This window comes from Furipterus horrens, unplaced genomic scaffold (assembly GCF_987537825.1).
Source record: "Furipterus horrens unplaced genomic scaffold, mFurHor1.1.pri manual_scaffold_7, whole genome shotgun sequence".
In the NCBI taxonomy this organism is placed as follows: domain Eukaryota; kingdom Metazoa; phylum Chordata; class Mammalia; order Chiroptera; family Furipteridae; genus Furipterus; species Furipterus horrens.
In genome coordinates this window covers 114,983,373-115,055,461 of record NW_028327177.1, presented here as the reverse complement: position 1 = coordinate 115,055,461, position 72,089 = coordinate 114,983,373, and the positions used below count along the sequence as shown (strand labels likewise).

At 37.0% G+C, this 72,089-nt stretch overlaps 3 protein-coding genes and 1 pseudogene across 4 annotated transcripts in view; 1 reads left to right on the top strand and 3 right to left on the bottom strand.

Annotated features, from left to right (window-relative positions):
• The window catches only part of ACAD11 (acyl-CoA dehydrogenase family member 11), an 80,330-nt gene extending 70,057 nt beyond the window's left edge, over positions 1 to 10,273 (bottom strand). The window contains exons 1-3 of the mRNA XM_090284943.1: positions 10,191 to 10,273; positions 9,288 to 9,557; positions 3,588 to 3,687 (exon numbers count right to left, since the gene is read on the bottom strand). Of these exons, the coding sequence (XP_090141069.1) occupies positions 3,588 to 3,687; positions 9,288 to 9,557; positions 10,191 to 10,273 (453 nt within the window). The remainder of the gene's footprint in view (positions 1 to 3,587; positions 3,688 to 9,287; positions 9,558 to 10,190) is intronic.
• LOC150005106 (high mobility group protein B1 pseudogene) lies at positions 632 to 1,368 on the bottom strand (annotated as a pseudogene).
• Positions 9,810 to 26,601, top strand: UBA5 (ubiquitin like modifier activating enzyme 5). 2 transcript variants are annotated; one of them, XM_090284332.1, is made up of 12 exons: positions 9,810 to 10,432; positions 14,365 to 14,410; positions 14,512 to 14,601; positions 17,388 to 17,497; positions 18,307 to 18,393; positions 19,032 to 19,116; positions 19,870 to 19,974; positions 20,149 to 20,276; positions 23,722 to 23,857; positions 24,119 to 24,194; positions 24,325 to 24,449; positions 24,962 to 26,601. In XM_090284332.1, the coding sequence occupies exons 1-12, from the start codon at positions 10,272 to 10,274 to the stop codon at positions 25,043 to 25,045; spliced, it is 1,233 nt and encodes a 410-aa protein (XP_090140458.1). In that variant the 5' UTR covers positions 9,810 to 10,271; the 3' UTR covers positions 25,046 to 26,601. The 2 variants fall into 2 exon arrangements, with proteins under 2 accessions (XP_090140458.1, XP_090140459.1); XM_090284333.1 differs by having other exon boundaries at positions 9,832 to 10,432; positions 24,343 to 24,449.
• Positions 26,602 to 28,643: 2,042 nt separating this feature from the next.
• On the bottom strand, positions 28,644 to 68,386 carry NPHP3 (nephrocystin 3). The gene is made up of 27 exons (XM_090284331.1): positions 67,891 to 68,386; positions 65,070 to 65,195; positions 64,378 to 64,528; positions 62,403 to 62,555; positions 61,230 to 61,363; positions 59,364 to 59,524; positions 58,435 to 58,591; positions 54,351 to 54,425; positions 52,810 to 52,983; positions 50,222 to 50,325; positions 49,169 to 49,283; positions 48,780 to 48,923; positions 48,197 to 48,294; positions 47,033 to 47,135; positions 46,536 to 46,618; positions 45,033 to 45,171; positions 42,328 to 42,492; positions 41,210 to 41,304; positions 40,541 to 40,663; positions 36,533 to 36,722; positions 36,132 to 36,373; positions 34,780 to 34,855; positions 33,516 to 33,643; positions 32,394 to 32,634; positions 30,990 to 31,115; positions 30,308 to 30,423; positions 28,644 to 29,674 (listed from the first exon to the last, which is right to left on the bottom strand). Exons 1-27 carry the CDS (start codon positions 68,284 to 68,286, stop codon positions 29,491 to 29,493), a joined length of 3,999 nt encoding a protein of 1,332 aa, XP_090140457.1. The 5' UTR covers positions 68,287 to 68,386; the 3' UTR covers positions 28,644 to 29,490.
• Positions 68,387 to 72,089: the final 3,703 nt, after the last annotated feature.

Here is a 72,089-nt window from a genome sequence, read left to right as displayed (position 1 = left end):
TAGTGCCAATGGCTGTAGAAAGAAGTGTTTATAACCACCTTGTTGCTTGGGAATGGGGGTGGGTTGGCATGGTGGTGGGGAGTCACAAAGTGGATGGCAGTGTGGGAGCCTTGCTTTTTTTCAATGTAGACTTGGGAAAAATAAAGGGAGCTGAAACAAAGTACTCCAGATCCTTGAACTGAGAGCATTATGTTCTTATGTTTTCTGGTAGGATGCTATCAAAAAGAGAGACAAATAGAACTTTTTTTTTTTTTGACATTAATCTTTTTTTTTTTAATAAAAAAAATTGTATTTACTTAGACGCATTCAGAATGTCAACAAAACAGCTGCAACTTTTTTTGCAATTACAGAGTGGTATTCAGTTAACAGAACAACAATTATTTCGTATAAGCTGCATCAGACAACTGAAGATGAAAAAACTACCATCCCCATATATAACTAATTTGTGCTGTGCACCAACAAGAACCTGCTTTAAACTTCCATGCCAATTTACAACCCCCTTACTGTACCAGGCATGGTTAGTGGCTATTGAAAATACCACCAGGACAGGGCTATCTAAAGACACATTCAGTATTGTGTTAACTATACAAAAAAAGACACTGTACAGTTTAAAAACAAATCTGACACAGCCTTACATTTCAATTTTTTTCTTTAAAAGGAGTGAGTTGTGTACAGGGGGGTTAAATGCTTTATAGACAAGAAAAAAAAAACTGCGGTAGAACCAACTTATTCATCATCATCATCTTCTTCTTCATCTTCCTCCTCTTCCTCATCCTCTTCATCTTCCTCCTCTTCCTTCTTTTTCTTGCTTTTTTCAGCCTTGACAACTCCCTTTTTTGCAGCATCAGGCTTTCCTTTAGCTCGGTATGCAGCAATATCCTTTTCATATTTCTCCTTCAGCTTAGCAGCCTTCTTTTCATAAGGCTGCTTGTCATCTGCAGCAGTGTTATTCCACATCTCTCCCAGCTTCTTTGCAACATCACCAATGGATAGGCCAGGATGCTCTCCTTTGATTTTTGGGCGATACTCAGAACAAAGCAAGAAAAAGGCTGAAGGAGGCCTCTTGGGTACATTGGGATCCTTGAACTTCTTTTTTGTTTCCCCTTTAGGAGGAATATAAGTTTTCATTTCTCTTTCATAATGGGCCCTGTCTGCCGCCTTTGCCATGTCTTCAAATTTTCCTTTCTCTTTAGCAGACATGGTCTTTCACCTCTCTGAACACCTCTTAGAAAACTCTGAGAAGTTGACTGAAACATCTGGGTGCTTCTTCTTGTGCTCCTCCCGGCATGTTTGCACAAAGAAAGCATATGATGACATTTTGCCTCTCGGCTTCTTAGGATCTCCTTTGCCCATGTTTGATTATTTTTCCTCAGCGAGCACAGAGTCGCCCAGTGCCCGTCCGGCTCGCGCTTGCCCCAGTGCTGTCTCTATGGAGCTCAACGTACTGCAATGGCTGTGAGAGCGGGAGCCAGACGCAGCCTCCCCACTCTCTCCGCTCTGTAACATTCCATTAATCTCTTGATAGAGATTAAGCCTCAGCCATGCCATGTTGAGGCTTAATAAAAGTTACCCAACTTTTTTGATTTTAAGCATCCAAGCTACTTCATGTTTCTAGGAATATGATCGAGAAAATCAAAATCAGTATTTTCCATTACTGTGATATTAAGCCCACTCCTTAATGGCCTAGGAAGTCAGCTGGGCCTGGCAAACACCTATTATACATAATTATAATAATACTTTAGCTCGCTTTTGTGTGCTCCCTCCATGTGGCTTGAAGAAGGGGTCTCCAGGCCACTTTAAGAGGCTCTCGCCATGCGGTTTTGAGAAGGAGAGGAGATCCATGCGGTTTGCAGGAAGAAGGCAGTTTACAAGGAGGCTGAGAATCCAGGTGATTCTGCATTGAGGGCTGGAGGGCACCACAGCACAGAAAGGACCTCCCCAATCAGAATTGAGTGATTGGCAGCTGCTGGTAAAGCAGAACTGTCTTTGGAAAGTAGAGAAACGGTTTCTCTAACTTTTCTAAAACTAGCCTGGTTTGGTAGGGGGGAAGCAAGGATATGTGTTTATAGGTGTTTTAAGGAATATAAGACTTAACAACAGAAGTCCACAAATAACTAAATCTATAACTGTTAAATAAACCATTCTTTTTCTTTTCACTAAAAAAAAATAAAAAAAAATATAATACTTTAATTATAAATTTTAGTGTTCTCCAGGACTTTGATTTCTGTATTCTGTTTTCTTCTCTAAAAATTCATAGATAATGTTTTCTGAAAACAGAAAGACCCAATTAAAAAAAAAAACCTTTTGTAAGTCTAAGTCTAATATTTAAATAATACTATAAAATTAGTATTCAAATATTTCTTTTTATCAGCAAAAGATCAGGGGATTATCATAGCAAATCTTTTAAAACAATTCAATGAACAGATATTGTTATAAGATATAATGTGCTTTTAAAAACATAATTTAAATACATAACCCAAGTACAAAACATCTATAAATGAGTAGCCCTGAAAATATTCACGGGAACCCTGACTGGTATGGCTCATTTGGTTGAGTGTCATCTGCAAAGTGAAAGGTCACTGGTTCGATTCCCAGATAGGACTCATGCCTGGGTTGCATGCAGGTCAGGGCATGTAAAAGAGGCAACCAATCAATGTTTCTTTCTCATATCAATGTTTCTTCTGTCTCCTTCTCCCTCCCTTGCCCTCTAACAGTAAATAAGTAAAAGCTTTAAAAAAATATTCACTGGATGACTATCGTCGTTGTCGGCAGCCGTCCGTCTTGAGAGACGATGGTGTAGCTTCTTAAGAGTCTATCTGCACCGCAGAGAATGGTTGTGCAGTCTGACTCGGGAGTGACACGGTATCTGTCTCCTCCCGTGTTGAATCGACATCTTGCGATGATGCTGGAGTGTCCTCTCCAGTGAAGCTGAAGCTACAGAGCCTGGGCAGGGTGATATGGAGGGTCTGCTGTTGCCCATGCAGCAGACCCCCCCTCTCTTCGCAGCTGAAGGATTCAAGGGAAAGACGGAGTCAATACAGCTTGGCTTCAGGTGCGCCGCAGGAGTTGCCGGTGTTGACTACAACGTCAAACCGCCTTAGGGACTCCGGCTCCGGATTTTCTGTCGGGGTTTACTCCCTTAGCCTTTCCCCTGAAGAGGTATGCCGCAAGGCAGCGGAGGTTTTTTGGAATCAGAGTTTTCCTTCTCTGATGTGCCCTGACTGGAAGATCGAACCAGCGACACTTAGCTCGCAGGCCGACGCTCAATCCACTGAGCCAAACCAGCCAGGGCTTACTGGATGACTATATTTCTGGCCAATTGTACAAGAAGGAATGAAATCCGTAAGTGTACTGGGTATTGTACAAGATTAATAGTCTAAAGAGAGACTTAATTTCAGCCTCAGATCTTTTTTCAAAACAAAAATGGGAAACATAATTCAAGTACTATTTTTATCTAAGAAATAAAATGCATTCTCTGTTATTTAAGTCATGAGATGACTTTTAAAAGCAATTTAAATGGGTGTTTATGTTTATAAAATGCATTTATTTGTCAACAAAGAATGTATTATTACAGCTGTACACCATACCTTATGTGCTTTAGGAAGAAGTGAGCCAGGTGGCTTTTTTCTGAGTACATATTCTTGAAAGCCCTTCTGGAGATAAAAGGTTGGATTGGACTGTCCTGATCTAGATAAGAGGAAAGAAAGGTCATTTACAAAGATATATTTTCCTTCTTTCCCAAATCCTACTGAAATGTCAGAAGACACACAAAATGAAAATACATCTATTTCAATGTTGGAAAGCCAAGGCTGGTGCTACCAGAAGCTCAGAACAATGCGTTTTTGGATGGTAAAAAGCAGATGGCGATACAGTGGCAGCTGGAGAACCTATAACTAACACAGGTAGAAGACAGTACCTTACTCAGTGCCTGCCATTTTTTTTTAATGACTTCTCTTGACCCCACTTCTCCCTATACTTAAAACATTTTTATTCCCCTTTGTGGAAAAACTTGAGTTGTTTATACTCCCTGCTCCATCCCTTTCCTATTTTCTCTTAAATGCATTTCAATCAAGCTTTCAGTCCTATCTTTCCATCAAAACTACTTTTTTCAAGGTTACTACTACTATTATGGTACCAAACCATGATTTTCCCCTGCTTCTCCAGTCACACCTTCATATGCTCCTTTGCAGCCCCCTCCTTAATTCTTCCACTTCTTAATATTGGGGTACCTGGGATAAATTTCTAGGTGTCTTTCTTTATGTAGATTCATTGTCTAAGTAAGCGCTATGATCTCATGGCTTTAAATACTTTTTCTATGTCAATGACTCCTAAATGTACATGTCTAGTCCAGACCTCTGCCCTGACCTCCACAACCATATATTTGTTTACTGTACAGCCCACTTGGATGTCTAAAAGGTATCTTAAGACTTAACACTCCAAAACTGAGTTCTGACATTTTCCCTCAAATCTGCTTCTCTATAGTTACCTGTTTTATTCTATGGTAACTCCATCCTTCCAGTTACCAAGACAAAAATGGAATACTAATCCTCTCTTCTCTTTTTCTTTCATCCCTCTACATCTGATCAGTCAGTAAAATAAATCCAAACTATGATCACTTTGCACTTATTCTACACTACCATCCAGATCCATGCCACTAACATTTTTCTGGTGGATCACTGCACTATATTCTAAACTGGTCTCCTTGACTTTGCCCCTTTCAGTTAAACACAATAGGAAAAGGTTTTGTTTTAAGAGACAACTCAGTCCCTCCTCTGCCCCAAAACCCTAATCTCTCCCCATCTCAACTCCAAGTGAGGGCCAACAGAAACCTATTGTCCGTGCTTCCGCTACGCTGGAAACATTGGCTTGTATTCCCTTACCACACTGGGTGCACTTTTCCTTCAGAGCTTTTGCTGTTGCTATTGTTTCCCTCACCTGGAATGTTCTCCCCCAGGTAACTGCATGGCTCATCTCATCTCCTTCAAGTCTTTCCTGAATGTCACCTTCTCAGTGAAGTCTTCCTGCTCCTTCCCCACCCCAAACATTGCCTATTCTCCTTTCTCTCCACAACACATATTACCTTCTCCTACATTGTAATATTTAGAAAGTGATTTTATTTATTGTCCATGTTCTCCAGATAGAAGGAGAGTTCCAAGAAGGCAAGATGTTTTGTTTGTTACATCCACAGTGATTGGAGCGGTGCCAGGTACCTATTAGACATTTAGCAGCAAAACACAAATTTTGTTGTATCAAGCTATAAAATGCTTTCAATATTTAATTCTAAATATTTTGTATTTCCAATATGATTTAATTTTTTGCAAATTCAAAAGATAAATTTGGCATAGGTAAAAAAGGATATTTACAAAAATTTTAAAGGATAAAGAATAATAATACAACAAACACCAGTGTTCTCACTACCCAGTTTAAGAAAATTACTGAATCTCTGAAGCCTCTGTGTGCCCCTCCCCTCAGAATACCTACTGTCCTGATATTTAACCCTTTGAGTGTCATGCATAATTTGAAATTTGGGCCAACATGAGAAAAAGTTATTTCAATATATAACCCGAGGTACAAAAAAAAGAGAACAAAAAATACGAATTATTCCATTGTTATTTACATTTATAGCCATCGAAAAAAAGTATTGCTGGGAGTGACGCTGGCACTTTTGGGAAAATTTATTGGCACCCAAAAGGTTAAATTTACCTTTTCCTTGAAGTTTAGATCCTTAAACAATATACTGCTCAGCTGTCCACTTTTTGATTCTGTGTTGTTGTATATAGCTGCAGCTGAATCATTTTCACTGCTGTATGGTATTCCATCATATAAATATACTAAATTTATTCATCCATTCTGCTACTGATGAACATTGTATCATTTCCTGTATCTTCACTATCACAAACAGTGCAATGAACATTTTTGTAGATTACCTCCTGATACCCTAGTACAACAATTTCTCAAGAGCATATACCTAAGAATAGTATTGCTGTGTCACGGGGCATGTAACTTTCCACATTCAACTTTACAAGATCATACCAAATTGTTTTCCAAAGTAGTTATGCTAATCATGTTCCCACCAACTGTGGATAGGAGTTCCTGTTGCTCCATATCCTGACCAATGTTTGAAATTGTCATATTAAAAAAAAAAAAGTCAATACAGAGGTGTGATATGGTATCTCATTGTTTCAATCTGCCTTTTCCTCATTACTACAGTGCAATGACCTTGAGCATTTCCTGTTGGGCTATTGGGAGTTCTTTATATATTCTGGTTATGAATCTTTTATCCATTATTTACATATACTGCAAACATTTTTTTAATTTCACTTTTTTTGCCTTTTTTTTATTGTTGTTCTTTTACAGTTGTCCCAATTTTTTCCCTAATTTCCCTTTCTTTAAGGTGTCTTTCATTGAAAACATATCAATCATTTCGTTAATGGTTGTGCTTTTGTCTTTTTAAAGATTTTCTTCTCTACTCCAAAGTTAAAGATCATATCCTATATGCCCTCCAAATAGTTTTTAGTTTTGCCTTCAACACTAATTCACCTGGAACTTTGTGAGATAAGAGTAATGAAAGGGTCTAATTTCAATGTTTTCATACAAATAAAAGTTATACCTGTATAATTTATTGAAAAGTCCTCCCTGACACATACTGTTTCTTGATGCCAGCATTGTCATATATCAAAATTCTATGGATACGTGGATCTTTTTGTGGACATTTTATGATTTTATTGGTCTATTTCTGTGTTAATATTATGCCTTCTTAATTCAAATTTCTTATTTTGTTTCTCTTTGGAAGTGTTTTTGGTACTCTTAGCCCTTTTCCCTTGCACATAAAATTCAGGAGTAATTTCTCAAATTAGAAAAACAAATTACGATTTTGATTGTCATTGTTTTGAATCTATGTATCAGTTAGCAACAAAGAAATGTACTATTGAAATTTTTTATTCATAAATAGTGGCATCTCTCAATTTAATTATTTTTAAGATCCTAACAATGTTTTATAATTTTCTCTGTAAGGGTCTCCCACATATTTTATTAGATTAATACTTAGACAATTTATATTTTTGATGAGCCTATTAATTGTACCTTTTTGAAGATTACATTTTAACTGTTGCTAAAGTACAGAAATGCAATTGATTTTTGCATACTGAACTTTAATAAACACTCATAATCTGTAGATTACTGACTGGCTTTTTTATTTCTATGAGTCATTTAGTTTCTAAACATGTATCTGATAGCAGTCTTTCTTCAGTTGATTACTAAACTTTTGGCATTTATACTCTGATTTTTAAAAATTGATATTCAAAAATTTTAAAACTTCCTTTATGGCCTAACATGTCTTCAATTTTCATAAACTTTTCCATGTGTCTTGGGAATAAATGTGTATTTTCTGTGGGATCGTTCCATCCATATCCTGTATATAGGCATACCTTTGAAATATTGTGGGTTCAGTTACAGATCACTGCAATAAAGTGAGTATAGCAATAAAGCAAGTCTTAATCTTTTTGATGGTGGAAGGTCTTGCCTTCAATTTGTAGAAAACACAACACCTGAGACGTGAAATAAAGCTAAGCGCAACCAAAGTATGCCTATACTATTTATGCCACAACTAATTCCATTTATCAAGCACAACTTTATCAAGCACAAATTGATTTCTGTAACATTCAACCTAATTCAGAATTAAGTATCTTTCAGTTAGGTAATTCTCCAACAACTCTAGGAGATAAATATTACTATCCTCTTTTTACCAAAGGAGGACTCAATGCTCAAAAACGTTAAATAACTTGTCCAGATTCCCATAATAAATGAAATAGTTGAAATTTGAACATTGATATGTTTTAGTTTGTTACAACACAAGACCTCTAGGCTAGAAGCCTTGGCTCTATTTTAATTTCACCTTCTCCTTCATCCTACATTTTCTATCGGGTCCTTTTAATTCTGTAACTCAAAACTCTATTTGACCCATCTCCTTTGCCATTATTTTTATTTTCACTGATCATGAATATAAATGCTAGTGATAAATGCTACTGGTATATAATTCTATTGCAATGTTTAAGACCTTTCACCTACAACGCAATACTTCATTTAATTTCAGGATTACTCAGATGGGTGGTTATTTAATACAGATTAGGAAACATTCTCAGAGAGTTTATGTAACATATTTAAATTCCAGTCAGCAAGTGGGAGATCTATAATAATTTTCTGGAAGCCAGGACTGTTTCTCTACCTCTCTATCAAAATGCTACTTTTAGAATAAAATTTATTTTCTATTATAAAACATTAGACTAAGGCCAGATTCTAGGTGAGGAATGAAAGGACAGAAAGCCCCTTTCAGGCCCTCTTTACCAGAGCTATCTATTCCCTTGAGCCTGCCAAGCATAATTAACTGTTGTTTCTCTGAGCCTCTATTCTCAGGACAAGATTACTGAAAAGAATCCCCACACAGGTGTTTTGAAACTTAATATGAACAAGACATACCGGCCTGGACCCTGAACCCAAAGATAAGAGCAAAACAAACTGAAGCCTGCACAATCAGCCTGAAACCTCATGATTTACAGCTAAATGCTATGACTGCCCAGCTCCATCCCCTCCCTCTTTTTCACCCAATAAAAACTTAAAGCCCCTACATTTCCAAGCAGCTGGTGTATCTCTTCACACCAGCCCCTTTCTCTTCTTGGAAAGGGAATAAAACTATGCTCTCTGCCTTTTCTTCTCTTTGTGAATTCTTTCACAGCCCATGGCACTGGCCACCCTAACAGGGAACAGTCTTCCCAGGACCATTTTTCAGTTCCATTCCCTCACTTTGAAAAGAACTAAAGCCCCAAGTGGTGCCGTCATTTGCCAAGTGGAAGATCTAGCAGTAGAATTCGGATTCCCCAGCTGGTGCCGTTAACTCAGCCTCCGAGAATATGGCCAGTTATAAAGGAACTTAACTTGTTTCTCAGGGGGGAAAAGGAAAGAGCTAATAATGGTTATAGGACAAAAGTTGAAAGAAGGCCTCTTTATATCCCACAGAAATTACAAGCCTCAGTGAATCTTCGATGTACATAAATTGTATCCTTTAACAAAGATTCCTTCTTATAGCTGGAACCGTGGCTACGACCGCTTCCATTATTGCCCGCGAATTGGAAATAGAATGCAAAGGACGGGTGACGTAAGCTCCTGCCTGCAGAGTGAGTCATTACAGGAGAAGAAAGTGGGGTGGGGGAAATCGGGAACCCACCCAAGGCCAAAGGAATAAAAGCACAGTGCACAGATTTGTTTCTACTGGAGAAGGCTGGCGTCGATACCTGTACTGGGCAACGGTCAGTTTGGCCTCGGGCTCGGCCCCAAAGCCGGGCAAGTGCTGGTTGAGGTAGGCCTCCAGAGACCTACAGTCGAAATTGTGCTGAGGCAGCACCTCGGCCATTTTTGGGTTGCGGGAGGCACGAGTCTCCACGACTGTCGCCGCTGGCCACGGAGACGCGGAATCCACAGATCCTTCGGGAGTGGGGAATTGGTACTTTATGGCCAGTGGGCGAGGCCGGGGGCGAGGCCGGGCGCGAGGCTCCCACGCGCCCCTGGCGCCAGCCAATCACACACCCGTTAGGCACTGTTGCTGAGCAACACTGGTCAGCTGACTCGGGTGATTTCGGCTCCAGTCGGGCAATGCCCGAAGGACCGCTTACGTGTTTGTGTGTTAGAATTTTAAATTAGAAGTCAGCCTCAGAACTGGGGTCCTCAATTTTAAAGACGGCAAAGGTGCATTAGTTGTTAGCGGCAAATAAGAACGCAGAGGTCTCTTCTACCTCTAAATTTATTGCACCCGCAGGCGGAAGACCTATAGGGTTCGGCTCAGAAAAGCGCCCGTCAGGCCGTAAAGCCCAGGAATAAAAGGTCCCGGTGTTTCTCCTAGCCGCCCAATTAAAAAGGCAACATCGCCGGCCGCCCACTCTGGACACTTAGGACCCCAGCTCTGCTGCAGCCTGGTTTCTTAGGACCACTCAAAGAAAGCGAGAAGGGGCTTTTGGGGTTTTTTGTTTGTTTGTTTTAGCCTTTTTTCCTGAGGGGGTGGGATGACTGCAGCCGGAACCGGTACTGCAGAAGACTTGAGGGAGTGGCGGAAACGTGTCCTTCAGTGATGCGTTGGGAGCACTTCCCCAGGGTTCTGGGCTAGGAAGGCCGCTGGGTGCCACCTTATATATACCCCTTACGAGCCCAGCAGACCTGTCAGCGTGGGGCGGCGGCGACGGCGACGGCCGGGGCTGAGAGCGGTGGCGGCCGGAGTCCCAGCCATGGCCCAGTCTGCGGAACGGCTGCAGCAGCGGGTTAAGGAGCTGGAGCGAGAACTGGCCCAAGAAAGAAGCCGGCTGGCCCCGGAGGGCGGCTACGGAGGCGGCGGCCGGGCCCGCATCGAGAAGATGAGCCCCGAGGTGGTGGACTCCAACCCCTACAGGTGACTGTAGGTCGGAGGCGAGCGAGGGGGCGGGGGGCGAGATCACAGTCTCCGTGTGGCCTCAAGTGAAGCGCTCCCCTTTCGTCCAGCTCACACGGCATCCCACGTCCCTTGTCTTGTCCTGGGGGTCCTGGCCCCCAAAAGGCAAGGCCAAACCTTAGTACAGCTCAAAAGATGTTCTTTCTCTTAAAAAACAAAACAAAACAAAAATCCAAACAAGTGACTCAGCCATATGGTACTGCTCCTGTACCTGCCCAGTACACGTATCCGGTTTTCTACCGCTCCTGACATATTAGTCAGCCTCATAAAATCCATAGTAGCAACTTACCGAAGATGACATCAAATGTAAAACCCACTAAACATAAACTTCGAATTTCTTAAAGGCTTCTCAATGTTTCTTAAGTTGGGGGTGTGGTGGGGAGAGCTTGATTAGTTCTAAAGCCATTGGAATTTACCAGAGTTCAGCCCCTTCCTCCTTTCTCCGTTTCCTAAAGTTTGTTAATTCAGCAGGCTGAATACAGCGCAGTGGTTAAGAGGAACGACTCTAGAGTCAGATTAATTGGATTCAAATCCCAGCTCTTATTAGCTGAGTAACCTTGGGCGAATTATGAACCTGTCTGCTTTAACTTCTCACTTGTACAGTGGGGATAATGGTAATATCTGTCTGTGTCGGAGTTGTGAGGATTGGAAACGTCAGTATGTGTAAAATTCTTAGAACAGCTTGTGCATGCTAAGCTTTGTACAAGACTATTGCTCAGTTGCATATGCTAACAACATTAACTGAGCTTTCATTACCTGCTAAGCACTTTTCATGCGTTGTCGCTCATGCATTTCCTCATCACAACCATAGAGATGGCCACTACTATTTTATCCCATCTTATAGATGACAAAATTGAGGCTTAGAGAGCTGTTGTGACTTGCCTCAGGTCGAGGAACTAGTCGTACATAATAAAGCCTGGACTGGCGCTAGACTTATTTTATTCCAAAATTCACATGGTACTGTCTCCCCAGTAATAATAAGCCACTAAGTAGTGTGGCTAAAACTTGGATAGTTTTTAAGGTAGGTGACACAGGGAAGATGTCATTGTTGCTCTTTAAAGAGCAGGAGAGTTTGGATTTTTTAAAAGTTTTTATTTATTTATGACATATAAAGCCTCAGAGGAAGTTTTGGAGTGCATGCTATTTTTTTTCTTAACCAACCTAAAATGCAGACTAGTATTTAGGTACAAATATTTTAACTATGATACTTATAATACAAAAACCCAACAAAATTTTAATTGTTCCATAATTACAGAAGAGTTCATATTCACCCAAATCAAATGAAATCATGCCAGATTCTTGCTTTTCCCTCATTCATCAGACCTAATAAATTAGCATGTTGTCTTAATTCTACTTCTTTTCCTTTTTCTTTCAATTTCATTGAGATGTGATTGACGGGGTGCATGTATTTTGACTATGTTGCCAAATATGAAGGGTTTATGATCCAAAATTTTTAGAGTTTGAATAAGCATGAACTGACATCTCTAATAAGAATTAGTGGAAGCTAGTCCATTTGGCATCCTTAGACATTCTGTAATTTTACAAATGAATATTTTGAAATTATTCCATTCAAGAATGAAATCACATATTTAGAATAATCTTTCAGGCACTATTTTAATGTGAGACGATCCATTGACATTGTAATAGTCACAAACTTTCAGAACTCAGATATAAACATTTAATATTTTCTATCTTATTTGCACCATTTGTCTTTATTAAAATTGCTACATAAGAGATGGGGGTTGTCATCCAGAGCTCTTCACTAGTACATGGAAATTTAATAAAGGCCAGCCTTAATTTTTTTTAATTGTTCGCTCAGCAAACATTTAGTGAGCATCTTTTCATCTTTATCCCTCCTGGATGATACTATCTACCATTTATTGAATATTTCTTATGCACAGACACTGAGGAATATAAAGTAAACGTGATCATTTCCTTCCAGAGATTACAAGATGCATGTGAGATAATTAGAAAGTTAAATATGGTATTGCAACATGAGTGGTAAGAATTATAGTAAAGTACAGGATTATGAAAAAATATAGGACTGGGGTTTGTAGGTGCTCAACATCAGGTGATACAAACGAAATGTAAAGCCTCTTCCCTTAAAAGACCTTTTGCTTTATTTGGGAGACTCAATAATGATCAAATAACACAAACAACTGTAAAATTATGTGGAATAGAATATAATCATAAGCATGTGGAGAAAATCAAAAGGGGAGCTGAGGCTCTAAAATTAGAAAACTTAGTTTCAAATGCTAGTTTAAAAACCCAGCTCTGAATACTTGTTTGCCATTAGCTGATCTTGGTCAAGTTAATGAACCTGAATCTTCTCCCTCATTTATAAAAGGAGGTTGTAATACATTCTTCTCAGGGATATTTATGTAGATTAAAGAGCGTCATCAAGATGAAGATGGCAGATTGATCACAGGCATTTATTATCACTGTCTACCCAGTCCCACCAAAATGACAGTAGAGGGTTTCTGTTAATAATCGGGATGGGTGGGACCCTGTACTTGAAGATTTTAGTAGCAAAATTTTAGAAACTAGAAAAGGGATGAATGACTTATAACTGATTTAATGGATCTAATGAAGTTGACTCTTAAGCCTACAATCCAGTTTACATCACAGAATTCCCCAAAGGTTTAGGATTGAGCACAGGTACTTCTAGAAGGGCTTACGGTAGGGCTAAAAAAGATATGGTTGAAAGTATGTTGAACAAAGAGAGCCCAGGTTTCCTCCTTCACTTTTTGTAGCTGAGGTAATGCTAATGCCTCTTCCCTTCCAGAAGACTAGAGATTTACTCATTAAAGAGAGTAAAATAGAGGATTTCCATTAATTGAAGCAGGTCTTTGTTTACATACTGAATGCTAGGACTCCCAGCCTTGCTCTTCCACTTAACACCCAAAGTGACAGCCATATACACCTTTCAGGCTGGAAATTGAAAGATTCTTCTCTAGGAAGTCTGACAGCCAAAAAGGAAGACTGGAAGACAGTGACATTGTGGGTTTCAACTAAATAGCCCAGCCAGATCATCCTGCAGTGAAACCCAAAGTCAGAAAAGCATTGCCCACATCTTTGCCTTTATTAGTAAGTGTCTGGCTCTTAAATATGAGCAGAACAAAGGATAAGAGAAGCTCCTCTTGTGAAAGAAAATAAAAATAGTAACTTGAATAGACTATGTATGGGGAATACATCCCCAACATTATCATTATCCCCAGATGAGAGATGATATTTTATAAATGAGACAGAACAAAGTGATACAAAAACAAAACAAAAACCCAGATGATTAAAAAGAATCCTTGAGAATGGAGAATGGCAAAATGAAAATAGAAAACTTGGAAAATAAAGTTGAATAAAAATCCAGAGATAAGAGCAGAAAACTAAAATGATGGAAAATAGGAGAAAGGAATTAAGAGTAGAGGACCAGTCCAAGTGGTCCAACTTCCAAATAATAAGAGTTCCAGAAAGATAGTTCAGGAAAATGAATCAAACAGGGAGAGCATTAAATTCTTCCAGGAAGTTTCCCAGAACTGAAAAATGTGTATGCAATTTGATAGTATCCACTAAAGTACTCAGCACAATAGATAAAAATAGATTCTCGCTGAGGCACATCATGAAATTACAGAAGACACTGGAGTTATAGCTTAGAAATTTCGAGGAAAAATTATTTTCAATTTAAAAAAACTTGTTGCACGGGCTGGGAGGGTATTTAGGCATTAGTGTTTTTAAAGCTGCGCCGGAGATTTAGTTTCATCTGGTAAAACCCAGCTGAAAGATTTCTTCTCTTCAATGAATTAGTAGTGATTAATTCTGGCGTCTATTTTCTCTGAGGTATGTTTACCTATGTCACTAAGATTGTAACCTTTAAAACATTTTTTTTTCTTTGTTTTAAGCCGCCTGATGGCATTGAAACGAATGGGAATTGTAAGCGACTATGAGGTATGACAAACCTTTCCAAGTTTTTGAAGATTATTTCAATAAATGAAAATAATTTTTGATGAAGACTTATTAACCAAGACATATAATTTTGCATTTTACAGAAAATCCGTACCTTTGCTGTAGCAATAGTAGGTGTCGGTGGAGTTGGTAGTGTGACTGCTGAAATGCTGACGAGATGTGGCATTGGTAAGGTAAAAACATATCTCTTTGCCTATTAGGTGGACAGCTACTCACTGCGGGAGTAAATCAGGTACAAATCAGGATTTTCCCCCCTTATTACTAATGGTTTTTTGATTTGTGGTGCATTTACTTAGATTATTCTTTCTACCCATAGGGGTTAAGACATAAGCCCACCAAAAATGGAAGCCGATATTAATGCTGATTATATAAAAACTACCTAATTGTGTTCAGGAATTTTTTTTGTTTGGGGTAATGTATAAACAATTTGGACTTAAGTGTTTGAAATTGAATTGGAGAATGCTCCAGATTTCTTAAACCCATATATTTATTTTTATTTTTTTCTAAAATTGGTTTAGGTTGTGGATAGGAAGGAGAAGTAACTTTTTTCCAGGTATCAATCTACCAATATTAGACTTACAAAACTTGAGTCTGTGACATTAGTTAGATATATAGTGGCTGAATGCATTAGCTTTCCACAAAATAGTATTCTTTAATTTGTCATTTTGATAAAGCATTCATTTTCCCATAAAGTTTATCAATGTTTTTTTAATATGTTGGTTCACTCCATGTGCCAGATTTTTAAAAGAAAGTAATTTCTACACTTATCAATATAGAGAACACCAAAATACTAAAACATGTTCATTCACATTTTAAAGTCTTTGAAGAGGCTTACAAAAGCCAGCAACTGTTGCTTATAGCTCATGTAAGTACCCTGGCCGACTGACCAAGGATGGTACAGATCATGGGGGTCCCTGGTTTTCAGGTTTGAGTGTGCATCAGGATCCCTTGGAAGGCTTATTAAACCACAGATTACCAGACCCTACCCCAGTGGTTTTGATCCTACAAGTTTCAGGTGGACCTAAGAATTTGAATTTTTAACAAGTTCCCAGGGCACATTATTCCAGGACACATTCTGAGTATCAAGTGTTTAGAACAATGATTATCAAATACTCCTGTAATTAGAATTACCTGGGAAGTTTTAAAAAATTCTGATACCTGGACTGCACCTCATAATAAGTTAATCAGAATTTCTGGGAATGGGACCCAGACAGCTGTATTTTTTTTAAACTCCCAAAGTGATTCCAATGTGCACTTAAAGTTGTATGCTAAGGATCTACATAGGTAAGTTTCAAACCTGTTCTCCGGTGTGTAAAATAGATAAGAAGCTAATTCATGGGGTTAAGTAGGGAAGTGGAATGTTAGAGACCCAAAGCCCATTTTTTTTGTCCCTGAAAGTTTCTGTAATCCCCAGCGCACCCTGGATCACCAGATCCAGATCAGCTGCTTTATTTTACAGATGAGGATACAAGCCTAAAAAGTGCAAGTGACTCACCATGATCACTGCTGATTCGTGGCAGAGTCACACCTCCTGTCTCCAGATTTAGGGTTTCCTGCAACTTACTCCTAAACCAGCTATGAGGCCGAAACTCATGCTTAATGTTTGGCCTGATCTAATAAATATTGTTGAATGAGCTTAAATAAGTCATATCTTGGAGACTATAGTGTTAGAAAATTATCAAAGGGGGCATGAGTGATATCTTTTCTAGCAAGATTTTAAGGGTTACCTAGGTGTTGTTTTTATGGGCTGGGTTAACTTTTTTTTTTTATTGTCTGTATTGAGAAGAAGAAAATTTCATTTTTGATTTTATGTTAAGTCTAGGATGCTGAGAATTGTATTATAAAATCACAGAATTTTAGATCAAGGAAAGGACTTGGGAAATCTTTGGGTCCAACCTCTTGTTACTGATAAGAAATGGGATCTTTGGGCTGTGTTAAAGTTGTGTATGGGTGTAGCACTGTCATGCCTAAATATATAGCAGGAAACAGTAAGTAAGTGGTTGGTTAGTAATTTTTGGAATAATGCCATCGCATGGGTATATAGTGTGATATTCACAAAATGAGTCATGCTGTGCTATAGTTTTAAGTTATGGCATTTGTTTTTATCTCATTTAAAATTTTATTTATTTAATGAGTTCTTGGCTTTTAGCAAAAAAGTGGAATGAAATGGAATGAACATTAATCATTTAGGAGGCAGTCCCGCATCACAGTTGGGGTGCAGATTGAGAATCGCTGAATTTGAATCACTTTTCCACCACCAATTAGCTGAGTGGCTTTTGAGCAAGTGCTCTAGTTATCTCATTTCTAAAATGAGGATTATAGTATCTATGTCAGAGAAGGAAAACTCTGACTCCAAAAAACCTCCGCTGCCTTGCGGCATACCTCTTCAGGGGAAAGGCTAAGGGAGTAAACCCCGACAGAAAATCCGGAGCCGGAGTCCCTAAGGCGGTTTGACGTTGTAGTCAACACCGGCAACTCCTGCGGCGCACCTGAAGCCAAGCTGTATTGACTCCGTCTTTCCCTTGGACCCTTCAGCTGCGAAGAGAGGGGGGGTCTGCTGCATGGGCAACAGCAGACCCTCCATATCACCCTGCCCAGGCTCTGTAGCTTCAGCTTCACTGGAGAGGACACTCCAGCGTCATCGCAAGATGTCGATTCAACACGGGAGGAGACAGATACCGTGTCACTCCCGAGTCGGACTGCACAGCCATTCTCTGCGGTGCAGATAGACTCTTAAGAAGCTACACCATCGTCTCTCGAGACGGACGGCTGCCGACGACGACGACGAGTATCTATGTATTGAATTCTTACCTCATATGACCATTAAATGAGTTAATATACAGCACCTAATGTTTCAGAGTTTATTACTACTGTCAAACTATTAAACCCATTAAATGTAAAGCCCATTGTTTCATTCTTGGTCATGTTTTTCATCAGAATACCACTATTTTCATTTTAGTTGCTACTCTTTGACTATGACAAGGTGGAACTGGCCAATATGAATAGACTTTTCTTCCAGCCTCATCAAGCAGGATTAAGTAAAGTTCAAGCAGCAGAACACACTTTGAGGTAAATGGAATAGAAGTTAAAAGACCATATCTAGTGAAATCTTATTTTGTGCATTTGGTATGAGTTAACATAATGTATAAATGAACATGAATTTTTCTCTATTAAATGCAGGTTTCACTTATACAAAGAATTCTCTTATCTCTTGGATCTGGGTTGGCAACCTTTTCCTGTATAGGGCTAGATAGTAAATATTTAGGTTTTGAGGGCCGTACGATCTCTCTCAAAACTGCTCAACTATACAGTTATAGTGTAATAGCAGCTGAAGGCAATATAAAAATGAATGAGCATGGCTCTGCTCCAATAAAACTATTTATGGGCTGTGATATTAACATTTTATATATTTACATGTCATGAAATAATTGTTCTTTTGACTTTTTTTTTTTTCCTGCAGCCATTTAAAAAGGTAAAAGCCATTCTTAGCTTGCAGACCTTACAAAAACAGGGAGCAGGCTAGCTTTGACCTGAAGGTCATAATAGGCCAACCCTTTTACTCTAGGAAGTTTTGTGGTGGGCCCAAACATACTTGTACTGAATTGAATAAAAGAACAAAGAAGCTCTTTTGTAGCTAACAGAGGTGATCAGGCTTAATTTCTAGCACATGGATTGTGGGAACATTTTTGTAAGCCTTCTGATAATCTATACATTAAGAGGTAGAAGAGTACTTAGGATTTTCTCTGAATAGCTTGAATTCCGTTTCTCTGATCTCTGTTATGCGATCTTTAGGTGTTTTTTTCTTTTCTTTTTTTTCTGGCTTTCTCTTACTATTCCTACTAGTAGTTTTTATAATCATTCCTTTTTCCCCCACTTAGGAACATTAATCCTGATGTTCTTTTTGAAGTACACAACTATAATATAACCACAGTAGAAAACTTTCAACATTTCATGGATAGAATAAGGTAAAATTTTATTTATGAATATTTTGCACAATGTCCATCTTAGTTAAAAAAGTATTAGAAAAGGTACTGATGATTAAAATTCAAGGAGTTGGCAGAATGAAATGTATTTTTGTTATTAAAACAGTTAATTTTTGTGTAGTTTTTATATAGTGGGAGCTCAGTAAAAAGTATGTATTGTCCAAAATACAATGGTAACAACAAAATCCAAAAAAAAAAACCCTATTATAATGGTAGAACAAGGAATTCTCAATTATAATTCTGTGTTCTAGAATATATTTCTATCTCAAAGTGGTTTTCTGCAGACTCTTGTAACATCACTGAAATAATAAATTGTGTTCAATTGATTTTTTATTTCATTTGAATAAAAGTCTGAAAGCTGATAGGAAAATGGTAACTTTTGTAAACAGACTTTATACTTGCATCCTTGTACATCTTGTTTAAGAAGTACTGTACTATTATTGTTATATTAATAGTTACATAACATTCTTTTTGTACTGGATCTTTAATATTAAGTACTTAGTATATCGTAATTATACTTAATCATTTACTGAAACAATGTGTTACTGAATAAAGTCTAATTAGAATGTATTTTGTGTCCTAATTTATTTTTTCAAATAAAATTTATTTTCTTTGCCAAGTAATGGTGGATTAGAAGAGGGAAAACCTGTTGACCTAGTTCTTAGCTGTGTGGACAATTTTGAAGCTCGAATGACAATAAATACAGTGAGTATTCCAATTGTGTAAAATGTAATACTTATGGATTTATCTATTTTCCTGTATATTCCCTATCCTAAAAATAGTTATGCACTTAAACTTTTATAATGCGTTATATTTATTTTTAATGTTTCCTTGGCCTACTTTTGAAATGTATTTTGATGGCTGTGGAACCTGTCTAGCCTTGCTGTTGGGGCATATGCTTCAACATCCTGCTCTCTTTTATGCCAGCAGAGGAAACTATAAAATAGATACTTGTGATGTACAATTTTTAAAATAAATTAATATCTTATAATACCGTTATTCTTGCTCAACTGTGGTTTTAACTTTTGTTACTTTGTTCTTAAGTAAATGTATGAATACATATAAATTACCTTTTAAACAAGGTTTCTCAAAATTAAAAATTCTTTTTCTTTTAAATTATTGTGTTTTCAGCTTTTCAAATGACATTTTGCATTTTTTGTTGGTGAAATAATTTTAGAAAAATGAAGTTTTGCATTAATAAGAAATTCAATAAACTATGCTTCAGTTTAATTAAATAGATATTTATTGACTGTTTACCTATCAGTTTATTTTAAACAGTGGCGGTTGCCGAGAAATTCCATTATTTACAACTTATCTCTTTTATTCTGAAAATTAATTTAAAAAAAAATTCATGATAATCCACTTAGCTCAACCGCAGTTTTTCATAAAAAGAAGTTATGGTAAATTACTTCTTGCTCTTTTATGCTCTTTTTTTTATTGTTACTTGTTTCTGCCAAGGCTTGTAATGAACTTGGACAAACATGGATGGAGTCTGGAGTCAGTGAAAATGCAGTTTCGGGGCACATACAGCTCATAATTCCTGGAGAATCTGCTTGTTTTGCGGTATGCATAATTCATTTTGGGTTATTTCTCACTGTTAAGTACTGCAGTTCCTACGGGCATTGAAAATATATTAGAGTTCAAAGAAAAACAAACTGAATATGATGGAATACTATTTGGAACATATACTTTTTCCCTTTCTTTGAAATATATTTTCTTTTATATTTGTTCCTGTAGTGTGCCCCTCCACTTGTAGTTGCGGCAAATATTGATGAAAAGACTCTGAAACGAGAAGGTGTTTGTGCAGCCAGTCTTCCTACCACTATGGGAGTGGTTGCTGGGATCTTGGTACAAAATGTGTTAAAGTGAGTGAAGACTAATTTTCCTGAATAGTCTTGTTGCTTTTGATAAAAATATATTTCATGAAGTATTTGAAGTACTGGAATTACCAGCTAAGTATTTAATTTAGTTTTAAATATACCTGTATTTTTAATTTTATATACTATGTATAATATTTGTATACCTTTTATTTGTATGTAATATACCTTAATAGACATAATTTAAATGGACAGTCGACCCTTGAACAATGCAGGGGTTAAGGGCACTTATCCTTGCGAAGTTGAAAATCCACATAGAACTTTTGACTCCCCCCAGATTTAGCTAGTTGTCCATTTGTATCTGCTGGGGATTGATTCCAGGACCCCTATGGATACCAAAATCCAAGGATGCTCACATCCCTTATATATAGTAATGTAGAACAATGCATGTAGCCAGCCCTTTGCATCTGCAGGCTCCTGGGGATACAGAGGGTTGACTATATAGTTACTGAAAAAAAAACAAAACTAAAAACATGGATATGTGAACCCTGTGCAGTTCAAATCTGTGTTGTTCAAGGCTCGGCTGTATATTAATATGTGTAATATATTAATACACATAACATGTTTATGTTACTGTCTGCATTTGGATAGCTCTTGTTAAATGCTATAATGGTACTGGTGTATTTATATGTGACTCATTAACCAAATAATATAAATCTTTACAGGTTTGACCAAAGTTGGAGACTTAAGCATAAACTCACCTGTACCACTCTATCTTGATTTAATTCTTACTAAAAATAATACTAATGTGATTAAACATTAACCAGGGTAATATTTCTGTTTTCCCAAAACAAATATCCAGTAACCATACCATGTAAATCAGTGAGTTTCAAGCTTTTTCATCTCGTGGCACACATAAACTAATTACTGAAATTCTGTGGCACACCAAAAAATATATTTTTTCCAGTCGTCGTCGTCGGCAGCTGTCCGTCTCGAGAGACGATGGTGTAGCTTCTTAAGAGTCTATCTGCACCGCCGAGAATGGCTGTGCAGTCCGACTCGGGAGTGACACGGTATCTGTCTCCTCCCGTGTTGAATCGACATCTTGCGATGACGCTGAAGCTACAGAGCCTGGGCAGGGTGATATGGAGGGTCTGCTGTTGCCCATGCAGCAGACCCCCCCTCTCTTCGCAGCTGAAGGGTCCAAGGGAAAGACGGAGTCAATACAGCTTGGCTTCAGGTGCGCCGCAGGAGTTGCCGGTGTTGACTACAACGTCAAACCGCCTTAGGGACTCCGGCTCCGGATTTTCTGTCGGGGTTTACTCCCTTAGCCTTTCCCCTGAAGAGGTATGCCGCAAGGCAGCGGAGGTTTTTTGGAGTCAGAATAAATGGGTATAATTTTGACTCATTCACACAGGATGGTTATTATTGTGTTCACTGTTGTCATTCTTTAATTTGACGATCTCAGGGAAGAGAGGTCAGTGCCCCTGACTAAATAGTCAGGTACTGTATGTTTTAAAAAGTCTTGCAGCACACTGGCTGAAAATTGTTGATCTAAATTATAACTAAATAGAACAAAGGTTTCTTCACAGCTAGAATTAATATCAAAGAGGTTTTGAATCAACTCACACTCAATTAAAAGTAGAATCCCTTTAGGTGTTCCCTCAGGCCATTTTCTTTTTTTTGTCACTTTACAACTTTAATAAGCTTAGTTATGTTTCCTAAACCTCTAGTAAGAACAAACTGCAACGTGATATAGGGATGCACTCTGACAGCAGAAGTGTCCACTACAGGCAAGGCATTGTAAGCAGCATACATAAGAACTCTCAAGGCAGCTGTCTAGAGCTATTTTATATAAGAGCAGATAGCTTGTACAAACTTCACTAGGCCCTGTCTAAACAAAACATTTCAGAGAATGACACAAAAAGGGGGAAAAGAATCATAGCTGTAAAGTCTTCTCTTACGGATGTCATATTTAGTAAGCCCCCTATTGAGGGACATTTAGACTACTTACAGAATTTTTGCTATTATTAATAATGCTGCAAACATCTTGTCATATATTTTTGTATACTAGATTTTTGTACAGTTTTAGTTGTTAGGAGTAGTATTTCTGGGTTTATGTAAAATTTGGTTTGACAGGTACTACTAAATTTCTCTTTGAAAGGGATTGCACATTTCAATCACAGTGTAGAGTACCTGGTTTGCCCATACCTTTGATATCAGTTGAGATCATAAAACTTTCGTCGTCGTCGTCGGCAGCCGTCCGTCTCGAGAGACGATGGTGTAGCTTCTTAAGAGTCTATCTGCACGGCCGAGAATGGCTGTGCAGTCCGACTCGGGAGTGACATGGTATCTGTCTCCTCCCGTGTTGAATCGACATCTTGCGATGACGCTGAAGCTACAGAGCCTGGGCAGGGTGATATGGAGGGCCAGCTGTTGCCCATGCAGCAGACCCCCCCCTCTCTTCGCAGCTGAAGGATCCAAGGGAAAGACGGAGTCAATACAGCTTGGGTTCAGGTGCGCCGCAGGAGTTGCCGGTGTTGACTACAACGTCGAACCGCCTTAGGGACTCCGGCTCCAGATTTTCTGTCGGGGTTTACTCCCTTAGCCTTTCCCCTGAAGAGGTATGCCGCAAGGCAGCGGAGGTTTTTTGGAGTCAGAGTTTTCCTTCTCTGATGTACCCTGACTGGAAGATCGAACCAGCGACACTTAGCTCGCAGGCCGACGCTCAATCCACTGAGCTAAACCAGCCAGGGCCATCATAAAACTTTAATCTTGGTCAATATGATAGGTGAAAAATGGGTATCTCTTTTAATTTTTTATTTGTGATCATTTGAACATTTTTTCTGTGAATTATTTGCTCATCTTCTTTGCTTTTCATTGTGTATTAACATACATTTGCAAATATTTTTCCTTTTGTTGTTTATCTTACATTCATGATTTTCCCTCTATATGTAAGCTTCTAAAAACAATCAAGATTAGACTGGGAGGAAGCACAGGCAGCTTTATGCATACTGAAAATGTTCTGTGTTTTGATCTGGTAGTAATTACATGGGTGAAGACTTTTGTATACAAGTATTTTTGAGCTGTACTTTTAAGATTATAAACTTATAGTAAGTTATATGTAAAAATATTTAAAAATTAGATTTAGGATCATATCTCAGGAATTTTTAAGATATACTTCAACATTTTAATCTCTCTGAAATCAGTATGCTTCTTAGAGTTGTTGACAAACCGTAGTTTAATTGGCAGCATTTTATCTTTATTAGACGTTCAAAAAAATAAGAGTTCTGTGGTTGATGAAAAAATAATCTTTTCTGCTTTCATTCAACAAATATTTTCTATGAGCCATGCCCAGTAAACAAGATAATAAATTTGTTTTCTTGTTTCAAAAATAATTACCTATTTCAAATTATTTTTTAAAAATGTGATTACTTTCTTTTAATACTTTCCTCCTTTTATTTATTTAAGTCTACTTTGATTGTTTTTCTAGGTTTCTGTTAAATTTTGGTACTGTTAGTTTTTACCTTGGATACAATGCAATGCAGGATTTTTTCCCTACTATGTCCATGAAGCCAAATCCTCAGTGTGATGACAGAAATTGCAGGAAACAGCAGGAAGAATACAAGGTATATGTTACTGTCAGAATGTATGGGACAACATATTGGATAGGATAATAACTTAGAAAAGAAAAAATTATTTAGATTTGGAATGATAATTGGATTCTGGGTTCTTAAACTTTAATTTATTCATCATGCTTCAAAAATGAAAATTCTGTGCAAAGTCCTTTTTGCTCTTGGTAGGATAAGAAGCCTGCTTAAATTCTTGATTAATGCTTCAGAGAACTGAGAACAAGTAAAAACACTTTGATACTGTTTGATTTTCTACAGAAAAAAGTAGCAGCACTGCCCAAACAGGAGGTTGTTCAAGAAGAGGAAGAGATAATGCATGAAGACAATGAGTGGGGTAGGAATCTTTTCATGAATTGAAAGGGCAGCATAAAACATGTCTTTTATAGGGGGAATCTAATTATAATTAATGTTATACAAGTCTTGAGTTATTATTGCTTATTAAGTTCCTTTAAAACTGTTATAAGGTCATTTTAACTCTGCAGGTATTGAGTTGGTATCTGAGGTTTCAGAAGAGGAACTGAAAAATTCTTCAGGTCCAGTTCCCAACTTACCTGAAGGAATTACAGTGGCCTATACAATTCCCAAAAAGGTACATCTAGACTCTGATTCACCATAAGTATATGTCATATAAGAGAAAATGTTTATGTTTCATCTTCATCCTACTTTATAATGCCAGTGCAGTATTTCCTGTATTAGATATTTTACACTATAGGCATTAAGATGTGTGAGAGGAGTTCATTGCTAATATGGACATAAGCACAGCACATTTAAACTGCTTGAAAGCGTAAATATAAAATAGTTTTGTTCACTCATTAATGGATGAAGTAAAAAAGATTTTAATAAAATGAAAATAGCCACAATACCATTTAAAGGTACCACTTCAGTAGATACCTCAGGAATATTGAAATTACTGCCTTGTTAATCAAAAGATTGATGTGGAAAGTAAAAGACTTTGTCTTTCCTAAAAATTAGAAGGTATATTTACTAAAGAAAACTTTGTAAACTTGTTGAACATGGTTAAAGCTTACTGATTATATATTTCTAAGCATTAAGGATTGTATATGATTATTTTTTCACTATGTTTTCCTCATTTGTTGATAGCAAGAAGATTCCGTACCTGAGGTAACAGTGGAAGATTCTGGTGAAAGCTTGGAAGATCTTATGGCCAAGATGAAGAAGATGTAGACAATGGACTGGATTACATTTTATTTTTCATGTTTAAGCCTATTCTTTTACAATTAAAAAAGTCATTTTAAAAACTGACAAAATGTAGGACAACATCAATTGATGTGTATTTTTTGCTAAATTGTTATACTTTTTGAAAATACTTTTAACTGGTGCTTGTTGTTACTCCATCCTCAATTAAATCAATTATTCTTCATTCTAATAAGAAAACCACAAAGGATTATTTGGGGCATTTATAAATCTTATTGAAAACTTAGCCATTGAAATGTTTTGGCCTTTGTGAGGGATGGAAGAAAGGACCAATTTGATGTTATACATATACTTTTTATTTCCAGTAATCCTTTGTGGTTTGTGGCCACAGACAATAAATCAGTACGTGGTCCTGAAATATAGAGAGAAGAACAAGAGGTACAATCACAGGTTGTAGATTTGAGCTGGAAGACATGTACTCATTGTTCTGGAATTGCTCTCTACAAGAAAACTGCCCACTACTACTAACTTGACCAACAATGAATTTAAAATGGTTAACCTATAAAATGAAAACATTCTCTCAAATGCTTCCTGATAACAAACTGAAATGTAGTCATTGGAAAAGTTTGTAAACTTGTGAATTATATATTCAAAGTCAGGCAACCAAAAGGAAGGTTTTTCATGGATAGACAGATAAAGGTACTTTGAGGAAGTACATATTATATTTCTGCACTGACTAAGGAAAAGAAATCATTGCATCTATGGGACATATATCTGGAATTAATGTACCTTATTGAGGAGCAAAGGGATACATTTAGGCTAAAATCATCTAGATTAGGACTATTGAATAGTTTACCTTCTGAATACTTTATTGCATTTAAATTTGATTCCCTAGTATTGACAAGGTTTTGTCCCAGATAATGGGCATTAAAAGAGGCCTAAAGTGCCTCCAAAATGACTGACACATATTTATTCACTGGAAGAGTATGATACTATTCCTTGCTCATGACCACTAAATCATAAATTGATTCACAGGTTTTCTCTGGAGTTGCATACAAATAATGAAGGCTTAGGAAGCCTTGGTTGTACAAATTCCCTTGGTTTGGAGACCAATAAAAAACATGCATGTGTAATCATTATCTGAGTGAGCGCCCATATCACTCATGTTCTCAGTGTCACAAGGGAGGAAGATCCGTAACCCAAGAGAAGCTTCGTAGGCGGTTATTATGCTTTTCTCCTATTTTGATGATTCTTTTGCATTGAAGATATGTCTAAATTGTATCTCTAGTGGAAAATCTTAGTAAAAAATTAAAAAGTGCATTCTCCACTTGTAAAATAAAATCCTAAAAACTTATTTTAGAAAGCCACAAATATCATGTGTTCAATATATTAGTTTTGAGATTCTAGGACCATATTGTGACTTAAGTTTAGAGTAATGTCAGGAAAGTAGAGGGATAGTTTTTCTAGCCTTGAAACTTATGTTGCCATGGTAGGTCATTTGATGTATTTTAGAAATTTAGTGTATTCATCTATAAAATAACGTTTGTAGTTACTAAAGATGTTTTGAATTAAAAAAAAAAAACAAATTCAGCCCTGGCTGCTGTGGCTCAGTGGATTGAGCATCAGCCTGCGAGCCAAGTGTCGCTGGTTCGATTCCCAGTCAGGGCGCATGACTAGGTTGCCCGTCAGGTCCCCAGTTGGGGGCGTGAGTGAGAGGCAACCACACAGTGATGTTTCTCTCCTTCTCTCTAAAGATAAATAAATAAATGAATAAAGAAAGAAATAATAATTAAAAACAAACAAAAACAATCCAGTCTTCCTCAATCCCATTTCTTTGTAACCTCTGGTACACTTAATTTGGTAAGGCTTTTCTTATAATTTAAAATTTTAATAGTTTGGTAAAGTAATAGCTAGAACTTGCCATCTTCTGAAGATCTTTTTTTCTCTTGGCACTGCACACTGCTGATGTCATATATCAACAAGTCTTGTCTAAGTTGTCCAATTTTTTGGTATTATAGCTTCCATTAAAAATGGTTATTGGGTTATTTTACCAGGAAAAAAATCTAACAGGTATCTTTTGCAACCTAGTGTTCTCTTGACAGTCTGATTGCCATGAAAACTTGTATATGCAGCCAGCTAATTACAAGAAATTAATCCTTACTGAAATTTATTCTACCAAATAAATCCATAATGCTTGACAAGATTTATTAATACTACCGTTCCTAACGTGAAAGATGAAAACATGCTCCCAAAATTGCCTTTGGACAAAGACTTTAAATTCTAGTAAAACAAATAATATGTTCAACTTGAATCCCTTCCCTCATCATTGATGGGAAGTTAATTTGTGGTACTACTCAAATCATTTATGTAGTAAAGAAAGTAAATACTATGGGTTTCTTTATATAAAAATACTCCCTCAATACCTACAAACACCCTGACCGACACAAAGAGGTAATAACCATTTAAGAGTATTAAGTAAGCTTTGAGCCCCTCCCAAATTACATTTAAATTTTTTTTCTATAGAGTATTAATAAAAAATTACTACCAGCACAGTTTGGATCCTACCAATTCAGTTTTATAACAGAGTTGTTGAAAGCTACCCTTTTCATTGTGGAGGAATATGTTGATGTGAAAATAAAATCCCTATTTGAGAACCTCAAATACACAAATATCCCGTCCCAGTTATTTTTTCTTTTTAAGTAGGCATTTTATATGAAAACATATGATTGAAATACTTTTAACCTAAGTCTTCTGAAACAGTCATTATCCCCCAAATGTAATTAGTGAATTTTTACCATAGTCACTTGAATAATGTTAATAACTTGAAGAAATTAAGTTTCCACTTTTTGTATGTTTTTCAAGTCCAAATTTGTAGGAGTAAAGAATAGATATTATTCTTTTGCTAGTTTTGCCTTTTTACAAGGTTCTTCTAATATATTGATCTCAAGTTATTTCCTAAAATAATTTTTAAGGCATTTAAACTTAATATATTACTTATAGTGTATTATTATCACTAATCAAATTTTAAACTCTAATAGTTTAATTATAAAATCAATATCCAGTATATTTGTAAATTAAATTACTTTGTGCCCTTCATAGCTGGCAAACCCAGAAAGATGTATTATGGTCATATCTGATCTTTTTTTTCCTCTTGAGCTTCTCTTGAAACAAAAGGATGCTCATTTTATAAGATCCTACCTAAGTTCTTTTTAAGTTACCACTGTAGTGCCTTAAAGTTAAGACTACTGCTTCTCAAACTTACGTGCACCTTAATCACCTAGGGATCTAGCTAAATTGCAGATTCTGATTCAGTAGGTATGAGGAGAGGCTCAAGAGTCTGAGTTCTTAATAAGCTCCCAGGTGGTGGTTCATGGACCACCCTGTAAGTAACCAGGCCCTCAAGCCACTAAAATCCTAGTCACCAAAGCTCAAGTTGAGCAAATGACTCAGCAGGTAGTGACAACATTCAAGTCCTTTTTATAATGTTCAATGTATTTCTTAATTATGTAAATATAACCCTCTTGTATAAACAAGTGGGAAAAAAATGGGAACTTCAAATTGCACTTTTAAAAAGTATGGTTATTTTATCTTTTCACCTTTACAATTAATACATACTGGAATCTTAACGTGATAAAACTGAAGATTTTATTATGTATAAAACATGGTACAAAACAATCTAAAATTACAATATTTATAAAATCTATAAAAATACTTAATTTTCAGTATAAAATGGCAGACTGATTTTGAGTTTGAGATAAATGAGGAGACAGATTTAGGCCATTTAAGGAAGAATAGAATAGAATGTCATGTCCATATTTTAGGTGAGGTCAAAGAATGCCACCAAGCTTAATTTGTTACTGCATTGATGACTTCAGGTTACACAGATGCATACTACATAGTAACATAATATACAATGTGGAGAACATAGAAAGCAGAGGGCTTGCTTGGCCCAATCTGCTCAATGAAAAGGTAGAATAATGAAAATGTAACAAAGATTCCTGTTCCTAGTTCATTTTACAGAAGACAATTCATACTTTTCATAAATATCCCTTCATTCCTTGAAACTTCTTTGAGGTAGAGAATTGGATTAGACTACTGCTGAAAAGCAAGATAAGAAATGGTGAGGTAAGTAGCTCTTGAGAGATGAAAACATGGAATTCTTGAACTCCTTGTCTTTACTCTGCCAGCTCTTGTTGAACAGAGACCAACCTACTCTTCATGTCATCTTAAGATTCTAGTGTATCTATAGCCTTGGATCCCATATAACAGGGAAGATAATTCTTTTAATTAAAACTGACATAATCATGTCTCAAATGTCAATGAAGTCCAACAGAATTTTATACAAATAACATATAAATTATACAGAGTAAAAATAAATTTTCTTTAAAACGTTTAGTAAGTTTTAAGTTCTAATGTTCCAGATGTTTTTTCATTATTTTATTCTAAGGTGCATTTGCAATGAGTTGTAATTGCTGCTATGACCTTTGTCCTTGATGAAGGAAAACATTAGGAGAAATGGTTGTTTTTACACTAAATGTATCTCCACTTGACGAGTGTCGGGAAGGAGCTTTTCCACCCAAAAGTGACGTCTCTGCTTCTTTTATTTCCATTGCCCTTTTGTATAGTTCGGCAGCTTTTTCAAAATCCCCTTCTTCATAGCTTTGAGAAGGGGAAAAGAAAACTCTAAAAATCAGAATATAACCTTTTAACAATTCTAAAGGACCTTATATAATTTTTTTTAAAAGTGAATAATTGCTCATTATTTTCCCCAGTACATTTATTTACTCAGATAAAATAATAATAATAATAAAGTAAAAGAGACTACTCAAACTCTTGTCTTTTCTATTTGTACAGCTAAGGAACATTCCAGTGTCTCAAATGGACACCATTAAAACCATGTTGTGATGGATGCAGTGAAATTGCTAAGGGGAAGTTAGGTAGTCTCTGTATCCTGGGTTAAACACAAAGCAGAAGTCAGCATGTACTTGATGGTAAATTAGTTCTGAGGAGAGCAAATTGCTCATATTATTTATTCCAGAGCCAGTTGGTTGCAGATGTAAACAATCCTTCACTATTTGCCATGATAAATTCCTCTGCAAAATACATTGTGCAGCCTTCATTTCACTTCTAGATACTATTACTGTATCTCCTGGAGTAAATCAACCAGAAACAACCCTTTCACCTCAAAGAAAAAATTCAGCAATAAGTATTTTTGTTGTTTCTTTATGAGTCAAATTAAAAGGTATTCTAAAAGGGAGTTTGGCTGTATGAGGAAAGTGAAAAAGTTCTTACCTAAGCACAGCTAAATTTTTTAATGTTTCTCCAACTCGGGGATGCATGCGACCTAGGGTGTCTTCATAAATCTTCAATGCTTTTTCATATAGTGGCAATGCTTCAATGTGTCTTTTCTTATTAAAAAAAAAAGTAACAACACTCATTTGAACACACTGGGTTTATGAAATCATTATTAATGTACTCTAGATTAAGCTGACCAAGTTGGGTAAGCACCTTTAAAATGTTAATATCCTCCTAAAATATGTGGATAAACAGATTAATTTATGAATAATCATAATGGGAGAAGTAGTATAATAGAAAATCAGAAACCAGTTTTAGATCTGGCTTGGTAACCATTGACTTTAATGCAATTATATAAACACAAACTTGTTTCTTTATTGACCAGTGGGTACAACACCTGTTTCTCACAGGCAAATATCGCAGCTTGAAGATAATATTAGAAACAGAGATGTAGGGAGTCTTCAGACTTTAAAAAACTAAGCCTATACAATGAACTAAACAGTCAGTGCATTATACTAAGAGGAATTGACTTCAATAATTTCTCAAGTACTAAAGATAGCATTAGTAGATAACCTTAAATTACCTTTAATTTTTTTTACTGTGCCACATCTAATTCGTGTTTACCTATATTTCATACCTTAAAACCATTCATTTATAGATTGAAAGTGTGGGAACTTACCATTTGGCTGTAGAGAACAGCTAAGTTCACCAAGGCAGTAGCTACACTAGGGTGCTTTGGGCCAAAGGATTTCTGCCGGATTTCAACAGCCAACTCATACAAAGGTACAGCTTTGTCAAGTTTCCCCTGAAACACAAAAGTGAGATCTAACAAAAGTATTAAAGCAACAAATACTATCAGAGTTTTCCCATAAATAAAATTTTGTATTAAAAAGTAATTTTTGAGAAAAAGTTCAGAAGCATTACCTCCCAGTTCAATGCTTAAGTTTATAGATGATTGAAATCTAATAGAATAAGTAAAACTATATTGAATATAAAAACACGGTCATTGATAATTCAGAAAGCCTTTTAGGATCACCCATTATTACGCACCTTTTCTGGTAAAGTAAAAACACGACAGTTAAAGTACAGGGTGAGGCAAAAATAGGTTTATAGTTGTAAGTACATGAAACACAGAGTTTATTCTTGTATTATTATTTATTAATTGTATTATTTTTTACATGAACAACTGTAAACCTACTTTTGCTCCATCCTGTATGTTTGCTACTATAATATAGAGATGGCATCAAAATAAAAACTAATTTCCAACCAAATCCTTTCCAGATTTTTCCAATTACTTATTTAATTGTTAGGGAGAAATAACAATGATGCAGCCTTTTTACCAAAACAGTTTCAGTGCCCAGATTATCAGCAAAGGGTCCCACGAAGTCTAGAGACAGTCTAACACTGCTCTGTAACTGCACTAAATGAAAGCAAGCTTCTCTGGCATTTTGGGGGAGAAAAGTTATAAAAGTTCATTACATATAATTGTAGTCAAAGAGGAGAGTGAAATTAAAATGATCATTTAATCAACTACGAAAACTCTTCCTCCAGCTACAACACTTGGGTGATTTATGTTTATGGTAGCTTAACACAGCAGATTTAACACTTATTGAATTTTAGAACTCCTGAAATGTAATACAAGAATAAATTTAATTAGAATATTGATGAGCGCTGGCCAGTGTGGGTCAGTTGTTTGGAGCGTCATGCCAAAAACCAAAAGGTCGTGGGTTTGATTCCCAGTCAGGGCACATACCTGGGTTGTGGGTTCAGGGCTCATGCAAGAAGGAACCAAACAATGTATCTCTCTCTCCCTCCCATCCCTTTTCTCTAAAATGAAAAAGCATGTCCTCAGGTAAGGATTAAAAAAAAAAAGAACACTGATGAATGCATTTGTATTTAGAATGTATTTTAACAAAACCAAACCATACCTTAATTTAGTTAAGTGTCAAAAAAATGAAATCATGATGATTTAAAAGCTTATAGAAAATAGTCTACCCATCAGAAGGCAAGTGATTTTGCTGACAGCAATTATGGTTTAATTGGTACAGTATAAACACATGGAAGCATGCCAAGGCTTACTTACCGTTTTCTTATACAAGATTGCAAGGTGCTTCACTGTGTAAGCCAAAGAAGGGTGATCGGGAGCTAATGCTCGTCTCCGAATGTCTAAAGCTCTTTCATAAAGTTCTTCTGCTTTATCATATTGTTTCATTTCATTGCATAGAGCCGCCAGATTATTCAAAGACTGGGCACAGTCAGGGTGATCTGGTCCTAGAACTCGCTCCCTCATTTCTAAGGAACGCTTCAGAAACTGGTCAGCTGTTCTACGAACAAAACCCCAAAATGGTTTAAACAGCTTATTCTCTAGAAAGCAGAATCCCTAGTCCAAGGTAGGTGGGGAACTGAAACACTGTTATTCTTAAATCCAAGTGAATTAAAATGAAGGATTCAGCTAAAAATCTCTTTTCCCAGCCCTCTTCCCTTCCTGCTCTTTTCCAAAAACTACAAATGCTTTCCTGCTGTGTGAGGGCACACATATCTGGATGATTGCCTCAGTTCTCCACTTGGCTTCTCCTAAAAGACAAACCCATAAATGTTTTCCAAAACAAACCTTTTATACTTTTAAAATAATTAGCTCTAACACAAACAAAAGATTTTGATATTCGCCCCTTCTACCTTTGGGGTTAGTACTTAATAATTTTTAATTAAAAAGACTTTTTGTGAAGTAGACTAAAAAGTTGTTATATTTTTTGATATCCAGAGTATCAAATTTTGGGCATCCAAAGAAGCCCCAATACATGTCTTTTTCAGGAAGTTTAAATATGTAATTTTGTCTTTTATTAAACTGAAGAATAAAACTACATTCCATCTACATTCTTTCCTTTATTCTCCTTTAGTCCCAAGTTTCTTCTGCGAGGTCTCATGTATGATATCTACACACACTCACTTTTCATAAATATATAAAAAATACTAAGGAAGACACAGTAACTTTCTAGTTACTAAGAAAACAATGCACAAGAAAGCGGTAGAGAAAATAGCATTTTTTTGTTAAGTGTGGCAATGTTCATAACATATCATGCATGAAATTTGGCATGGTTTCTGTCGATTTCCTCTAGCTTGCCTTCAGAGTAATGTAAAACAGCTTTGCATCTTAAGAGAAAAAAAAATGGATCTTTGTTTACATTATTAACACCATGGTACTCACTCTAAGTTATTCTGAAGATAGTAGAGAACACCCAGTTCATTGAGGGTCCGAGCATTGTCAGGTGTGTCCTTACCAAACGTAAGCTCTTCCAACTGTAGGGCCCGTCTACGCAAAAGGGCAAATCCATACTGGAGCAAATACAAAAAGTTCACAGCGATCTCTAAGTAAGTGCCGTCTCTGGTAGTGAAACAATATACTGGGGTTCTAAAAAAATCCTTTCTCCTTTTGTTCCCTTCAGGGAAGATTACAATTATTTTAAGTATCACACTAAATTAATCTAATGGTTATTAAAAATATACATACTTCTACATGGCATCACATTCCAAAATTCATTAAAAACTATTGTGAAAATAATTATGAGATATTTTAGCGAAGTGAACTGAATCCCAAAGAGCTTCAAAAAAGATCAGGAAACAGTTAACTTGTAGATATTCACCAATCCCACTGCTAAACACTTAAATTGTACACATACTTGCAACTAATAGACAAATAAATCTTGGAGATTAAATGCACAGCATAATGAATATAGACAACAATATTGTATTATATCCATCAAACTTGGTAAGAGACTAAATCATAATTATTCCCACAAAAAAGAAGTGATAATTATGTGATGTGATAGAGGTACTAATTGTCACTTCAATGGCAATCATATTATAATATATAAATATATCAAATCAATATGCTGTATTCCTTAAATTTATACTTATATAGCAAATATATTTCAATTAAAAAATTGCATGTATCATTTCAAGTTAAAACAAACACGTTTTATTCAGATTCTATCAGCAGCTTAGATATGTGAAAATAATTTTTTTGTTCTCAACAGTAATAATTTCTTTGCTTTTGCATCCAACATAAAATGTTAACTAGATTTCTTTTACACCCTTTTCCAGCCTTTTAAAGAATTGAAGCAGCTTTCAAGTCTATCTTCCAAAGCCTAACTTTCAAATGACCTTTATAGTTTCACTCAAAAAAAGTGACATACGACACTGTGTAAGCATGATGTTTTGATGTGCATATATATTGTAAAATAATTACCACAATATATAGTTCTTTTTAGGAGTCTACTAAATTGTACCTCTCGGTAACACTAATATTTAAACACATTATAAATTAAAAAAAAATTAATCAGTATGTTTCTAGAAGTCACTTCAAAATTTAAAATTCTTAAAACATGTGAGGTTTATGTGTCTATATTATGATAGTCAGAGATGCTCTTTTCTCTTCAGTTCAACAAAATACAAAAGAAATCTCTCATTACCAAGTTGCCTTTTCTCCTTGTAGCTTTCTGACGAATTTTAAAGGATTTTTTCCTAAAATGTTCGGCTTGTTCATATCTTAAAAAAAAAAAAAAAAAAGTAAAGTGAGTCAAACAAAAGAAACATGTCCAACGTATCATATTCAGAGAAATGAAAACACTCCTTACCTAGTGTAAAGCTTCTTTGGCTATTAAAAGTGTTATTTCTAGAAGTGAAAGTCATATGGAATTAAAAATCTTAAAAAAAAATTCTCATCCAAGGATATGTTTACTGATTTTTAGAGAGAGGAAGGAAGAGAGCGTGCGCGCGCGCGAGAGAGAGAAACAATGGTGTGAGAGAGAAACGTCAATCTGTTGTCTGTCATATGTGCCCCAACTGGGGATCAAACCCACAACCTAGGTATGTGTCCTGACCTGGCATCAAACCTTTTTGGTGTATGGGATAATCCTTCAACCAACTGAACCACCCAGCCAGGGCAAAATTAAAAATCTTTAATACAACCCTTCATAAAACAAAATCAAACAAATCAAATCTAGTCCTCCAAGTGGCAGACATTTAACAGTTTTAATTGATTTAACTCACTTTGAATCTCTAAAGGACAATATAATTAAATGAAAACCTAAAATTTTAGTTTGCTATATATATCACCCTCTTCTGTAAAGGCTAATTTTTGGTCAAATATAATGTGAAATTCATCTAAAATTTACATGAACAATAGTTCTAAAAGTTAAAAGAAAAAAATTCCAATATATATCAGTTTTGATGGAGTAAAAGAGATGATTTCTGATAGAGGAAAAGATGCCATTCAGGGGGTGCCTAATAGATACTTTTTGTTATACCAGGGACCAGCAAACTTTTTCTATAAAGGGCTAGATAGTAAGTATTTTAAGCTTTGTGGGCCATGCGGTCTCTGTCACAACTACTGAATGAACTCTAGGGCTGAATCAAGCAGGGACCCACAGACAATATGTAAATGAAAAAAATGCAGCTGTGTTCCAATAAAACCTTGTCTACAAAGCAGGCCATGTGGACTTGGCCAGAGGCAGTGGTTTGCAGCCCCTTTTGTTAGTACTGTGCTCAATGTTGCAAAGCTCAATGTTGTGAAGGAGCCCAGATTCAAACCCAACTACAGGACTCCAAAGTCCATGCTCTATCCTCCACTCATCTTCAGATAAGAATCTTACAATTCTAATTTTCTGTTTACCCCACGAAGATGGAGACCAATAAATAGTATTTGAGCATGATGCATTCAAAAGATACAGGATAAGGAAAGGTACACAGCCACAAAACAAGTCTACAGTTAGAACTGTAACTCCCCATCATAAAACCAGAGAATTAGTGATCTAAATCTTACTTATTTTGTTTCTGGTACAAAGTTGCAAGTGCCTCAAGTTCACGAGCAATATGTGGATGGTCTGCACCATAGGCATTTTCAGAGATTTCCAATGCCTGTTTATACAGTTGTTCCGCATTGCCAAACTTCTTCCACTGCACGTACACACTTGCCAACTGGTGGAGGGACTGAGCTACTCTTGGGTGATCTGGATCTAATGCTGTTTCTCGGATTTCAAGAGACCTCTGCAAAGGCACCACAGCCTGGGGGGGGAGAAAGATTAAAGGCCAACTAAAGTGAACGAAAGGCTTTAAGACCTACCATCTGATTAGCACAACAAAGGAAACCTGCATTAATTCCTAGGAAGGAGAGCAGAGTAAACAGGAAAAGCCCACCCCACTCTGACTCCAGCTAAAAGTTACCTGGCTGAGTAGGCCCAGGTCCTTGAGAAAGCGCCCCAGGGTTTCATAGAGATCTGCTAAGCAAATCATGTTCTCCTCGCCTTCGCAGTTTTTCTCATACTGCTTCAGTGAATCAAAATACTCTGCTGCCATCGCACTTTTGTCTTTGCCAACAAACTGCCAGTAGCTCAGCAACTCAGCAAAATGTCCTCTGTTTCAACAAATAACAGTAATTAAGGAAAAACAAACTTTAAAGGCCATTATCAAGTGAAAATGTCAGAATACATATCAGGTTACTGACAACTTATTAGTAGGCAAGTATAGAGTGTAGAGAGGTAACACTGTAGACTCAGACTGTCACCTGAGCCCACTGCCTCCCAGTTGCATGTGATCATGAACAGGATGTGTGACCTTGCACACCTCAACTTCTTCGGCAGAAAGGGAGACAAGGACACTAACTGCCTCAGGGGTTACTGTAAGGAGCTTATGGCCCGCAGAAATACTCCATAGTGTGCTCCATAGTGTGCGTTTTTACCATTAACATCATGATGGTTATTCCTCAACAAAAATTGATCAGAAGTTTTTTTAGGCACTTCATGATATGTGAGTTCACCCAAAAAACAATTTTAAGTGATGGAAATTAGAACGAAAGAAACGAATGAAGTACAGGCAACCTGTCATAGGATATCTACTTTGTATTTTCACCAAGGCACTGTGAATGATAAAAGTAAGCTTAATCATCTGTAGATGATACTAAGTAGGACTGGAGGAGAGCTGGTAAACTAAAGCATGAATCTGATTTCAAAAGAATCACAGAAAACTGGAATGAAGATAAGAAATAAGTTACAAGGTACATCAAAGAAATTTGAGAGTTCACTCAGGAGCAAAAATCAAATTATGCAGCTCTTTTGAGAAATGTCAAAATTTCAGTGAGAGAGAAAAACCCCCTTGTGAGGCTTAGCAGGTCAGAAGCTTGGCTCATAAGAATGTGTGGTTTTGACACTGGTAAATTCAAATATAACAGAAAAGACTACCGTATTTTAAAAGGAGATTGTTTCTTTAAACTCAACACCAGTCGGATTCTCTCTAGAGCCCAGATACCTGACAGCCTTCAGAATCAATATCATGAGCCAGCTCTCCAGGTGTTTCAAGGCAAGATTAAAATATAAAACTATCTCAAAATAATTTTAGACTTCCAGTCAAGATGGCAGCATAGGTAAAACGGCTTGGCTCCTCGCACAACCACATCAAAATTACGACTAAACTATAGAACAACCATGACTCAGAACTGTCAGAAATTGAGTTGAATGGAAGTCCAACTACTAAGGAATTAAAGAAACCACATCCATCTAGACTGGTAGGAGGGTTGGAGACGTGTAATGGGCTGGTCCCACACCCACGTGAGTTGGATAAAAATACAAGAGAAATATTTTGGAGTGAGGAATCACAGCCCCACACCAGGCCCTCCAGCCCAGGGTTCTCGTGCCAGGAAGATAAGTCCTCAAACATCTGGCTGCAAAAACCAGAGGGGACTGAGCTGGTGGAAGAAACTTAGAGAGTCCCAAGCTATTCTTCTTCAAGAACCCACACATGGACTTACTCAGAGTCATTCTCTCTGAGCTCTAGCACTGGGGTAGCAGCTTGAAAGACACCAGTGGCACACAGGGAGTAACTGAAGTGTCTGCCATCAAGGTGAGAGCTGGAGGACAGCTTTCTCCCAGACAGAGAGGCAGGCAGAGGCCATCGTCCCTTTTCTGAACCCTTCCCCCAGCCCCAGAGGTACAGAGCAGGCAAGTAGATTCCATATTTGAGACTCCATCAACCTAGCTAACACTGTGTGCCCTGCCCTGGAGATCCCCTGAGAGTCCACCCCAGCGACTTTCAGTATGAATGGCCAGTCTTAGCTCATGCTTCACAACTTCCTAAATCCACTCAAACAAGCAATGTCAGTCAGCCATCAGCCTCAGTGAGCCCCCAGCTCCTGTAACCCTTGCTAATGGCCGCAAGCCTGGCACTAGCAGCAGCCAGCCTAGATTCACAGCTTGGCTTCCCTGGGGAATCACCAAGCCCAGCATAAGTAGCAGCCATCTCAGATTGCTTTATTGCATATGCAGGGTGGTCCCAGGCAGAACACAGAGGGGGCTGACCTTGGCCTGTACCACCCTAGAAACCCCAGAGCCTGTGCACCCTGTGGACAGCTATAGACCACATCAGAGTACCACCACCCTGCTGATCCTCCATGGAGGGCGGAGGTTGGTGGTCAGTAGTAACAGCCAGTCCTTGCAGCTCACTGGCCTGGGTAAATCCCTCCCATTGATCTGTCAACAGTAATCAAGGCTCAACTACAAGAGGGGGCTGTACTCAGCACACACGAAGGGTGCTCCTTGAGTACCCAGCTTGGATCATAGGGGAGGCTGTGCCACCGGACCCTACAGAACACCTACTATATTAGGCCACACCATCAAGACAGGGAGTCAAAGCAGCTCTACGTAATACTTAGAAACAAACACAGGGAGGCTGCCGAAATAAGGAGACAAAGAAACACAGCCCAAATGAAAGAGCAGATCAAAACTCCAGAAAAATAGCTAACCGAAATGGAGATAAGCAATCTATCAGATACAGAGATCAAAGCACTGGTTATAAGGATGCTCAAGGAACTTAGTGAGGACCTCAGCAATATAAAAAAGTTCCAGTCAGAAACGAAGAATACAGTAATTGAAATAAAGAAGAATTTATAGGGAAACAACAGTAGAGTGGATGAAGCCGATAATCAAACCAATGATCTGGAACATAAGGAAGCAAAAAGCAACCAATCAGAATAACAAGAAGAAAAAAGAATTTAAAAAAATGAAGACAGTGTAAGCAGCCTCTGGGATAACTTCAAGCGTGCCAATGCTCGTATCATTGGGGTGCCAGAAGGAAAAGAGAAAAAAGAGCAAGAGACTGGAAATCTATTTGAAAAAATAATGGAAGAAAATTTCCCTAATTTGGTGAAGGAAATAGACATGCAAGTCTAGGAAGCAGAAAGAGTCCCAAACAAGATGGATGCAGAGAGACCAACTCCAAGACACATCATTATTAAAATGTCAAATGTCAAAGACAAAAAGAATCTTAAAAGCAGCAAGAGAAAAGCAGAGTTACCTGCAGGGGAGTTCCTATAAGACTGTCAGCTGATTTCTCAAAAGAAACTTTGCAGGCTAGAAGGGTTTGGCAAGAAATATTCAAAGTCATGAAAAGCAGGGTCCTACAGCCAAGACTGCTCTACTCAGCAAAGCTATCATTTAGAACAGAAGGGCAGATAAAGAGCTTTCCAGACAAGGAAAAAAAAAAAAAAAAACCAAAGGAGTTCAACATCACCAAATCATCATTATATGCAATGTTAAGGGGACTTATTTAAGAAAAAGAAGATCAAAATTATGAATAATAAAATGGCAAAAAATACATATCGATCAACTATTGAATCTAAAAAGCAGACTAAATGAACAAGAACCAAGGCAGAATCACAGAAACAGAGAGCGTTTTGATAGCTGCCAGATGAGACAGGGTTGTGAGGGATGAAGATGTGAAGGGATTAAGAAGTACAAATAGGTAGTTACATACTAGCCATGGGGATGTAAAGTACAATGTAGGAAATGCAGTAGCCAAAGAATTTATATACATGACCCATGGACATGAACAGTGGTGGGCGGATTGCCTCAGGCAGTGGGGGCTGCTGTGTGGAGGGGAGCAAAGGAGGAAAAACTGGGACTACTGTAATAGCATAATCAACAAACTATAATTCATAAAAAAGATTATTCTAGTTCTGATTTTATGAAGCAACCATTCTCTACCTTTTTACTTTTCTCCTGGAAAAAGCTAGATCTCATTGTAATTTGCAAACTGTCTTAAATTTTTCCCACGCTGTTTTATATTTCAGGTAGCCCTGAAATTGGACTCATTTTTAAGTGAAAAGTGCTGTTTTTCTTTGTTAAGGTGAACAACTTTAAATATGTTTTTCTGGGAAAGGTGGTCTACAGAAAAGTTTCTTACCTTTTATAGAGGTTTTGAGAGACAAAGAGATTGAGAAGGCAGTCGTGCAACTGCTGTTTGCTTCCCTGCTGCTGGAAAAGCCATGGGAGCTCATCTGCACGTCTCCAGGTCACTGGCTCCTGGCTGTAGAAGAGAAGGAACAGTTCTCAATAGCAACTTCCTACAATGTGATCACTTTCAAAGGCTTCAGACAAATGTTGAAGGAAGAAAAATACATTTAACATATCTCTCTGACTCTTTAGTTATCATCATTAGAAACTTTACCAATCTAATTAGGGAAATAAATAGAGTTATATTCAGGGACCCCAACCAAACTCTAAAGGTATTTTCCTAAAATTGAATGATTAAATGAAACCCTCAATGGACCTAAATATATGCACACAGATATACACAGACACACTCGTATTTTTAAACTATTTAACTGGAATAAGATGAAAGTAATAAAATTATCCTGCATTGATTTTACTTAAGTTTAAATCTTTAGCGTCGTATTAAAAGACTTATGGAATTACCTTGTGTTGTTTTGACATTAACAGAATAGAGAGAGAATTTAATCTTTTTGTAAAAATGAAATATTTATACATTAAGTTATAAATTAAGAAAGAGAACTAAGGACACAGAGGTAAAGTGGGAAGAAGTTTCAGAAGAACAATATGGACATTATAATACCTCAGCTGTATGGTGAAGTAATTGATTAGCTTCTGCCTATAAGAGGAAATGATCGTGGCATCTTCCATGTATTCCAGTCTCACTGTGTCCCAAGCCTAGGGAGAAAAAGAGAAAATACTACAGTCTATTTTTTGTATTATGAATTTGCAAAATGGAATTTATAATTATTTCAATCCTATTGTCATATATTAGAAATGGCATTAGAATATTTAAAATTCAGGATTTATGTGATAGACTGATATAAGAATAAAAATTCCTATGCTAATATTTTAAGAACTTGAAACATAATTTACTTAAAACTTTTAGTTAATACATTAAAAGTCTCAGAAATGTAAATGTCCAATCATTATGTTCTACACCTGAAACTAATATAATGTTGTATGTCAACTACATGCGGATTTAAAAAGTATTAAAGAGAATAACAATAACGGAGAAAGTTAAACCTATAAAATTCTAACATTTCACCCTACAAATACAGCAAACTCAAATGAAAGACTTTGTTTCCATTTGTACACATATATAAATCAATCATGGCATTGCAGATTATATTAGTCAATATTTCCTAAACATTTACTACTATATGTTAGATATCATGTCTAGTACCTCATAAGAACCAAGGACCATTTCAATGAATTCTCTTCACAACCTCTGTGTTAAACTGGAAAAGTGCCCAAAGTTTAAAGAATATGACCAAGGTTACATAGCTATTAAGCTCCAAAGAGCTTGGTTGTAAACAGAGGCTGAGGCTGACTGACTTACAGAGTCCACGTTCTTAATACATATATAACTACACCTGTAATTCAATCAACTATAAAGTGTGAAAAAATATACTTTCTCTTCCAGAAAGAAACCGTCTTTTAAAGTAATAACCATCTCATAAAGATACTTCATATAATATTAAATATTAGCCAAATTTTATTAGCCAAATTTATTAATATTAGCTAAATTTTACATCTAACTTTAAATCATTGTAAAAGGATTTGCAACATGAAATTTCAGATTTCAATTTTGCCTTATAATCGAAACAAAATATTGTATAACACAGCATGTTATAGCATGTATGATATGTTGACATTTGAAAGTAAAAACAAAACAAAACTTAATTAAATAACATTTACCTGTAGATGTTTAAACTTGAGCAAACCACAACCATAAGTCAACAAACACATTTTATATAAACTGTGAATAAGGGAGGTCAAGACAGCCCAGGACATCTCTGGATAGAGTTCTATCAATTCTGATTCACTCACACCATTATGACTAACATTTATGAGGCAGAGAATCTAGGTAGAAAAAACAAGTTAACAATAATCATAAAGTACTTCTATACACAACTACCAGTCATTAAAATTTCCATAATTCTTTTAAGCTTACTGACTTCTTATTCAAATTTATAATTCAAATGATTTAATAAATCAATAAACATTTTTTAGAATGAAACACACTTCCCAAAAATATATTTTAAATACAGCATGCCAAAGATAACACATATACAGAAAGTTTAGTGAAAATTAAAACTGCAGGAAATGTATTATTAAAAACTAATGACAACGTTCCAATTCTGGAAGCTGGTGGAAGAAAATAGCCCTTCTGCTACAAATGCCTGTTAATATCAGACAACACGTAACAAAGCATTTCTAAAAGCACAGTTGAGCCTGGGGAAAGGAAAAGGAAATCCTCCAGGTGCTAAAAGTGGTAGGAAAGTGAAAATCAGAGGGCTAAGTGCTACAGTGCTGTCCCTGGGGAGTGTGGGGATCGAGGATAGATACTTTAGGACTTGGGTTTTCACATCCAGAGTGGGATGGAAGGTGAGCCTATCTGTCCCATGAGGCAAGCAGCTGGAACCAGAATGCCTGCAACCACCAGGGCCTTCCAACGGTTGTCCTCTGGGACACGGGATACATGAGGACAAACATCAGCCCACAGACATGGGGATGAGACAAGGATACTTATGGCTAGAAGGTAAGGTGAGAAGTCAAAGCCCCAGGAACTCCCAAGCTGAGAAGTTAACATAAAAATGGATCCAGGTTCAAACTATAAGAGTTCAGCAACATTGCTAAATGTAAATTAAGTTTTCAGAAATCAAAATTGAATTTAACTAACAACAAATTTTAAAATGTTGTTTGTCTCCCTCTGTCTTTTTCATTTTGCGCAATGCCATCTGGGTCCATCTGTGGTGTCACAATGGCAAGATCACATTCTTTTTTTTATTGCTGAGTGATATTTCCCTGTGTATGTATATAAACACACCTTCTTTATCCATTCATCTATCAATGAACATCTGGGTTGCTTCCAGATCTTGGCTATTGTAAATAATGTTGCAATGAACATAGGGGTGCATATAACCTTTCAAATTAGTGTTTTTGTTTTCTTCCGAAATGCCCAGGAATCTCCATCCTGTTTTCCATAGTGGCTGCACCAATTTACAATCTATCAGCAATGTATTAGGGTTTTTTCCCCCCACATTCTTGATGGGTAAAGAAGGTGAAGGGGAATAAGAGGTATAAACTTCCAGTTATAAAATAAGTAAGCCACAGGAATGTAGTGTACAGCACAGGGACTACAGTCAATAATACTGTAGTAACTTGACTTAGTGTGGCAATTATATCATAAAGCACATAAATGTCAAAACACTATGCTGTACACCTGAAACAAATATACTATTGTATGCCAACTAAACTTTAATAAAAATGAAAACAAATGTTATTTTAACTAGAGTCTTTAGAAACAAATCTTAACAAAAGACATTTAAGATCTTTATGGGGAAGAAGGTAAAATGTTATATTTCATTAAAAAAGATGACTAAATAAATGGGCTATTGAGCTTTCCATGAAGGAGAAGGCTTATATGTTAATTTCCTCAACTTAATCTCTAAATTCAATGCAATTCCAAAAATTCATAATGAGTTTCCATGGCACTTGCTGAGCCAGTTCTAAAAATACACACGGGAAATCAGCCAAGGCAATTGTGAATAATAATATTAAGAAGCAGCTTGCCCAACCAAATATTAAAGTTCACTTTAAAGTTCTAATAGTTAAGACACTGTAGTATGGCAAGGAATGGGCAAAATTGGAACAGAAAAGCCTAGAAATGAACTCATGTGCCCATATACTTGATACTCAACAGATGGCATTCCTAATCAGTAGAAAAGATGTACTATTTGGTAAAACAGCCCAATAACAAAAGATTAAATAGTAGATTCCTTCCTCACACAATAAACAAAAATAAATCAACATGAATTAAGGACTTACACCTAAAGGACAAAACTGTCAAATATTTTGAAGGAGAAAAGTATATATGAAAACACTTTCATGGATTAAAAAATAAATAAATAAACATATGCAGTAAGAAACCATAAAAGCAACTGTTGATAAATCTGAATTTATCAAAATAAAACTTTGTATAATGAATAACACCATGAAGTTAAAAGATAAGAAACAAACAAGAAAAAGGCATTGATTTGCAAATTCTGTAAGAAAGGATTTATACTCAGTACAAAGAACATTTAAGAATGCCTACAGATCAATAAGAAAAAGACAACTCAATTAAAAAATGTTTTAAGGACTTGAACAAAGAATTCAGATAAGATGAAACAATAATAGCCAATAAACATGAAAAAATTAAAAATCTCAATAATAATCAGGAAAATGCAAATTTCCTGAGATACTACTCTTGGACATAAGCACACATTCCTGTATATTCTTGAAACATATTTAAGCAGAAATTTACCAAAATTTGCTACTTGCTGTTTATTACGATTCACACACACACAAACAAAAAAAAAAAAACCTAATCTTCCTTTTATAAGTTTATTACACTTTACCTGTTTCATTAGTTCTTTATCCATATCATTTGCCATGGCCTCCTGGATAGATTGCAGAACAAGTCTATATAACGACACAGTATCTTGACACTGGAAACACTGATGAAGGATTTTATCTAAATTGCCTGCTTTCCCAGCACTGTTGGAATTGAGAATAGATTTAATTTCTTACAGACTGCCAACATCTGTGAAAAATTTGGGGTAGATTAAAAACAATGTAGTCTCTATTTTTTATACAGCAACTGATAATAACAGGAATTAAATAAAACATGATATAGGATAATGGTAGTTCATTTTAATATATCATTTAACTCAATTTAATAAACAAATGCCGGTGCTTATTAATTCAAACGATTACTATGCATTATAGAATATAAAAATGAGTAAGACATGGTTCTTATCAACTAGATGCATGCCACCTAAATAAATATTATTAGTTAGCCATGCAAATTAAATTTTTCAGAGCCAGAATTTAAGAAAACATCAGGCTAAAGAAAATTAGTAAACAGGGGGGCTTGTTTTAAATTATTACACAATATTACCAGTAGTTTCTTTTTTAACTATAAAGATATCTAAAGAAGAGGAAAAAAATAGTCCATAGTCCCTCTCAAATAGATAATTTCAATAAACATTATAGAATGTATAGAAAGTAACTTGCAATCTTGAACTGTACTTATTCAAGCTACTGATGTTCACAAAGGCCAGATTCACTGCACAACTCTGGGAACTGTGGGAAAGAATAGTGTAAATATCATGGGCAAGTCAAAGTTTTAGAAAATTTTTTCATTTCAGATTTGGTACTTAAAATGAAAATGTGGGAATAAGAGACAAAAGTAATAAACTCAGTGTCTAGAATATGAGTTGTGCTAGGATTACTATCTATTGTAATGAATACCAAAAAAATTAATTGTTTTTACCTCTGGTTTCATATGGACAAACAAGTAGGCTGAGGTAATACTAAAGAAGAAATAAAAGTAGTGAAACTTTCTAATGGTTATCTAAAAGCAAATTACTAATGAATTATCTAAAGTGGAATAATCTATTTTAAGATGAAAGGTTTATCAGGATTTGACAATAGACAACTAAAATTCCTCACCTACACACCTACCTAATAATATTCAAGGGCACCAGAAATAACATTTTTATGCCTCAGGTGACTCCTCACTTTTCCAAAACTAGGGGTCTCAAACAGGTGACAATCAATACTCATGGGTGGACCCCAAATGAGGGCAAAATGGCCTTCTTTTGCAACCCCGAGTAGGGAAAAGATTAGTGTGATGAAAATTACACAAACATACTCAGTAAGTTATGATAATTCACTGGTTATTGATCTTCAGTCATAAGTCACATTCTCACAGGATGTTAGTATCATTGTTAGAATAAACAGAATCTGAGTGGCTCAAAAAAAGTAATAAGGATCAGTTCTCCATGTCACATGGTGAGGAAGCAATCTGCAACAAACACAAAACATGCAGAAGATCATGTAAAATAATCACCACTTACCATGCAATCATTTTGCCGAAAAGGGTGACATAAAGAGCATTGCAGGTTGCAGCAGAACGACAATGTCGTTCTAGCTTCTTCTCCTGCACCAGTTTACCAAAAAACAAAACAAAAATAAAAAACCACCCTGAGATTAAGCGGTCTTTACAACTGAGCCATCAACAAATATCCCTGCAGGAATGACAGGGGTCCTGCCATCTCATCAGCAGCATCACTGCCGTGTGGTGGTGGGCCACAGGTGAGGTCGACATGCAAATGCTTTTATTGCTTTTAAAATACCTGCTTAAATATAATAAAGTAAACCTCTAACCAAAATCATTTCTATTGCTTCTTCTATATCAGTTATAAATTTAAGAGCAAATGCATTTAACAAAGTAATTACTAAGCTCAGTTTTCCTTATAACAATAGAGAATACTGAATTTTAAGTCTCATATAAGGTGTTTTATAGGAAAACTGAAAAAGAGTAAGAGATAGCAACACAATGCAAAATACTTACCTGCTCTTGATTCAATTTAATGTCTACAGAGTGGCATTCTGCAATTATAATAGATTTTGCATCTTTAGGATTTAAAGGATCAAGATGAAGTGTAGGCCACAACCTTATATTTAAAGAAAAGAAAAATGAAATTCTCCTCTAATAATACCACAAATGCTGTACTCTACCCACAAGTAAAAATCCATTTCAAGAATTAATTTTTTATACTGCCTTTATAAAATAAGCAAAACTAATCTGTTAATCCTATTAAGTAATATTATTTCATTTATTCTAATGTGTATCATTACTTTCAGCAATTAATCACAACAAAGACTGTTATAAAATAGCATATACATTAGGTAGTGAAGTGGTATGACATTTCTAGTTCTATGTAATATAATATCAGTAAAACTAAACACAGGTATTAGTACCTATGAGGAACAGACAAGACAGTCTTTGCCCACAAGTAACTTGTAATTCAAATGAAATTTAATCACTCTACAACATGCATTCTCAATGGAATGGTGAAAACTGTTGGGGGAGGGGGTGAAAAATCTTACTTATTCTTTTTATGTATAAAGCACAAACACACACACATATCTGTTTATACACATAAACTAAAATATAGAATATGTGTGGTATTAAATTTCTTAGTGGGAAGGTGATTAGGAAGAAAATGACTAAAAAGGCTCCTATGGGAGCAAAAATAGATTGAGAAATACTGTCTCCCAGAATTCAACCACTGCATCCCTTCTTTGAGGGCTTTTACAGTGAACTCACATTTCAGGATAACAAGCACCTTAGCCCAGCCCCCTCCCTATTTTCCTCATCCAAGCGCTTACTTGCCTACTAGACATCAAGTTATGATTGGCAACTCAACCTCTCCATGTTGGAAAAACAGGATGTCCTTTGGGCTCCCCATTCAGTTCACAGGACCAAAATTTACTTAATCTCTCAAATCAGAAACTTGGGAATCATCCCAGCTTTCTCCTCTCTCACATTCCAGATTTAACCTCCCACCAAATCCTATAGTTTGCATCTTTTTCCTGGTATTGTCCACTTCTCCCCATCCTCACTGCCACGTTTATAAAAAATATGAAAAACACAAACACATATCAAAAACCTCGCCTTGGTTGTACTTAAAATATTTCACGTAATCTGAAAGAACTAAAGTTAGCATCGTACCTCCATGCTGGAGGGCATGTTTCTACATTCACAGAAACAATTACTCTTACATTCACTGGCAGTGGATCTATCAGCCATTTCATGTGTTTTTCAACTTGCTTAAAAATATAAAAACAAAATTCAATCTATTAATTCAAAATATTTCAAAACAACCCAATAATAGCTCCCCAAGTAAAATAAAAATTCTCTTTAAGTTTCTCGCTGCTATTAAAGATAAAATATTATTTTTGGATGATTTATCTCAGAATGTTAGAAGAACAAGTGGCAAAAGATTATTACTGCTGATCTGAATTCTGGACACTCAAGGAAACATCCAGGCCCTAAAAATATGTCAAAATGAACAATTTTTGCTACTTGTGAAAATTTAGTTGGTCTTTCCCAACAAGATATTAGCATCTACTGGCAAACAGTATAAATATATTTTTAACCCACATGCTTCCTCTTTAGAAATTAAGCAGAAATAAAAGAAACAAGATCAAGATTTTCTTCTCATGAACATATAAATTAAATGTCTGCTATAGTCATTACTAATATTTTTGTATCATTCTGAGTATATCAACAGGGTACAAAGTGGAAACAGTACCTGGACTTGATCTATAGAATCAATGATGATGATGATGCTGCCTTGATGACGGGCAGAGAGTTTTTCTAGCCAACGTGGAAATTCTTCTAGAAGCTTAGCAGGGTCCAATGTCAGAGCAGATACTGACCAAGAGTGCTGCATCAACTACCAGATGAGAATACATACAAATTGAAGTAGTTATACTTTACCACGGCTGGTGACAAATATTTCTATCTCTGAATTTTAAACCAAAATTCAGTCACAAATTTGCATTGAGTAGTATATTTAACCTTATGCAAAACCAGAACAAATGGGTAATATTGAAAATTGGTTTATCATCAGGCACTTAGCCCCAACAACATGTGAATCTGAAAAAAATTCTGGTAATTCCAAAAGATGGCATACTATACCTTTAGAGTAAGTCGTTTAATAATCAAGGAAGACTCTGAACTGGTTGACATGGGCCTCCCCACAAAATGAGAAAGAATTAGTGTGTTAGGGGAATTCTTCTGTTGTAATTGAATCCTGAAAGAAAAAGACCTTTTATAAGAATAATGAAGCTCATTTTACTGTCACCAAAAAAGAATTCACAGTGCATGCTACCTATCAGCAATCACATGGTCAGTTTTTAATAAACATGTGAAATTTTCATTTTACTCCACTTTTCAATCTTTTTAAATTAACGGTTAAAAAGCATATTCATTTTAATTACAAACTGATATTAATGGATGTAAGCCAAAATAGTGCACATTTCAATTTAAAGTATTAGTAAAATGAGCATTAACCTCTAATTACAAATATGTTATTAGACAAAGAAGTTTCTTTATTAAGTACAAAAAGTGTTTTCCAACATAACTTCAAATAAGAATGCAATAAAAAAGAAACAACGTATGCTAACTCTTCAATGTCAATAGTTATGAATGAAAGAAAATATTCTTACTACTTATCTTTAAATAATATGAACTGAAATGAAACTAGAAGAATTTATTAGCTTTTATGAACCTTAGTCTATAATTTGAAGAACAGTCATAGTAAAATTTGTTATTTTTATATTCTTTATGACTTATTTCACTCTAAGTAGTCTTTGCCTTGTTTCACATATTTAAAATCCCAATGAAACTTTTAAGATGAAGCCCATAATTGAAAATAAAGGCACATCCCTTCCAGAATTCATCTAATTCTATGTCACACTGGCCACTCCCTTACAAAGCACCTCCTTAGCTCTGGCCTACATCATTTATCTACACAATCACACATTTCCTCTTCATTTCTCATTCTGTATCTTCTCTCTAATATCTAAATTGTGTACACTTCAGGGCACAAATCCATTATTTCACCCCTTTTTGCTTTTAATGTTTAGTTCATACTATGCAGGAAGGCAGACATGCAATACCACATTTTATTGGATGAAATCAGTAATTCAAATGATACAATGATAACAATTTAATTGTACTGCATCATACCACTTTGATAAGAGAAGGGATTTCCCAGAACCTGGTCCTCCGGATACAAGAAGGGGTGGGATCGGTGCTGGTGCTGCCACCAGGTCATTAAGGCGTTGGTAATACTAGAAACAAAAGTGAATTTAAATTATGAGGAAGCACATGCCTCTTAGAATAGTAAATAGAGTCAACTTCTGATTATCCTCTGAAATCACTGGAGAAAAGCTGCATGAGAAAATGAAATCTACTTTTAGTCAATAGCACCCTCATAATTGCTTATTTTATGGCTGGTTAAAATATACCTAAGGTAGTACACTATAGATGGGCCTCAATTTCCTCTATACATAGTATTGCTATAAATAATGAAGGAGAGATCTTATAAGGTCCCCATGGGGTTTTACAAGATTCAGATGTTTTATACCATGCTGCAGGGAGGCCACTGTACTTTGAGGGGGCTACCCACAGGCATCCTTGATCTCCTATTCAAAACACCTGTCCTGGAGACCACCTCTGTTTCCAGGGATTCCTGAGAATAGGTACAATCAAACAAGAGCAGGTTTCATCTGAGCACTTGAAGTCTCCCAACCTGCTACAGAGAATCAGGTTAGGACAGGCCACGTGAGATCTTTCTGAGCTCTGGGCAAAGACCAAGAACCATATTTTCCAGACTTTCCCCAGACACTAAAAATTGGTACAGAGCTGAAAAGGAAATGTTCAGAAAACCAAAATATCTCAGTACTTACTAATGAGATTCCAAAGTTAACTTGATGGTGGAAATGTTTAATTGTACCAGTGGTCTAAATGACAACTGATAAGGATTTAAAAGTATTTGTAGTAAGTAGTTTCTGGCTAGCTTCAGGGTAGCAGAAATTTCCAGCAATTACAATAAATGATTATCTGGTATAGTTTCTCAGTCAATTTTTCTGTTTGTCAAATCTCAATACAGAATATATTCTCCAGGAACTCAAATAATTCTGATAGCAATGACGTTTCTGAAGAAGCAAAAGCTTTACTGATTTATGACCTTGCATATCCTAACAATTTAATTCACTGTCACACATAAAGCCCATTTACAGACCCACGGTCCCCAAATTAAGACCTCTTGCTATAGAAAAAAAAGCATAAGATTTAGGGCCAGAAGATTTTGGTTCAAATCCCAGATCAGCGATCTCTATTCACTGTGTGCTCTTAGGCAAACTATAATCTGAATCTTAGGCTCTTCATTTATAAAATAATGATAATAATACCTCTTATGAGGGGGGACCCAAAAAAATACCCCAGAATTAACTTCTGGAGAGCAGGCCCCTTGTAGTACAGGCTTCTCCTGCTACATGAGTGTTCTAGGAACCCCTCTGTATCAGGGTACCAGCTGGTGTTGTAGTGAAAGACTATGTTCAGCTTCAGTGATTTTTTTTCTGAAGACTCTTTCAGTGTGTTTGCCTGTTTCATGACAGGTGATTTATGAGTGCACCTTCCGACACACTGAGTGTTCAGCAGTTTTTCACCAAAAAACAGCATGACACCTGTGCCCCACCCTCCCTATGCACCTGATCTCACCCTGAGGAACTTGTTTTCATTTCCCTGGATGAAAGATGTCCTCAAAGGAAAACACTTTGCTGATGTGGAGAAAGTGAAACAAAAAATGGCAGAAGTGCTAAAAGGCATCAAAATCAATGAGTTCAAAAACTGTTTGAGCAGTGGAAAAAATGTCTTGATAAGTGTATTGCATCAAACGGAGAGAACTTTGAAGGTGACTGAAGTTTAAACATGTAAGAATACACAATTTTTTGTAAATAAATTCTGTTTTTTGGGGTCGCCCCTCATATGAAATAACAACAATTTAACATTTATCGTGTGCCATGTACTATGTCAAGTGCTTTACATGTACAATCTGGTTTAATCCACCCAACAACCCTGTGGTAGGTATTATTAATTATTCTCATTTTTTAGACAAGAAAGTCAAAGTTTAGAGATAAGTAACTTGACCAAAATCCATGATTAGGAAATGGCAGAATCAGGACATTAACATAGTTTAAATTATAAAAATTCTATTAAAATATAGCTGTCAGGGACAGCTACTATGCAATATTTTTTAAATATTATTTTTTACATTAATTTAAAAAGCACTTGAAATATTTTGAACTTGAACATAGATTCTTCGAGCACTTCACATTCTGTTCGCTGTTTTTAGATATCTAAGGATGCTGAAGGAGTAATCTGCCTATCACGTTAACTATTGTGCTATGTTTTCAGAATGCTTGATAATTTTATTCCTCCCCAAAACAGAAGAATACATAGCTCTACTAATTTTATCAAACTTCCTAGATATCCTAGTCTTGATCTGGTGAATTGCAGATGGTAACAAATGAACATGTGGTTGAAAACTCCTAATCTGTAACTAAAAATGTCTGATGTTTAGAAGTATATTTAATCTCACATATCTTTCATATGATACATATGTAAGCACATGTCTCACAATAAATAATCAGGACATGGGGGCAGACGCTAACACAAATATTAACCTTGACTACATTTAGATGAAAACACAGTCATCACACACCCTTTAAATGGAGGCTGATCCTTGTTGGAACAATACTCTAAATGCTTACTTTCTCAAATCCCAATTCATGGGCTGAATTTGAAGCCTGTTGAAAAGTTTCCATTTGCTCTTGTTCATCATGTATGTCCCACAGAACATCACCAAAATCGTCTTCTTCTGGAATAGAATCTTCACTCCCCAAATCCTTAGTCTCCAGGTCTGTGTTCTCAAAGCCTAGGATGTCCTGAACACCAAGAGCAAGCACATGGAAAACTAATAAAACACAAAAAAGCCTTGCAGCAGCATTAGCACAAAGGCCTAAGTAGATTTCACCTACTAGAAAGAATAAGTCCAAAACTATGGCTTTTATATAGTACCTACAAGAATAAATTATAACTATAAAAAAACACGTTTTAAAATAAAGAAACTATTAAAATAATAAAGACAAAGACCTCTCTCTTTTACTAAAAATAGAGTTAGAAGGGTATTTGATTCCCATGGAATTTATTTTCTAAAAAATGTTATACAGTATTTTGGTTTATCTGGCTAGTGAATAATTTTAAAGATTGTACAAACACTAAGAAATATGCTGCTTTATATTCTATAAGAATGTAGTTACTTAGATGAGGTTCTTGATATCAAATATCTCTGTTGTGATCTGTAGTCTTTATACCACTGAAAATATGTTATCCTTCTAGTGGTAACAATGGTAAGTATGTTCATTTCACTTGCTGTCACTTATTATGCTCAAGTCATTTTAAGTCATTTTATTTAATTGGTCCTAGAGTTCAAATGGTTGTTCAGGAAATCAAAATTGATAATGTCAGAATTTATACTAAAGAACATTATGCAAAATGTGTTGCCAGAAGTCTTATTATGTTTTGGGGCTCACTCTTTTGCTTTCATAACATAACTCTATACTTGTAATGCAAGCCCTTACTTATCAAGTTGAGTCCCCAGTTCCCTGGGGGAGGTTTCAGCAGGTACAGGCAACCACAGGCTAAAAATGGAACATTTTTCTCTTGTGCCCATTTTACTTACAGATGAAGGCTTATTTTCCTTTTCATTATTATTACCAAATCTGCTGATACATGATTTTAAATATTCTATATTAAAAGTAAATAGATATATTATCAAGCAGAATACATAACACTCATAAATTTTCATGATAATCCCTGAAACATCATAGAAACCTACAGCTCCAGACACCTCCAAGACTCCTAAAGGTGTTTTCACCTCTCTGTATTGTTAGGAATAATATGGTAGAACATTTTGAGAATTTTTCTAGTACACAAAAATTCAAGGTGCACACAGAATCTGAGGAGACTTCTAAATAGATTGAACATTTTCGCTTACTTTTTAACTAGCTCTCTTGTAATATATTTTATACTTAATGGTATTGAAGCATCAAATAGCTTTGTGAGACAGATGAGAGAAAAAAATACATGGTAGTAGTAATACCACAATAATAGCACAGGATGAACACCCAAAAGAAACAATGGCATTCTCCCTGAGTATTGTACAAACAAGTGATTTTCTCTGGAAAGCCGAATTTTATGGAAAACAGTCTTAAATATTTTAGATGAAATCTTGCAGGGAATGCATATTTACCTGTTTAATAATCTTTTCCACATAAATATAAGTTTTATATACACCTTCTGCAGGATCTCCTGAGTGATCAATGATCTGGAAAAAAAAAGAAGTTAAACAAGAAGAAAAAACAATAATAGCAGGAGTAAGTGGGGGTGGTAAACTTTTATAGTGCTTATGCATCACAAACTGTTCTAAGTACTTTCCCTGTATTAGCTCATTTATTCTCACAACAATCTTCTGAGGAAAACACTAGGATTACTGCCATTTTATGGAAGAGGAAACTGGGGCAAGTTAAGTAACTTGTCCAAGGTCACACAAGGGATTTAGTGTGAACAATGTAATAAAACAAACAGTATATGTTTTTTGCTTATGTGTCCAAATTTTGTCTTACATATTTCTGTACCATTCAACATACATAACCTACAAAATACAGTAAAATCAATTTTTATGGCAGTGAAGCTAATTCTACAAAATAAAAATGCAAAATAATATTTGGCTATGTAAAATGGCCTTTTGAGTTTGTTGAAAGAATGCCCTATCTGTAAAGAACATGTGTATTACTAAAATGATTGGTATTTGATAAGATGAGAATAAGACAATGGTTTTAGAAAGCATATCAAGTGAATTGGCATGGAAGTTTATCCTACATTTACATTTATATTATGGTAGAGAGAATATTATTTCTTATTTTCATAAAATAAATTCATTCAATACAGCAATGCATCAAAAAGGTCATACATCATGATCAAGTGGGATTTATTCCAGGAATGCAAGGTTGGTACAACATTTGCAAATCAATTAATGTGTTTCACCCCACAAACAAAATGAAGGATAAAAACTACATGATCATATCAATAGATGCAGAAAAAGCATTCAATAAAATCCAGCACCCATTTATGAAAAAACTCTCAGCAAAGTGGGAATAGAGGGAATATAAAGGCCATATATAACAAATCCATTGCCAGCATTGTACTCAAAGGGGCAAAGACTACAAGCGTTCTCCTTAAGATCAGGAACAAGACAGGAATGTTGGCTTTCGCATCTCTTATGCAACATATTCCTAGCCATAGTAATCAGACAAGAAGAAATAAAAGGCATTCAAATTGGAAAGGAAGTAGTAAAACTATTTTTATACAGATGACATGATTCTATACACAGAGAATCCCAAAGATTCCACCAAAAAACTACTAGAACTGATCAATGAAGTCAGCAATGTAGCAGGATACAAAATCAATATCCAGAAATCAGTTCCATCTTTATATGCTAATAACTAAATAACAGAAAGAGAAATCAAGAAAACAATCTTATTCACAATTGTTTCAGACAATAAAGTAACTAGGAATAAACCTAACTAAGAATGTAAAAGATCTGTACTTGAAAAATTATAAGACACTGAAGAAAGAAATTAAAGAAGATACAAATAAGTGGAAGCACATACTATGTTCAGGGACAGGAAGAATTAACATAATTAAAATGTCCATACCACCCAAAGCAATCTATAGTTTCAACACAATTCCTTTCAAGATTCTAAAGACACATTTCACAGAACTAGAACAAATATTTCAAAAAGTTATATGGAACCACAAAAGGCCATACATAGCAACAGCGATGCTGAGAAAGAAGAACAAAGTTGGAGGAATTACACTACCTAATAAGGCCATAGTAATCAAAGCAGCATGGTACTGGCATAAAAACAGACACATAGAACAATGGAACAGAACAGAGCCCAGAAATAAACCCACACCTTTATAGTCAATTAATATTTGACAGAGGAAGCAAGCACATAAAATGGACTAAAGATAGTTTATTCAATAAATGGTGTTGGGAAAATTGGACAGATACATGCAGAAAAATGACTAGACCACCTTCTTACACCACACACAAGAATAAGTTCAAAACAGATCAGACTTAAATGTTAGACCTGAAACCATAAAAATCCTAGAAGAAAACACAGCAAAATCTCAGACATTGCTTGTAGTAATTTTTTTATCGGATGTATCTCCCCAAGCAAGGGAAACAAAAGAAAAAATAAACATATGGGACTACATCAAACTAAAAAGGTTTTGCATAGCAAAGGAAGTCATCAATAAAAGAGAAGCCACAGAATAGGAGAAACATATTCACCGATACATCTGATAATGGGTTAATATCCAAAATTTATAAAGAACCTACAAAACTCAACACCAAAACAACAACCCACTTAAAAAATGGGCAAAGGACCTGAACAGGCACTTCTCCAAAGAGGACGTAGAGATAGCCAACAGACATATGAAAAGATGTTCAACATTACTAATCATCAGAGAATTTCAAATTAAAACCACAATGAGTTACCATCTCACACCTGTCAGAATGGCCATCACCAATAAATCTACAAACAACAACTGCTGGTGAGGATGTGGAGAAAGGGGAATCCTTTTGTACTGTTGGTGGGAATGCAGACTGGTGCAGCCACTGTGGAAAGCAGTATGGAGATACCTCATAAAATTAAAAATGGACCTGCCTTTTGACCCAGCGATCCCACTTCTGGGAATATATCTGAAGAAACCCAAAACACTAATTCAAAAGAACATAAGCACACTATGTTCATTGCAGCTTTATTTACATCGCCAAGTGTCCATCGGTAGATGAGTGGATAAAACAACTATGGGCCATTTACACAATGGAATCTTATTCGGCCGTAAAAAAAGGAAAATTTTACCCTTTACAACAGTATAGATGGACCTGGAGAACATTATGCTAAGTGAAATGACAGACTCAGAGAGCAGGGTGACAGTTAGTGGTGGGGGGAGGTTAGGAGGTGGAGGGACTGAGCAAAAAAGGACTCAATGAACATGGACAACAATTTGGTGATTGCTGGAGGGAAGGGGGTATAAGGGGACTATGAGGTAATGTAAAAAAATACAATAAAGATTAAATTTTAAAAATAAAATAAATGTATCCTTCTAGTATACTGATTTGTAAAAGCGAGATCTATAGAATTAATAGAATAGAGATAAAAAAGATGAATTAGTATCTTTTCTCATGAGAGCTGGTAGAGTAAGCTAATAATAAAAAAGCATTAAATGAAGAAAGAAAATGGTTCTGGAGATTAACTATAATAAAAAAGCACTTTTTTTTGGCATAGGCTCTTAGGTTTAATGTTATGTTGGTCTCAAGCTCCCTTTTCAAAACTAAATGATGTAAGAAAAATGTTTGTATTTACATTTAATCTTATATTCTGCCTGAAATAAAGAGAACTAAAAACTTAAAAAATCCTAGAGCTGTTTTCTGTTGTACTCTTAACATTACAAACATTTACCAAATTAGCTCATAGGGCAGTCTTGCAAAGCCTGTCATCTCCACTCTGAAGTATGTCTCACCAGGAATCTAGGGATGATCAAATCTCTTTATCCACTCATTAGTTTTTTGTTTTTCCAAGTCCTTTTTGTAAAGGTTACTATAAAAAGGCTCCTCCTTACCTAGTCCTTTGTCAGTAACAGATAGAAAAGAAAAAAAAAAAAGAAAAGAAAGGAAAGGAATGAAAAAAAGCTTGGGAACAAAAGCACAGAAAAGAATCTGAATTGTTCACTCACAGGTCATATTTTGTTAGCCACATACTGCTACTTATTCCTCTCTTTCTCTCGCAGTCCACAATTAATGTTAGGAAATCTGTTAACCCTACTGTCAAAATTTATCCAGAATCCTACCATTTCCCATTGCCTCGTCTGCATCACCCTGGTCCAAGCCACAAACATCTCTCACCAGGACGACTGCAGCATGTCTCCAACTCTAACCTCTCCCATAACCCCTAAACCACAGTCAATTCTCAACACAGCAGCCTAAGAGATTATTCTCAGAATTAAATTTCTTCTGCTGTGGCTGCTTAAAGTCCTCCAATGGCTTCCCATCTCACTCCAAGTAAAGAAAAGAAAACAAGGTCCTTAAAATGGTCTCCAAGGTTCTTCATAATGAGCCTCCTCTTACCTTTTCTATTAATCTCCCCTCATTCCCTCTGTTCCATGCACTCTGCCTTCCTACCCTTCTCCAAACATACCCGATCAGTCCCATGTCATGGCCTGCCTCTGCCAAGCATGTTCTTAAAAAACAACCCTATGGATTTTACCTTGACTTTGCTGGTCTTGTTCAGGTTAGAAACTTGTTCAATCAATTGCTGAACAGAGTCAGAACTGACTTTCCCATCCTCCAAATGATGATAAATTAATCGTGGTTTGCCTTCAGGATTTTTCAGGAAAGCTTCTTCACAGTCTTCCAATAAAAAGCTAGATTGGAAATCAGTATTTCTTTTACTATACTGCATTGTGGCAATAAACAGTCAATCAACCAAAGTGTCAATAATGGGGGTTTACTGCAATAAAAAGCGGCCAGAAAAGGCCCAGCTGCAGAACAAGTGAAGCTTTCCAAAATGGATGTTTTTATAGCTCTGTTGCAGCTTAGTGTTAAAATATAATATGTTTATTATAAGACGATGAAGAGTGTATTAAATTTAATTGTGCATTAAATTTTTTTAAATTATATTGGTTATATTGTTATAATAATTTCAATTTTTTCCCCTTTGCTCCCCTCCACCCAGCACCCCACCTCCCCCAGCAGTCCCCCACCAAATCCATGCCCATGGTTCATACATACAAGCTCTCCCGCTTCACCCTTTCATATATTCTTCTTTTTTTAAAAAATAAATAATTAATTATTTTAACAATAAAAAATAACAATCCCTCCCTCTCAGATATTAAGACCCTTTATAATCTTATAAAGGACAATGGGAGAAGGTCGCAAGTTCCTCTAACTGCTTCAAGCTGGACATGGTTGTCGTCCTTCCTACCCTTGGGTCCAGAAATCCCTAATAAGAGTGGGGGGATGTGCATTAAATTTTAAAGCATATGTAACTTTAATTTTTTAAATCTAATATAAAAATATCGCAAACATACTGTTAAACATGGCTCATAATAATGCATCAGATGTATGAGACTTTGCAAATAAATGGAAAAGTTTCAAACTTAACTCCTGTAATAAATTATAAAAATTTCAGCTTACCTTGGTAAAGTTACATGAATGAATAAGATAACTAATGAACTCTTCTCAATTTCCCATTTTCTTACAGTGAGGTACTGATTTTCAATATCTATTGGAAAATGTACAGCATGGAAAAAATATCCCATTGTCTCACACATTCTTTTAAGTTTAGGTGAATAGTCCTAAAAACAAGTTAAAACATAAAAAAGCATAGTGTATTTAACTAAAGATCTGGTCAGTTTCATACCACTTAAAATAAAAATGCATGCTTTAGAATAGGTTATGTTGGATATTTTGTGATTAAAAATTTTTTTAAATATACAACCATATTTTTTAAAAACATCTTTAAGAGAAAAGGAAAGTTCCTCTATAAAATGAAAATAATAATAGCTTAATAACTGGGCTGTTTCCTAGTTCAGAAAATGATTTAGTTCATAATAAAGCTTAAAACAACAGGAGAAAAATATTAGGTTATTTTGTTTTGGTATTTATTATTATTATTATTACAAATGATTTATGTTTTATTGTTATGAAGAATACGAAATACAAATCCATAGATCTATGTAGGAAAAAAGTACCCAGCATGGACTATTAGAACACTAAACAAACATATATAAAATAAAAATGTTAGTCATAACAAATTAAGTTACTTAGTGATGATGACTATTATTATGTAATATATTAGTAATTCCTTCAACATGTGTTTGGGAATAACGTATTTTCAGTTAGTGAGGAAAAGCTTTGGTTTCCAAAATATTTATCTTTTTTACCAAAACTGAGTAATATCAAAAGAAAAGCTAAATGAACTTATTAAACAATCTGGAGGATGTTAATATAGCAGGTATAGAATGTGACATGCACATTTATTTAAAATTCAGTTAGAACAAACAGACAGTAGTCAGCAAGTGTTTTTCATAAAAAGCCAGATGGCAAATATTTTCACAAATTAATAATAGTGTAACAACTTGGCAGTTTGGCAGAGGTCTTTGTGGTCCATTTAGTCTCTGTCACAAGTCATTCTGCCATGGTAGTGAGAAGTGGCCACAGGCAAAATGTAAATGAATGAGTATGGTTGTGTTCCAATAAAACTTTATTTACAGACACTAAAATTTGAATTTCATGTCACAAGTTATTATTCTTCATTTTTTTTTTTCAACCACTTAAAAATGTAGAAAACAATCATTTCTCTGGGTCATACAAAAATAGACAGCAGGCCAGATCTGGCCCACAGACTGGAGCTTGCCAGCCTCTGCCTTATATTAACCTCAATGGCTGCTTTAAAAATGAAAAACCATAACAAGGATTAAATTTTGCTATAACCTGATACAGAGTTAAGGATAAAGCAGACAGATGCTAACTGAAGCAGGCATTATCAACAAGGGTCTTAAACACTGTGGAGAATGTGTAATGAAGCATTCAAAAGCACAAAATTCCAAGACTTTAATTGAAAAATACTGATAATACTGAGCAAAATTTTCTCTTAAGAAAAACCCAAAATGCTTCCTGCTCTTTAAGACATATAATTGAGTAGGTAGTAAACTACTTGGTTTAAATGTAGTAGAATCAGAAATAGGAAATAGCCCTGGCTGGTGTGACTCAGTGGATTGAGCACCAGCATGTGAACTGAAGGGTTACCGGTTCGATTCCCAGTCAGGGCACATGCTTGGGTTGTGGGCCAGGTCCCTTGTTGGGGACATGTGAGAGGCAACTAATCTTTCACACAACAATGTTTCTCTCCTTCTCTGTGGCCCTCTCTTCCCCTCTCTCTAAAAACAAATAAATAAAATCTTAAAAAAATGAAAGTATAAATCTTTGAAAAAAAGTAATAGGAAACAATATCACCTTGGATTTTAAATCAGTGAATACAGAATTTATAAATGTGTTTACCTTAAGGAAAAGATCCACTTCAGCCTGGGTTTCATCTGTATAAATGAGGTAACATCTCACAGTGTTACTCCATAGAGAATGTGAAAACAAGGGAGTAACTTGTAATAAACTAGCCACAGCAATATCCCAGTCATCTGAAAATAAAATTTCTCATAAGTTCATTAAAAAAAAAAAGAAAATCACCAGAAAGCATTTGACAAGATGATTTTTAGAAAGTCAGAGAAAACACAATAGGCATCTTAGAATGGAATCTGATCTCACTTGTTAATACTGAGATAACTTCTAGAGTAACATATTAGAAGGCAATCAGTTCTCCAATGTCAAATTCTATTCTGGGACTTAAGCAATCAGCATCACCAGTGATCTTTGCTGGGGTTCCAGTCAAATGTCATAGAACTACGCCACATGGACTGTTCAATTAGGTTGCTACTTGAGAAGAGCCTACATTACCAGGCTGGCCTATGGTTTTACCTACTCATTATTCTTGAACTATATTAAGTGAAAAAGAAAGGTCAAGAATGGTATAAAATGAAAAGTAACCATATGCTATTTAGTATGAAAGAACATTTTAAGAAATATTTGGCTTATTCAAAAGGCATAATTTAAAATATAATTTTTATTTTGCTAATAGACAAATAACTTTACAGTTTTAAGAAAAAAGAGCAGAGCTATTTATAACATCTCAGATCTGCATTGGTACTGAAATTCTAAAAAGATCTTAAAAGCTGTTTTAGATACTAAATTATATACAAATAATGAAAATACTTTTAACTAAGAAAACTAGAGTACATAACTGAGGTTTTGTATTCTACTTTGCAACCTGCTCTAACCTTAGACATCATCAAAGATGCAGAGGGAAAGAATAAAAACTACTATTTCTCAATTAATCTATATTAGACTCTCTCTGCTCATCTAGATGAGAATTTAAACCATAAGTTCAGTTATTAGAACATGAAGGGACAGTCTGGCTGTGGAGCACATCCGATCCTGATGTGAATAAGATCATTTCATCAGCCTTGGTCAGTGGCAGCACCAGTCATGATGGTTTGACAAAAGAAGACACCCAGTTTACAAATCTCATGTTCTGCTGATGGTTGTTGTCCCAGCACAAGATTACAGTACATAAACAGTCACTACCATTAGCCAGGGTAATTGGCAAATGGTGAATGTTACCTCTGTTGACGTTTGCAAAGGGTCCTTCCACATCTATAGAACTATGGGCGAACTCCGGGCCCCTGAAGGACTGCTGAAGCTGCATCATGCTCCCTATGGAAGGTTCACTTCCCAAAGCTCCCCCAGTCCAATATTCACACTGGGTTCCAGCCGCTGTTAAAGCAAGAGATTTTATCTGAATGTTCAAAAACTTACCAGAACACTGAACAGGATTTCTAATTATAAAAAAATACTACATTATTATAGTACAACAAATATTCAAACTTCAATGATTTTGAAAGTACTTTGCCACCCACTTTTAGCAAATTCTAAGGTGCAGGTCAATGTAATTCTAGTTATCATCTCAGATTCAAAGAGAGAATTAAAAAGAGAAAGATGAAAAAAATTAAGAATACAATGCAATATACAGATGATGTTTCGTAGACTTGTACACTTGAAACTTATGTAATTTTATGAATCAACGTCATCCCAATAAATTTAATTTAAAAAAATAACCAAAGAAGTTATAATAACATATAGACATTAAAAACACCCCCACACTAAAATTCTAAAAATGTAAAATTTGATGGAAATAATTTCAAAGGCATACCACTACTAGCATGCTAGTAATTAATGTTGGTAATTCATTAGGTTATAAGATAAGGATGTAAACAATACATCCTCTTTTATCCCCAAGAGCAAAACAAGTGTTTCAATCAATAGGTACTTATATAAATTATATTTGCCAAAATATCTATATGGCATATTTGACTAAGCACAAGTAAACTGGAGGTTGGGCTAAATTTCTGGCAAAATTGAGACGATTATTTGTAGGTCTTTGAATCTCAAATGAGTGACATTCCCTCAGACATTCTTTCTTCACATTTAAATCAAAATATGAAGAAAGACATAAGAGGAAATATTAACTGTTATTAACTTGCAAAGACAATAACAATAGAATAGTTTTAAAACACTGTACATTTTAACATATCAATACTGAAATAACCACTAGAATTAATGTGGGGCATAAAAGCATCTTCTTAGCCACTCTAAGACGATTAAGAATCACTTCATGCCCCCCCCAAAACTTAATAATAAAAATCCTAGAATGCTAGTCAGATTCCAATTGTACTAAAATACAAATTAAAAGGGAATTGTCAGTTGCCATACTTCACTCCAAAATGTATCAGTTTGTAAGAATATAGTTTTTTTTTTTTTTTTTATAAATGGCAGAGTGACTGCATTTTCCCATCACATTTAAAATAGAATCTTTTTCCTTTTTTCAATATCAGTCACACTTTTTAAATATTTTCTTGGAACACGGTAGACCCATTCATTCTATGATTCCAGGCTTTTCTTTATTTCTAGAAAAAACATATTTTATATGTTTGATTATAAAACAAAACCTCATAAAACTGCACTGGAAAGTACTCAATGAAATACTATGCAAGCATTCTAACTGATAGTTGCAAAAAATACATCATTATGTGGAAAAACAATGTGACAGAGACTACTGACTGCCCACCAATATCCACTTCCCCTTCTTTCTATAAGAACCTCAAACTTTAGGTGGATATAGGGCTTTCCTACTAATGATTACACTTTCCAATTATTCTAGGTGTAGTTCTGGTCAATGGAATTTGAATAGGAGTAACCTGTACAGCTTTCAGACTGTGCTTTTAAGGAAGGGAATGTATTCCCTTTTCTCTTCCCCTGCCTAAAATATAGATGTGACAGTGGAACGTGGAGGAGCTATCTTAGGCTAGAGAGAGAAAAGCTGTGGGTTAAGGTTGGCAGAGCGGTAAGACAGAAGAAACCTCAGCCCCGGACAATATCATGGACTTCATGGAAAAGAGCTTTTGTAATGGCTGAGAGCCAGACAGAAAGTACAACTCTATCAGCAATCACCTATAAGTAAAAGGATTCACAGTTGGCTCTACAATAGCATCGCACCTATACTGAAAGCTCAAAATATTATAAATAGGAAATACATTACCAGTAACATCTGTACAGTTGTCATCTGAATCAGACTCCCCAGGATCAAATAGTTGGATCCCCTGAGCTTGCAGCCTCTGAAGTTTGCTCTCCAGCTCTCGCTTGGCCCTCAGTAAGTCCTGAATTTCATTTTCCTTGGTCTCCCTAAAAATCTGTGAAGAATTTAAATTTGGAAACTTTTCTATAATAAAACGTGTCTTCAACTTTTAAGGGGAAAATCTTTCATTCATTTGGTTCTTGATCTTCTTTTGCCGGACGAACAATCTGAGCACCTCTGCCTCACTGTTTGTAACTGCACCCACTGGAATTACAGCAGGCTGCGTGTCCGTGGTGTGGGGCTGTCCTGTGAACTGCACAATGTTTAGCAACTTTGTTCCCTGCTTCCACTAAATGTGAGTAATGCCTTCCCATACAAAACATCCCCAAACACTTTCAAATGCCTTCCTCCATAGAGAAACACTCCATTTACAAAAAAAAATCTTTATTAAAATGTTCACTTTTATATCTTTTCTTTGAAACTATCTCAAGTTTACCAGGTTCAACTCAAAACTAGAAAGTGTTTTTTACTCTAGTTCTCATAATTTTCATGACTTCCACATTACTTACTGTTATTTTTATCACAGCATTATATGAATTTTGAAAGCATATAGTCTTTATTCCACATTACTTTGAGGATAAAAATGTAAAGAATACCTTGAACTGCCTTTTAACTTTATCTCTGTCACGTTCAAATGTAGCTGCCCTCTCCATTGCTTGGTATTTGGCTTCTAAAGCACTCTCCTTTTCCCGTAGGATCTTCTGATAAGTCTTTTGAAGTGCCTGGAATAATTTACCTTGTTATTTCTAAGAAAAATAGTATTCTTCCCAAATTTAATATTATCTTACATATATAATTATGTCTTAGAATTTTAGCAGTTTACTATTTATCATGGACTATTTACTATTTACTATTTACTATTTACTATTTACAAAAGACATGACACAATGCTCCATCAATCTCAACACATGGGAAGTTCAAGCAGACGACCGCCTAGCCTGGAGGCTCGCGGTCAGGCAAGGTACCTCCCGCGCAGAGGCTGCGCCCAACGAGGAGGCGGTCCAGAAAAGATCGAGGCGGAAGTAGCGTCAACAGCAGCAACAACGGCCATCTGCCTTCACCTGTAACAAGTGTGGCAGGGATTGTCACTCCCGAGTCGGACTGCACAGCCATTCTCGGCGGTGCAGATAGACTCTCAAGAAGCTACGCCATCGTCCCTCGAGACGGACGGCTGCCGCCGCCGCCGACGACTATTTACCAGTTATTCGTCGGCAGCCGTCCGTCTCGAGAGACAATGGTGTAGCTTCTTAAGAGTCTATCTGCACCACCGAGAATGGCTGTGCAGTCCAACTCGGGAGTGACACGGTATCTGTCTCCTCCCGTGTTGAATCGACATCTTGCGATGACGCTGGAGTGTCCTCTCCAGTGAAGCTGAAGCTACAGAGCCTGGGCAGGGTGATATGGAGGGTCTGCTGTTGCCCATGCAGCAGACCCCCCCTCTCTTCGCAGCTGAAGGGTCCAAGGGAAAGACGGAGTCAATACAGCTTGGCTTCAGGTGCGCCGCAGGAGTTGCCGGTGTTGACTACAACGTCAAACCGCCTTAGGGACTCCGGCTCCGGATTTTCTGTCGGGGTTTACTCCCTTAGCCTTTCCCCTGAAGAGGTATGCCGCAAGGCAGCGGAGGTTTTTTGGAGTCAGAGTTTTCCTTCTCTGATGTGCCCTGACTGGAAGATCGAACCAGCGACACTTAGCTCGCAGGCCGATGCTCAATCCACTGAGCCAAACCAGCCAGGGTTTACCAGTTATTACGAACTATATATTGCCATTATATTCAAACACATAATAAAAAATGCAAACTATGCTTGAACTATAGTAAATGAAGACATGTCAGCATTAAGCTTTCAATGGAAAATACTTTTTCTTTACAAGTTCTAATCTTACGCTTTATTTTCCCCATCTTTTCTTTTTTAAGATTTTATTTATTCATTTTTAGAGAGAGGGGAAGGGATGGAGAAAGAGAGGGAGAGAAACTTCAATATGAGAGAGAAACATCGATCAGTTGCCTCATATGCACTTCAGCTGGGGACTGAACCAGGGACCCAGGCATGTGCTCGACTGCGAATCGAACCAGCAACCTTTCTCTTTGTGGGATGATGCCCAACCAACTGAGCTACACCAGTCAGGGCCATCCATGTTCCCCATCTTTAAGAGAACAAAAAGTGTAATTTCTAAGCTTAATTTGAAATTCTGTGAGACCATGTGCTCCTTGCCTCCATGTCTCATTCATCTTATTATCCACAGACCTCCTCCACTTAATGTCTGACTAAATGCATTAAATAAACAAAGAAGAATTTTTTATGCCTAGATATGTGAGAAATTAATAAAAAAGATTACATAAGTAATCAGGACTGGTAACAGGAGGAAACCGAGACCATGGCATTTGTCTACTCTTACTGGTTGGTCCAGCCTTCTTTTCTACCTCCATCTCACAGTTATTTCCAATGTGCAGTGTTTATTGGACAGTGCCTTGGGACCATGAAATCAGATACCTGAAATGCATACATGCAAGTGCACTAAGACTGCCCAGTAGGAAAACTGCTCAGACAACAAAGAGACTGCTAAGTCTGCCTTCCCAGATAACAGTGTTGATTACACAACAGTCAATGTGGGCTGGGCGAGTTGACTAGAATGCCTACTCTAGAAGAAAGGTGGCTTCCTCCCTTTAGAAAACTCAGTCTGAGGTATTTAGTCAATTCCTACTGTGATGCGCCCGGGAACACTTGGACTGTCTAGAAATTTCTTCCATAGTAAAGAAAAAATAGGGAGTAAAGGGGACCCAAACCAATGGCACAAAGTCTCACAACTCTCATCACAGAAAAGCAACCTTTTGCTTTATATATTATTTTAATGAGATAAATAAATCTGTTATAGGGAGGTCAGGCAATTCACTTCAGGGTCATTAAAACCCAAGAGCAATGGAATTACACAAAGAAACCTAGACGCATGTAAAATTTTAGGGAGTGGGGGGTGGGGAGTTAAAAACTCCTGGGAAGATTGGAATGAGTTGTTTCAACAGATGTTATCAAAGTATTTTTGTGTGTGTGTGCCCTGTGTGAACCTACTTTTCCAGAGCCCCACGGAGATTGGCATTTGCTGCTTCGGACACTTTCAGGCTTACTGCTTCAAGGCAACTGAATGAATGAACCAGAAATAGAAAAGCAGTAGCAGCAGTGAAGGAATCAGTTTAGACCACCAACAGAATATGTCCCTTCAAATTAAAATGTACAGCAGTTGCTGCTCAGCTTTCAAAACTAGTTGGTTTGGAAAAGCGACAGGATGGGCAAGGAACGAGGTCAGGCGTACAGAGTCCAGCCTGGCCATGTCCCCAGGCGGCTATGCGGCCATGGGCAGACCGCCCAGACTTCATTTTCCCGGGTGTCGCGGCCTCCCTCGTTGAGCGCCCGGGCCCGGCGTTACCTGCAGCTCCGCCCGCAGCCGCTTGTTCTCCGTGTCCAGCTTGGCCTCACGGCGGCCCATGGACAGCAACTCTTGGTTCTTGCTGACCCGGAAGATCTCGTACTCCTTCTTCAGCCGCTCGTACTCAGCCACCGCGTACTCTAGCTCGGGCACCGACGAGCCAGTGGACTTGAAGCTGGCTCCCAGCAGCCCGCCGCCGCCCGCCCCGCGGTTCAGCGACCCGGGCCCGGCCCCTAGTGCCGCGGCTCCCGCGCCCCGGCGGAACGAGCTGCGCAGCAGGCGGGCCTTGGGCTTCACCTCCACTGGGATCTCGCAGGCCTCTCCGCCGCCTGCCCCATAAGTGTCCTCGATTACCTCCCCGCCCGCAGGGCTCACGAGCGACGAGGCGGTCCCCATGGCGCGCACGGCCGCCCCTACCTCGGATACCAGGGGAAGGCGGGACAGAACAAGCAGGGAGGGACCCGGGGAGCGCGACGGGCCTCGGCCGCTGGAAGGTACTGGGTAGGAAGAGGGGCGGGGCTTCACGAGGGGCGGGGCATCACGAGGGGCGGGCAAAACAGTAGTATAGGGATGAGGCGGTGCAGCAGGACGGGGCGGGGCAGCAGGAAGGGACGGGGCGGGGTGAGGGGGCGAAAAGGGAGGGATGGGGCGGGGCATGAAAACGGGACCTGCAGAGTGGTAGTATGGAAAGGGGCGGGGCGGGGCGAGCGGTCAGAGCCTGCAGGCGAGCGCACACGCCCGGTTTCCCTCAGTTGCCTCTTGCCGGCTCGAGGCTCCCTGCCTGGCGCGTACCTCACAGTGAGCACTAACCTGGGCTTCCAGCTCCTCCTCCTCCGCTGCTGCTGCTTCTGTCCCGCGGCCGCCCCTGACGAAAGCGCTCCTCTCTGAAGGCAACTGGGAAATCGGAGGAATGTATGGGGCGCCGGCTAGGTGCCTCTCCCTCCGCGCCTCTCTGTAGGCAAGGCAGTTGGAACGACCAGCAAGACCTAGCACCAGCCAAGGAAAAGCTTTTAGGCTTGACAGCCTGAGACCACCCGGAACAGTCCTGACACGAGGTGGTTTTTTAAGTTCTTCAAAGGCCTCTCTACGCCTCATAACCGGAAATCTTTAATTTTCAATTCTCTTGACCCATACTGGCTGGTGTAGCTCTATTGCAGCTGTCGCTCACTCCTTCCCCAGCAGTAAGGGGAAGGAGCGCGCTGTAAGCATCTTGTCTGCTGATGTTTATTCATCCGTCCAGGGTGTCTCTTGGACAGACCCCAAATCATCCGACATGGTTCATTTCCCTGGGAGGCGGGAGTTGGGGTGGGGGGGGGCACCTCTGATCCACTGGTGTTACAGGTCAGGTGTCCTGGGAAGCAGATTCCGAGATGGGCATAGCCATGCGCGATGTTTGTTAGGGAGTGTCCTTTGGGTCAATACCTACGGAAAGAAAGAGAAGGAAGCAAAACTGGGCAGCGGGAGAAGCTGAGCTTTGCTGCAGTCTTAATGGAGCCCTCAGCCAGTCTGGGAGTTCAGAAACTGAGAATACCCTGTAGAGTTGTCCTAAATTGGGGTGGGGTGGGGGCTAGGACATTATACCCCCACACCAGCCAGTTATCACCTCTCTTCAGCCAAAGCAATCCCCGTGGCGACTGGCGGCTGAGGACTGTCTACTGGTATCCCTTCCAGTGGCTAGGGAGAGTCTTTTAGTTATCAAGACATCGACCACAATAGGAAACCATCTTTGTCCCCAAAGAACTTTGGGGATGCAGGCCAATTCTAACTCCCTCCATCAAGGTAGCTAGTCATCCTTTCTCTTACCCTTTAGCTTTTCTTCAGGAGGGAATCAGACACCAGGCCATTGTGTTCTTCAGACTCCAGGAAAAACATATTAAGTTCTTTAGGTAGTCTCCTGGGATAAAGCGAACCATTCCCACCATCACAGGACCTCAAGAACTCTCTCCCTTTCTGATCTCTAACCTCCAGTTTTGGTACTTCAATGTGGATCTGTGGCTTAAGGATCATTCCACTAGGGTGCTGACCACCTCCTTTGAAACACTCTGCATTTTAATCTTGCACCTCTTTTGGAATGTGCCTCAGCCGAAGACTTCCATTTTTATATTTGCATAAATAAGCCCATCACCCATTCCCTGCAAAGCAATAACAAACAAACTACAGTAACTCCCCACAGTTTGTGGAGTAAATTCAGACTTCACCCTGGGACTGGGTGCCCCAAAGCAATGAATCTCTTCTTTTCCCACCCTCTGATCTATCTAAAAACATTCCTCTACCCACCTCCATCCTAGTCAGGCTAATTTTCTTCTCTTCCTCAAACCAACATGGTTTCTATTTCCTTTCAGTACTCTCTGCCAACCCTCACTTTTTTCAAAGTCTAGCTTCTTTCTCTAAGAAACTTCCCCTGTATAATCGTATCTTTCAAGAGTTTATAACATTATTTCAATAATCATCACCTACTGTGTGCAAAGCACTGTACTTAACTGTTTTCCTCACTGTGTTCTTCATTAATTGTGTCTGCATTCTGTCAATCTTGGTTTTTTGATAGTTGTTATTGACATTGTTGTTATGCCATTTGTTGCTTAGATTCATTACCCACAACTCTTACTTGAGCTCCTGCTGAAAACATAATGTAGCACGAATGACTGATGATCCAAACAGATGTCAAATGTGACCCAAGTTCTCAAAAAGCACGAGTTGCCACTGCATTCCTCAGTAACTTTTAAATAGTTTTGCAGATGCCGCCAAACACAAATCCAGGTTTGCTGATGACATGGAGACTTCCTCCTATATAGAAATTACTGCCTATCTTTCTCGTCAAAAACAATTTGTATAAATCCAGCATGCATACTGACCTTGGGTAACTAACTGCCAGTTAATGCCTAAGTGACCTAACAGAGTGAGCACAGAGGTGATCAGATAAAGGGTATTAGCCCATACTCAGGAGAATTGTGTATTTGGTTTTCAATATATTTCTTAATCCTAAAACATCATTGAATTTTCTAATTGGCAACCTCTTTCTCTTTTTATGCTGAATGTAACTCACATACCTCAGTCTGTATTTTGAAAGGGAAACTTTGAATACATAAATATGGTGAAGAATGGTGTCTCTGGCAGGCGGCTTATGGCTTATGAATATTCCTCCCATTGAAAGGTGAGGTTTATGATGAGAACAAGCTACATAATTTGTGGGACCTACTGAAAAAAATGAAATATAGTGCCCTTTGTTAAAAAACTATAAAGAATTTAAAGATGGCAGCAGTAGAGCATTAAACCAAGCATGGGGCCCTTTTGAGTGCAGGGCCCTAAGCAACTGCTCTTGGGTTTCTGCAAGGGTCATGCACAGGGACTCCAGCCTGTTTATGATGCCCTCCCTTTTAATTTGTTTGGGTTCTGTGACTGCTTTGACCAGTAGACTATAGCAGAAATGACACTGTGCCAGTTTCTGAGTCCAGGCCTTGAGAAAATGGCAGTTTCCACTTCTTGTGTCTTGGACGCTCTCTCTGGGAGCCTTGAACCTCCATGTAAGGAGCTCTAACACCCCAACTAAGACTGCCAGACCGGAGAGGGTTTGTGTGGGCATTCTAGGCAACAGTCCCAGCTGAGGCCAGCCTTCCAGCCAAGGCTCATGAAATAACAACATCTTGGACTCTTTAGACCGGCTTATTTGCTAGTTCTTTACAAGTAAGCAGAAGAATCACCCAGCCAACCCTACTGACACATAAAATCATGAGAAATAATAAAATTGTTGGTTTAAGCCACTGACTTTGGGGGTAATTTCTTCTCACAGCTGGAATAAGAGAAAATTTGTCTCATATTTGGTCAAGGTAGCTTGTAAAATTAGTAAATACTGTTGCCATCTTTTTAAAATGTAGTTTGTAAAATAAATATTACTTGTGTTCGTTAGTGTGTGTTTCGTTCTCAGACTATGAATCTCAGAATCACTTGGGGCAGTTGTTAAAAATTGAGATCCACTGAATTTTAATTTCTGAGACTGGAGCTTGTAAATTTGCATGTTTAGTTAACTCTTAAGTGGTACTTATGTAATTTAAGATCTCAGAACCATTGAAATTGCATAAAAACTGTGGCTAGGGAAGATCTAATTCATTGCTACTCAAAATTTGACCCACAGATAGCAGCATCGGCACCACTTTGAAGCTCGTCAGATCCTCAGGTGCCATCACAGACCTACTGAATCACAA

Bases quoted from the DNA above. Each gene is read 5' to 3' on its own strand.
- UBA5 (XM_090284332.1), top strand. From the start codon at position 10,272: ATGGCCCAGTCTGCGGAACGGCTGCAGCAGCGGGTTAAGGAGCTGGAG. The intron at 14,411-14,511 runs GTATGACAAACC...TGCATTTTACAG, and splicing joins GAATTGTAAGCGACTATGAG to AAAATCCGTACCTTTGCTGT. The intron at 19,117-19,869 runs GTGAGTATTCCA...GTTTCTGCCAAG, and splicing joins CTCGAATGACAATAAATACA to GCTTGTAATGAACTTGGACA.
- NPHP3 (XM_090284331.1), bottom strand. From the start codon at position 68,286: ATGGGGACCGCCTCGTCGCTCGTGAGCCCTGCGGGCGGGGAGGTAATC. The intron at 58,592-59,363 runs GTAAGCTGAAAT...TTTCCAATCTAG, and splicing joins ATTCATGTAACTTTACCAAG to CTTTTTATTGGAAGACTGTG. The intron at 33,644-34,779 runs GTAATGAGAGAT...TATTTGCTCCAG, and splicing joins CAAGGAGAAAAGGCAACTTG to TATGGATTTGCCCTTTTGCG.